We start from the raw sequence: 72089 nt of genomic DNA, 5'->3' as shown, positions 1-72089 counted from the left end.
GAATTTTGATGTAGTATTGGTCATTGTTGATAGGTTGACCAAGTTAGCGCACTTTATTCCGGTTGTGACTACATAGACTTCAGAGAGATTGCCTCAGATTTACATTCGGGAGATAGTCTGGTTGCACGGTGTACCTGTTAACATTATATTAGATAGAGGCCCTCAGTTCACTTCCCATTTCTGGGAGTCGTTCAGAGTGAGTTGGGGACTCGTGTGGAGCTTAGCACAATATTCCATCCTCAGACCGATGGATAGTCAGAGTGGACAATTCAGATTTTGGAGGACATGCTCAGAGCATGTATGATTGATTTGGAGGACATTGGGACCAGTTCTTGCCCTTGGTAGAGTTTTCTTACAACAATAGCTATCAGTCCAACATATAGTTGGCTCCATTTGAGGCTTTGTATGGTCAGCGATATCGTTCTCCTATTGGGTGGTTTGAGCCTGGTGAGGCTAAGTTATGCGGTGCAGACTTGGTGCAAGATGCCTTGGACAAGGTAAAGTTGATTCATGAGAGGCTTCGCACAGCTCAGTCTAGACAAAAGAGTTACACGGACCAGAAGGCGTGTGATGTATCATTCATGGTTGGTGAGAAGGTCCTCTTTAATGTTTCGCCAATGAAGGGTGTTATGAGATTCGGGAAGAACGACAAGCTGAGCCCAAGGTTTATTGGCCCATTTTAGGTGTTGAGGCGAGTTGGGGAGATTGATTACGAGCTTGCTTTACCCCCCAGTTTATCAGGAGTTCATCCAGTCTTCCATGTATCGATGCTGCGAAAGTATCACACCGACTTGTCCTACGTGTTAGACATTAGTACTATTCAGCTGGATGACAGTCTTGGTTATGAGGAGGAGCCAGTTTCCATCATTGTTAGGCAGGACCGCCAGTTGAGATTCAAGAGGATTTCCACTGTAAAGGTCCAGTGGAGGGCCAACCAGTTGAGGAGGCGACCTGGGAGTCCGAGGAGGATATGCGGAGCAGATACCCCCATCTTTTTCCTAGCTCGGGTACTTTTCTATATCTGTTCAAGAACGAACGTTTGTTTAAGAGGTGGAGAATGTAATGACCCGACTGGTCGTTTTGCTTTTTTGGACCCTGTTCCCCTAAATAAGACTTCCCGCTCTTACTTTAACTAATTTACGACCTGCGAGGATGGTTAGTTCGAGATTTGGAAGAGTTTGGGTCGAAATAGGCACACTTGATTCCCTAAGATTTTCTTAAAAGGCTAAGTTTGACTTGGTCAACATTTCAAGTAAATGGACCCGGACTTGTGTTTTGACGGTCCTGAAGGGTCCATAAAAAAATGTGGGACTTGGGCGTATTCCCAGAATCAAATTCCGAGGTCTCTAGCACGAGTAATGAATTTTTGTTAGAAATTGTTAAACTGAAATTCTAATGATTTAAATAAATAAAATAATGCTTGATCATGTTGGTATCAGGCTTGTATGTTAGTTTCGGATCCCGGTACAGGTCCAATATAACATTTAAGACTTGTCCGCAAAATTTGGTGTCAATCTGAGTAGTATAAGTATGTTTCGGCTTGTTATGAGTGAATTTAAGAACTTGAAGTTCATAAGAATGATTCAAGTTGTTTTAGGAGGTGATTCTTAGATTTAGCATTGTTTCGAGCGTTTCGAGGGTTCGAGCGAGTCCGTTTTATGATTTCAAACTTGTCTGTATGTTCGGAAGGGGCCTGAGGTCCCCGAGCATCAATCGGACAAGGCTCGAGTGATGTTGGAAAAAAAATTGACAAGGAGCTGAAGCTCCAGCTATCTGTCATAACCGCACCTGTGATTGGTCAGCCGCAGGTGCGAGATCACAGAAGCGGTCGTGCTCTCACAGAAGCGGCCAAGGCAGGCCAAGCCAGAAGTCATAGAAGCAGCTAAGCTTCCGCAGAAGCGGTTGCTTCCCGCAGAAGCGGCCCAACAGCCCAGCAGAATTTTTGCTGAAGCGGATACTTTTCCGCAGATGTGGTGGACACAGGTGCGGCCAAGGACCGTAGATGCGGAAATCACTGAAGCAGTGAGCTTCATTTATTATGGGCTCTAGGCCATTTTTGCTCATTTTCACTCATTCATTGGGCGATTTCGGAGCTCATGAGAGAGGGCTTTCACTTAGCATATTCAGATAAGTTTATCCTAATTATTTGTAGTTTAATACTTGAACCTCGGGTAGATTAACACACAAAAATTAAGGAAAAATCATGCGATTAGAGCAAAACCTAGGGTTTTGATAAGAGGTAGATTTAACCATGAAATTTGTTATAGAATGAAGTAGAAATCATATATTAAGGTTATAAAGAACAACTTTCTTGGAAAAGTTTCAGAATCCGAGCATGTGGGCCCGGGGTCGGATTTTAGGAAACTGGTGTTTAAGGTTGGGAAATTACTTTAGTAATTTAAATGCAAACTCTTGAGCTTGTATTGACTAGTTCCTACCTCGTTTAATTAGTTTTGGATCGTTTGGCTCCAAATTGAGGGTTTAAGCACGTTCTTGATATTGGAAGTACGCTTTGGAGCGAGGTAAGTCTCCTTTCTAAACTTGTAAGAGGGAATTTTCCCCATAGGTGTAATAATTGAATAATTTCCACTAAATGCGGGGTCTACGTACGCACTAGGTGATGAGAGTCCGTACGTAGCTACTACTATGTTAATTGTTCGGGTAGTTTAGGACCCACATCATGCTAAATTTTTAAATGTTTATATCCTTTCATACTAATGAGATCACTTAAGGTATGCTAGAAACTGGGAAATGAACCTTTGTGAATGTATGCACTTGTTTGGATACTTGTATGAATTATTTGAATATAAAAGTGCCTTTATGCTCCTTCTTGATGATAATTGATATTTGTGGATCGGGCCGATCGCCTCGGTAGAAATAGATGCATCTATGGTTCGCGCCATTCGACCCTCTGGCAGTGCACAGTTTCTTTTCTGTTGGACCAGGCCGTCGACCTCGGCATAACATGTGCATGATATTTATGTGAAATATTATTCATGACTTACTTTGTTAAATGCTCTGAAATGTAAGTGGCTAACTGTGATACTATCTAGTCATGACTTATCACTTCCTGCTATAAATTGATATTATCTGTGATATCCATGCTCAACATAAACTTTATTATATTATTTGACCCTAGTAAGAATCAAGTCGACCTCTCGTCTCTACTTCTTCGAGATTAGACGGGATACTTACTGGGTACATATTATTTATGTACTCATACTACACTTCTGTACTTAATTGTACAGGATCTAAGGCAGGTACATCTGGCTACCAGTCTGGTGCGCGTCCCTGATCATAGTTCGAGACTTTCACGGTAAGCTGCTCTCTTCCCATGCCGTTCAGCAACTTGATGGAGTCTCTCTTTACTTTTGGGTATCTATTCTATTTCAGACAGTAGGATAGATTTACTCTTTTGTACATTCTACTAGATGCCCACATACTTTTGATACCAGGTCTTGGCACACACATTACTAGACTATTCTTTTGGGGATTGTATAATTATTTTGGTACGTTACTAATTATCACTTATTTTTAACTCAAATTAAGAAATTGCTGTACTTATTTTTGGTAAAGTAAAGTGAGAACTTTTTGATATTTTCACGTTGGCTTGTCTGACAATGGTGTTGGGCGTCATCACGAACTGAATTGAAATTGGGTCGTGAAACACACATGTATTAAGCAACAAAAATTATAAGGAATACTCAATTTTTGTATGCATTTGTTAGGGGTTACATCTCTCTTGTAGCTTGGATAGAGTCTACTTAATCGATGAAGGGATGTAACTAATATAAGTTATAATTGTGTTCCTTGAAGTATTACCCTACCCACACAAAGAATAGAAAAACTCTTTCGGGGAGATTCATGGGTGATGAGCATATAACATTAACCCATATCCAATGTGCAGTATACAAAATCAGCTTATAACAACGGAGTAAACTACTCGTCAGGTGTTCCCGTTCTTTAAATGCAGCTTAAAAGAAAGGATTGACTCGCCGCTATTACCATGGAGCAAGGAGGAAGAACTACAAGTGTAGGAACAGAGCTACACATAACTAGGCAAAGAGCTATGTCGTATGACACAAGGCAATCTCTAGAATATATAGGAGATCGCATCCATGTAAGTATGTAAAACTAAAATCATCAGTATTACTTTCGGCAGATTAAAGAAAAAATAGATTCCAAACTGAAAACAAAAAGGAACATTATTTCTTTATTTTTTCCTAACTAAAACACCCAGACCACAGGTCAATTCTTTGAACCACATGTACCCTTTTCCTCCTTAAGCTTAATAGCGCCTATTAATGTGAGCTAGGCAAGCCGTCTGTTTGAACAAGTTACCTTTTTACCAATTTTAATTTTTTAACAATTATAAAGCAATAACGTGTAGACAGCAGAAATTACAATGAGTGGAAGAAATGCAGTAAACTATCTGAAATATGTATCTAATATAACTGTTGGAGCCTCGACCACCTAGTACTGGTGTCACAGTTTCATAGACGATCTCGGAATACTACATACAAAGTCTGAAAGATAAAAGATACACTGCTTCTGAACTAAGTAATGAAATAGGAGTAAAGGGATAGAGGGAGACACTAGGGCCTGTGGACGCCTGCAGGACTACATTGGATCTCCACGTAGACTGAAGGCAGCCACCCAATCTACGGTCCAAAAGTTGCTGCTTCGGTATCTGCACATAGTACAGAGTGTAGTATTAGCACAACCGACCCCATGTGCTGGTAAGTTCCTAGCCTAACCTCAGCGAAGTAGTGACGAGGCTAGGACCAGACTACCAAATTAACTTGTGCAATTCAACTATATACAATGGAAAAGAAGAACATTAATATACAGTCAAGTATGGGAGGGGTAACATGCTACGGGGAAACTATCAATTTAGAATAGAAAGACAACAAAAAATTGAAAGAACAACATATCTCAGATATCAACAAAGAATCAGAAATCAATAAGTGTGCGGCACCACCCTTCGTGCTTTTACTCTCGTCCTCACCAAAGCAATCAAGTAATGAAAATGTGCACGGCATCACCCTTCCGTGCTTTTACTGTCGTCCATACCATATAATCAATATAATCGGCACGGAATGGTAAATCATGTAGTAAGGCATCACCCTTCGTGCTTTACACTCTTTCTTCACAAAATTATACGCGGAATCACCCTTCGTGCTTTAACACAAACTCACCAAAATAATACACGGCATTACCCTTCGTGCTTTAACACTCTTCCTCACCCAAACAACAATCACAAACAATAGGGCAAGGTAATAAATGAATTTCCAATAAGAATCCCGGCAAGGAAACAATAGTTCAACAATCAAGTCCCGGCAAAGGAACAATATCATAAGAAGCATCAACACTCCGACTAGGGAGATAACATTAAAAGCAACAAATTCCCGGCAAGGGAGATAATATAATGATTCTCTTTTCTTTTTTCACTTTTACTTCTCAACTCACTTCACAACTTGAACCAATGCTCTAAAAGATTTAATTACCACTTATACTTTCACGCTTCATTATACAACTTGAGCCAACGCTCCTCAATGTTCAAATGTCACAATTACTTCCACAAACTTTCCCCAACAATAGAAATCATCATAAAAGCATGAATAATACAACGAAGTCATAATAATCACAATATAAGACTCACGGGCATGCTTGACACCAACGTATAGATACTCGTCACCATGCTTATATGTCGTACTCAACAAATAGCACATAGCAAATAGGACTCAACTCCTAATACCTCAAGCTAAGGTTAGACCAAACACTTACCTCAATGACACAAACACAATTCAAGTCTCTACTATCGCTTTACCTCTTTATTCCACCACCAATTCACTCGTATCTAGCCACAAGTTACTTATTTATATCAATAAATGCGAAATAAATCAATTCTAATGCATGAAAATGAGTTTTCTAAAGTTTTACCCAAAAAGTCAAAAATCGCCCCCGAACCTACATGGTCAAAACCCGAGGTTCGAACCAAAACCCGATTACCCATTCCCCCACAAACCCAAATATGTAATTAATTCCAAAATTCGACCACAAAACCAGGTCTAAATCCCAATTATGCAAAAACTCCTAACTCTACCCATATCCCTAATTTTCTACCCTTAAAAACATGATTTAGGCCTAGAAATCCAATGGGTGTGAATGGAAATTGAAGAAAATGAGTCTAAGATTATATACCTATGAATTTGTGGTGAAGTTATCTTTCAAAAATCGCCCAATTTGGAGTTTGGAAGAAGAAGTTATGAAATTTTGGTTTAATCCCGAGTGTGTTGTTTACTGTTTAAAAATCACTGGGCAGACCTTCATTGCATTCACGATGGGTCTACCACATTCTCGAAGAGCAGCCTTCCTCAGGCTTACGCGATTGTGAGTCCTCTTACGCGTTCGCGAAGGGTTGGCCCCCCTGACCTTCGCGTTTGCGTACCTGTGCACGCGTTAGCGTAGATGAACGATTACTTCCCAGACCAGCCCCCCATTTATGCTACGCGTTCGCGGGACATGGCTCGCATTCGCGTAGAGCAACCCCCTAGTGCTCCGTATTGGCGATCCCTACCTCTGTTCCCATTGAACAAAATCCACCCCTACCCATTTTCCCTTTTGCGATCGCGTGAAGGGATTTGTCATCACGAAGCACAGAGGGACTGTGCATCAGAGCAGCAGTTTCTGCAATTTTTCACAAGTTCTAAACCTTCCGAAACCCATCAAAAATTCACCCGAGCCCTCGGGGCTCAAAACCAAACATGCATACTAACTCAAAAACATCATATGAACTTATCTGTGCGACCAAATTTCCAAAATAACCTCTTAACCAATGAATTTAGCATAGAAATCTAAGAAAAATCTCAAAACTTTGAAAGTATCAACTTTCACAACTACGGGTCCGAATCACCTCAAATGACTTCCGTTTCTTACCAAATTTCACAAACTCATCTTAAATAACATATAATACCTGTATTGGGCTCCGGAACTAAAATACGGTCCCAATACCATCAAATTTTAAACGCATTTCATTTCCAAAACTCATAAATAATTCCAGAAAATAACTTTCTTTAAAAATTCATTTCTCGGGCTTGGGACCTCGGAATTCGATTCCGGGCATACGCCCAAGTCCCATAATTTCCTACGGACCCCCTGGGACCGTCAAATCACAGGTTCAGGTTCGTTTACCCGAAATGTGGACCGAAGTCAACTCAAATCCATTTTAATAGCAAAATTCATCATTTTTCATAGATTTTTACATAATGGCTTTCTGGCTATGCGCCCGGACTGCGCATGCAAATCGATTTGATGACAAAAGAGGATTTTAAAGCCTCAAAACACAGAATTTACTTTTAAAACAAGTGATGACCTTTTGGGTGATCACATTATCCACCTTTAAAACAATTGTTCATCCTTGAACTGATAGAAGAATGAAGTACTTGAGTAGGGGAAAAGATTGGGATAACGTCTTAACATATCGGACTCGGACTCCCAGGTTGATGCCTCAGCCGGCTGACCTCTCCACTGAACATGAACAGAAGGAAAACTCTTCAATCTCAACTGACGAACTTGCCGGTCTTGAATAGCTATCGGCTCCTCCTCATAACACAAATCCTTGTCCAACTGGACAGTGCTGAAATCTAACACATGGGATGGATCGCCGTGATACTTCTGAAGCATGGATACATGAAACACTGGATGCACGACTGATAAGCTCGGCGGCAACGCAAGTCTATAAGCCACCTCTCCCACTCGATCAAGAATCTCAAATGGTCCAATGAACTTAAGGCTAAGCTTGCCCTTCTTCCCAAATCTCATCACGCCCTTCATAGGTGGCACCTGAAGCAATACCCGCTCACCGACCATGAATGCCAAATCTCGAACCTTACGGTTGGCATAACTCTTTTGCCTGGACTGAGTTGTACGAAGCCTATCCTAAATGATCCTGACCTTGTCCAAGACATCCTGAACCAGATTTGTACCCAACAACCGATCCTCTCCCAGATCAAACCATCCAACCAGCGACCGATACCTCCTACCATACAGAGCCTTATACAGAGCCATCTTGATACTCGACTGGTAGCTTTTGTTGTAGGCAAACTCTACTAAAGGCAAAAACTGATCCCACGAGCCTCGAAAGTCAATGACACTAGCTCGGAGCATATCCTCCAAATTTGAATAGTCCGCTCAGACTGCCCGTCCGTCTGAGAATGAAATGTTATGCTCAGCTCAACCCGTGTGCCCAACTTTCGTTAAACTGCTCTCCAGAGATGTGAGGTAAACTGCGTACCTCGGTCTGAAATGATAGACTCAGGCACACCATGAAGACGAACTATCTACCGAATATAGATCTCAGCTAACCTCTCGGAAGAATAGGAGACTGTCATAGGAATGAAATGTGCTAACTTGGTCAGCCTATCAATGAAAACCCACACTGCATCGAACTTCCTCTGAGTCCGTGGGAGTCCAACAATGAAGTTCATAGTGATACGCTCCCACATCCACTCAAGAATCTCAATCTTCTGGAACAAACCACCAGGCCTCTGATGCTCTTACTTAACCTACTGACAATTCAAACACCAAGCCACATATGCAATGATATCCTTCTTCATTCTTCTCCACCAATAATGCTACTGTAAATCCTGATACATCTTCACAGTGCCCAGATGAATAGAGTACCGGGAACTATGGGCCTCCTCTAAAATCAACTCTCGAATCCCATCCACATTAGGAACACAAACTCGACACTGCAATCTTAAAACTCCATCATTTTCTAAGGTAACCTGCTTGGCACCTCCGTGCTGCACCGTGTCTCTACTTACACACAATTGAGGATCATCATACTGCCAATCTCGGATACGCTCCAATAAATAAGAATGATCGACTATGCAAACTAACACACGACTAGGCTTAGAAACATCCAACCTCACAAACTGATGGGCCAAAGCTTGAACATCCAAAGCAAGCGGTCTCTCACTGATCGGAATAAAAGCAAGACTGCCCATACTGGCTAACTTCCTACTCAAAGCATCAGCCACCATATTGGCCTTTTCCGGATGATATAAGATGTGATATCATAGTTTTTTAACAACTCTAACCACCTTCTCTGCCTCAAATTCAACTCCTTCGGCTTGAACAAGTACTGCAGACTCTTGTGATCCGTGAACACCTCACATGCCACACCATACAGATAATGCCTCCAAATCATCAACACGGGAACAATGGCTGCCAACTCCAAATCATGAACAGAAGAACTGCCCTATATGAGAATTACTCCCAAAAAATTCAAAAATAAAATAATTTTTCTTTGGTGTGCAATTTTGTGATATTTTTGAATAATTATTTGTATTTGTCTGTGTATGTTTATTTGTTAAATTAATAAAAATACAAAAATATGTCGCATTTTTGCATGTAGGATTTAATCCTACAATTGTTAGTAATTAAGTTAATTTTACAAAAAATAAAAATTACAAAAATAGGCATCGTTTGCATTTTTAGCATTTAATGTCCAAATATACAATTTTATGCTTAATTATTACTTAATTGTGCGTTAATTGTTATTGGGAGTTAATTTGCGCTTTTATAACTTAATTTAGTTCTTAATAATAATTTAAGTATTTTTATAATTTAGTTTTAGAAAATAAAAGAAGAAAAAATAACAAAAATACAAAGAAAAATCGGATTAGGCCTCTTCTTCGATTTCAAGCCACAAGCCCAAAAAATGGCCCAATCTTCCCAAACGACCCAGTCCATTTCGAACTGGGTCGACCCAGTCCATAACCCAAAAGACCCAAACCCCCTTTTGTCTTTCATTTTTCATAAAAAACAATACAAAACAAAAAAAAAACCAAAGAAAAACCCTAAAAGACTAAGCTATCCGCCACCCCCCCTCTTTTCTTTCATCTTCCTCAAGCTCCCCCTGAAAGCTCAACCATGGCTGCCCAACGTCGACACAGCCGGCCAGCAACGCAAGCACACACACACACGTCGTCTTCAAGCTGCCCTCCCATGAACGACCTCAAAAACCATGAACGACCAGAAAAAAACCTCCATCGCTGCCTGCTTCATTTCCTTCCTCGACGAGCGGCTACTGCTTTTCTTGATGGCTTCTGTTATGTCCAAACAAACCTCGTAACGACCTCAAGAACCTAAGCTACCAAAGCTTCATCGAGCTGCTTCATCTTCCAGTCCAAACGACTGGTTCTTCATCGAGTTGCTTCATCTTCCAGTCCAAACGTGCTGCGGGCTGCTGCTGCGTTGTTCTTCGCCATTGGTTGCTGCCAGATACTGTTGCCTCACCTTCGTCTTCTTCACTTCTGCTTCACGTACACAACCAGTCGCCACTGCTTCATCTTCTTCAATCGCACCCCAGCTGCTTCTGTTCTGCCGCGTCAACTGCTGCTAGTGCTTCGGCGTGGCTTCAGTTGTTTCTTAGGATCGTGTTCGTCGTCGTTTGGTCGAGCTTTGGTCGGGGTTTGTCGAAACAGTCCGTAAATATTTCATTTCGATCCGGTTAGTAGTTTTTGAGTTTTATTTTTGTCCGTATTTTGTTTTGATATTTCTCGAATCTAAAATCGGCAAATGTTTGTTTTGTTCATGTCTATCGTTTGAATTAAATTTTTAGTTTGTTCATGTGTTTTGTTAATTTAATTTTCATATTCAAATTGAAATTTAATTGATTATTTCTTCAATTTGTTTCATGTTGTTATGTATTTTTAGAAATTGTTAATAATGTTAAGTTCAAGTTTAAGTTCATAATTGTGTCTTCGTCAATCTTGTTATTTGTCTAAAAGAATTTAGTTGTAATAGGGAACTATGTTGGTTTAATCGTTTGAATCCATCATGTTTGTTGTTTAAAATAGATTTAATTCATGTTCATACTTTGTTTGATTGTTCTTGAATCCGAAATTTGTATAGCTTGATTTCTTGTTTACCATTTATGATTATTTCTTGAATTTGTCTCATAATCTTATTTAAAGTTTAATATAGGAATTGTTTGTTGTAATGTTGTTAGAGTTGATTTTAAGTTCAATATTATTGAATTTAGAAATCTAAATATACTTGTTTGATTGTTGTTGTTGAATCTGAAAATAGGTTTGTTTGTTGCTAAAAATATTGTTCAATCAAATTTTAGTTGTTCTTTGTTGTTCAATTTGTGTTCATATGATTTGTTGTTGAAATCATGTTCATGTGATTTGTTGTTGAAATGTTGAAGAAATCATGTTCATGAGATTTGTTGTTTGAATTTATGTAGAAATTGGTCATATTGGCTATATTTTGGTTGAGTTTGATTAATTGATTTGTTATAGCTGATGGGGGTAATTTGGTAAATAGCAGTACGTTTGGGGGTAAAATAGTAATTGCAATAAGGTCGGAGGGGTAGTTTAGGAATTGTACATCTTTGTAATTTTTTATGTGAAGCATGGGGGACAAAATGTAATGGGGTGGGTTGTGATATGGTTGTTTAATATAAAGGGGGGACAAGACAAATTTTAGTATGGGGGAATCTTGTATTTGTTTATGTTAGGCATGGGGGATAAAATATAATGGGGTGGAGTGATATATTTATTTAATATAATGGGGGTGAGTGGGAAGATAATGGGTTGGGTAGGAGAAAGTGATTGATTTTAATTGATTAAAGGGTTAGGATTATATATAGGAAATCTTGAAAACACACACAGATAGGGGAGAACAGAGAACGAATCTGAAAGAAAGAGACACGAGAAATATAGAGAATAAGAAAAAAGAAAGATAGAGAGGATAAGAAAAAAAAACGGACAGAGAAAAAGGGCTGAATATTTAAGAGAAAGAAAAATTCCGAAAAATATTTAAGCTTTCAAATAAAAAAAACTAAAAAAAAATCTTCTTCTTTCTTTCTTTGTTTGAAATAAGTATTAATTGTTGTTGTTTCATTCAAAGCTTGAAGCTTTTGTTTTTGGGATTACTGCTCTACTGGTTTGCAAACTCTTTTCCTGGGTTGTTACTATTGCTGGGCTGTTGTTGCTGGGCTGTACTGTTATTACTGCTGCTGATTCTCATCTTCATTTCCTTTTGCTTCCAATATCAGGTACATATCTGTAAACTCATGTCATGAAAAGCTTCAACATGGCAAGTAAATGAAGTTTGGAATTATAAGGATGTCTTCTACTCATTTAAATTTTATTAGTTTAAGTTTCAGTTTTGTTTTAGTTGGTTAATATAGTATTATACTTGACATGATAAACTGTTAACTAATTAACCTTCTGGAGTAGTAAATTCCACGATAATCTTATATGTTTTGAGGACTAGTGATGACATTTACTGTTTGAATTGTTGAGATAGGGAACATGGCAGAAAGTTGGCCATTAATTACATTTTGTGATACTGTTGGTTAAGCGTAGGATAGTATGGAAATACCAAGAAACTACATTACTAGCATATCTCGTCCAATATTTGATTTTGTTCAAAGCTAGATGATTGTTAGTTGTATTTTGATCATATATGGCGCAATAATGGTTATGTGTATAATCAATAGTTGAAAGGTGAATTGATATAATCCGTTACGATTACAATGTTGGAATATTGCGAACAGTTCATGATGTATGTTTGCGTTATATGTGATGTCGTCTTATTAAATCAATTGGTAGATTAGTTCTCTTTCTTAATAACAAATGGCCATAGTTATTTTGAGAGTGCGATCAACTCAATTCTAAAAAAAAACAAAGTATAAAAATAATGTCAATAATTTTTACAAAATATAGAGTTAGTGTTTGCAAATATTCGCATAGGCCGAGAATAAGAATTGGTTTGATTATATTTATCCTAAATTCAATCATCGTGAGCAAATTAACCAAATAATCATACATTTGGATTAAAAACAAGTGGTGTAGAAGAAGATTGGATTTATAAATTGCAACATTTTAAGAATGTATAAATAGCATTCGCTACAAATAGAATAATGCAAATTCTTCGAAAAAATATTAGTTTGTTTATCCGTTTAAATCTTTCCGAATTTTGCGTGTAATTCACTTTTTATACTAATACCATATTAACTAATAAAATGGTAAGTGTAGCCGCACGTTATTTATTCTTTATCATTAATTTCTTAAATTTGAATAATCTTTGAGAGACATAACCCATACGTGTAAAATATAACTCGCGGTCAACGCCTAATAAATTTTGAATTCTTTTTCAAGAAATTTGGTGGCATCCCAATCGGTGATTCTCCATGACTCTCACATTTAAAAATAGATGGATGCAATAAACATTTGTAGAGAATTTATATTACCATCAAGAATATTTGCATAATTAGGGATGCGTTCGCGTGACTTGATTATACTTCTAAAGGCAATTCGGATTATGCGTTCGCGCAACTTCGAGCAAATTTTTAATAAAAGGGGTTCCTCGAAGGATGTTAAAATAATTTCATATAACCCGAGATGTGCAGTTCACTATTTAATAATACAAGGGTGATGCTGTTCTTTATTTTATTTCGAACATATTTTTTTTATAACAAAAATATAAAAATATTATCAATCTTATTGTGTACACGTATGCGTGACACGATTCTCTACGTTTATAAAAAATATATAATACGAATATACGTGCGCGTGATTCGTTTCAAAGAAGGGTCTATAATTATAAACAATCTAAGGCGGTAACGAAATCAGGCAAAGGGAAAAAATATATTTAGTAAATCGAGATAATTAAGCCAAGTATAAAAATGGTTAAGCGACCGTGCTAGAACCACGGAATTCGGGAATGCCTAACACCTTCTCCCGGGTTAACAGAATTCCTTATCCGGATTTCTGGTTCGCAGAATGACAAACAGAGTCATATTCTCCTCGATTCGGGATTAAAATCGGTGACTTGGGACGCCATAAAATTCCCAGGTGGCGACTCTGAAACAAATAAACAAATCCCGTTTCGACTGTCCTTTAATTGGAGAAAACTCCTTGCGCCCCCGCGGGGGCGGAAAAAGGAGGTGTGACAGCTCTGGCGACTCTGCTGGGGAGGTTAACCCAGAACCACTGGTTCAGGGTTTAAGAATTCGAGCTTAAAATAACTGTTATAGTTGGCTTTATTTATTATCTGATGTTTACATGATATATGCCTAATGTGCTAAATGATGCTTTTACCGCTTTAATATTATCTGAATTGTGTATATACAACTGCTACGAAACCCTTCTTCTTTCTGAGCCTTCTGAATTTATGGTGTACGCGTGTGCGTGGCCCACCTTTCTATTAGAAGTCATACCAAATAAGACGAAGTTGGGACAAGTAACTAGGCCGGGCAGACTTTCGTGCTCCCGGTACGTTGCCCCCACTTCGGCTCAAGCTGTCCACTTGGGTAAGCCAGGGCTAGAACAATATGCATCAGGTTTTTTCACTTAGAATAACTCAGCTTCATGCCGGGTCCTTAATAGGAACGATTATTTGCATCACGTGCATTTGACTTTGGAGGCTCAACATAGGGGTTGGGTCTGTCTAGGACAGACGTAACAAAAAATGAAAATGACCATCCTGATGCATCTTACTTGCTGCTACTTGCGCATTTATTTGATTCGGACTTGTGTGCTGACCGACTTTTTGAATATCAGGAATAATATTTTGAAAAAAAAATAGCGGTTAGGGAATTGATTGTTTATTTTTGAAAAAAAAACAATGCCCAAATACTGTCAAAACTCTGCCGAAATTTTGAAAAAAAAAAGTCTTATTAGTTTGTTTTATTAAAAGCAAAGAAAAAATAGAAAGAAAAAAATCGTTGTTCTGTCTTATTTTTTTCAAAAAAAAAATAAATAAATAAATTTGTCTTCCCCTGAAAAATGACAATGAAAAAGAGTCTTATTTTTAAAATAGTTTTTTTTATTTTTTTCTGAAAATGCCAAAATGAAAATGAAAAAGACGTGCTTTGAAAGTGGTTTTGTTATTTGCTGCTGAAAAAACAATCTTGTTTTAAAATAGTTCGGTTAATTTGCCTGAACTACGCGGGTTTGATTCTCACCGGATGTGAGATACGTAGGCAACCCTCATCGGGTCCAACCCCCCTTTTTGCTAAAATAGCCAAAAACCAATAAAAAAAATAAAAAAACGTGTCAAAATTTTAATCTTGTCATAAATAAGTCGGGTGGTGTCCAACCTCCCCTTTTGCTAAAAATAGCCAAAAAATATATGTCAAATTTTAATTTTGTCATAAAGAAGTCGGGTGACGCTGTTTTATCAAGACATAGCCGAATGTTCCCAAAAGGGACGCCGAAAGGCTGACTTTGCATAAACAGCCACCTTTTGGGTCATGTTTAAGATTTGGTCCAGTTGACCCACACAGCCTTAAAAATCTTCGTCCCCGAGACGTTGAAAGGCCATGTTTGCAATATTGAGTTTGCTAATTTGAAAAACGATAAAAAGAGACATGAATAAGTCGGGTGATGCTGTTTTGTCAAAAATAGCCGAATGTTCCCGAAAGGGACGCCGGAAGGCTGATTTTGCATAAACAGCCAACTTTTGGGTCATTTTTAGGATTTTGGTCCAGTTGACCCACACAGCCTTAAAAATCTTCGTCCCCGAGACGTTGAAAGGCCATGTTTGCAATATTGAGTTTGCTAATTTCAAAAACGATAAAAAGAGTCATGAATAAGTCAGGTGATGTTGTTTTGTCAAAAATAGCCGAATGTTCCCGAAAGGAACGCCGGAAGGCTGACTTTGCATAAACAACCACCTTTTGGGTCATTTTTAGGATTTGGTCCAGTTGACCCACACAGCCTTAAAAATATTCATCCCCGAGGCGCTGAAGGGCCGTGTTTGCAACACCACATTTTCATTGAAATTTGAAAAAAAACAAAGTGTCAGCGGTCAGGTGAACACCGTCTGGATTTTTAGTCAAAAATAAGCCAAGCCAGCTTCGGCCGCGTCTTAAACCGTTCTTGCCGAAATAGCCTCAGAGTATCTTTCAGTTGGCGAAAGGCTATTTTCGTAAAAAAATGGACAAGTTTGTAATGTGTCATAAAATAATCCTCCCCGGCCTCAAAATTCATGTGAAATTTGGAAGGGGGCACATTTGCAAAAATAACCGTTTGGTTGCATTTGTCAAATGGAGAAAGGAAGCTGGCCATTTGTTTTTGGAGTTTGTAAACCTTTTAATTAGAATATGTGGGTTGTTTGATCTTCGAGTTTGTAGGTCATCTTCAAACCTTTGAAACCCAGTTTGTTTTAATATGAAAATTGAAAAAATTGTTGTTTACCTTTCATTTGGTCCGAACTACGCAAGGTCTGATTCATGCGGGGTCATGATATGTAGGCAATCTCCATAAGATTCGACCACAAAAAAAAATGAGAAAAAATTAAAAAAAAATCGAAAAAAAAGAAAAGAAAAAATGAAGAAAAAAAATCGAAAAAAAGAAAAGAAAAAAAAGAAAAATGAAAAAAAGAAGAAGAAAAAAGTTGTTAATAATGAGGACCGACTGAGTCCATTCTAACCTATTTTGCTTTGAATCACAAAGAAAGTTAGGTGGTTGGTTTGTGGTAAGCCGAAAAGAAAATGATCCAAGAAGGGCGGATTGTGATCGATAACAGTAACATGGAGCACTCGAACCCTATCGAGAACTTGTTGACGGAGGTTGATGATATGGAAGCTGATAATGGTCTTGGCAATACTAATGCAAAGCTTAGTGGCTAAGATGCCAATTTTGATAAAATGGGAGGACGCTCCGTTCCTTGGTTAGCAAGAGAGAAGCTGTTGGTGGTTTATTTTGTTGTCATTTCTGTTATCCGGATTATTCTTAGGGTTGTAATCCGAATATTGTCTTGTGTCAAACCTTCTTATCTTTCCATTTTTGTCGTATCAGTTTGTTTAAGTCTCGTTGATGTTGTGTTAAGATTTTATTCTGGTTGTTTTGTTTGTTTTTCTAACCATTTCGCCGGAAGTTTAATACAAAAGCCGGTCTTTTATTATTTCCAGTCATCTTTTTATTTAGTCCTTTTGTCATTTTCGTTCAATGCCGATTCTAGGGACATGACATGCGCACACAGTTTGGGCCTAGTCTATAAAGTTAATCATAAAACCCTGGGAAGGTGATCAAAGCATTTAAAGGAAATAAGAACGGTTTGAGATTATTTGAAGCCCGAGTCATGTGGAACTGGGGCAAGTAAAACATAAAGAAAACCGTTAAATGCAAGATTCGCCAAATTGGCATGAGGGTCGTGCATGAGAGTGAGAGTGTCGCCCAGCAGTGCTTTAGAAATGACAAATGAAAAAGCAAGTGTTTAACATAATTGTCAAGTCCAGCACCATCGGAAGAGACTATAAATCTATGTTCAATTGTGTTGTTTGCACTTGGCATGTTTTGAAGACTGGAATGACGAAGGCATTTTGTTCTGCTACCTAAACACTTTATCCTTCGTTACCCCTTTTGAGCCTTATTTTATTTTCTTTCATACCCCTCGTTCGGAATCAATAGCAACGACTAGGAAATACGAGCCTGGAAGGTCGGTCATGGTGTAAAAAGAAATTAAAAATAATAAACAAAAGAAAGTCAGAAGAAAAAGAGGAATTGGGAACTACGTTCGACCTGATTCCTCAAAGAGGATACGTAGGCGCCTCACGGCTCGGTCATGGTGTAAAAAGAAATTAAAAATAATAAATAAATAATCCCCAAGCAAGACACTGGGGCAAGGGTTGCGCTTGTGGTAAGCAAAATTGGTTCCGAAGGTTGTAATTTTAAACCCCAAATTTATTTTGTTTTTGAGCCTTTAATACCCTTTCTTTCTAGCCTGTCCAAAAAACCACATTACGGTCCAAAAAAAGACCTTCTGACCAGTCTGCAAAGGATGCCAAGTCAGACAAATGAGAGTCTTACCGGTGAACATAACACTCTGTTCCATAATAGAAAGGACTCTAATCTCCAGCAGAGAGAGTCATACCAGCAACACTCCAAATCCCCAACTGGAAAGTGATACAAATGAGAGAGTCTTATCGGTGAAAATCTTCACGGACACCATAAGGCGATGAAAGCTGAGAGAAAAACTAAAATGAGAGAGACTTGATGGTGAAAACCTTTTGGGCACTACAAGTCGAATAAGATTGGGAATCAGATGGGGAATTGCCAATTGAAGGTCTTGAAAGACGATTGACGACAGAAAATAGGCCACATGTGCATGTCATGACCATTAGAGTCGGTATCTGCGTTTGATAGGTTTTTATTTATAATTTCTTTTGTTAAAGAGTCATCTTTTTCCTTTGTCTTTTATTCTGTCTCTTTTTATCTTTCTCCTTTCTTAGAAAATTCCCCAGTAGAGTCTGTTTGGTCAGAACCAGTGGGAAATGACTTTAAAATAAGCCATCAGCTTTCCAAGATAAGATCTGACTAGTACATACAAATGGTATAGTCAGCAAGGAACAAGCGCGAGGCCAGTGTCAAAAAATATATCCCCAGCAAAAGGGAATTGACAAAAAGATCAACGAGTGTTAAGAGAGATATCCTTGCCAAAATCAAAGGTTATTAAAACCTCAAGGCCAAGGCCCGTGGACAAACAAGGAGAGCAATAAGCATGATTTGGGAAATTCATGCGAGACTAAAAGGTCGGGAAAATGCAAGTTTCCGAGCCATGCCACGAAAGAAGAGGGATATCCCCAGGAGAAAGGGATTATCCCCAGCAAATAATATCATCCCCAACAAGTTTTGGAACGCAGAGCAAGGAAGGAGAAAGGGAAAGCCATCCCCGGTAGGAGTATCACAACCAACCACCACGTTTTAAACTAACAAATTTTGTTTGATTTGAAACAGGTAAAGGAAACGGCATTGATGACAGAAATGCATGCCATAAGGGAGACTGTCAAACTGGGGCAGAGAATTTTCTTTTCAGTTAGAAAATTTTCTGGAAATCAGGTACCCATTTGGGGAAGAATAAAGATAGCACCAAGGAAGTGGTCTTTGAACCAGGGTTGCCCCCACATAATAAGTTTTCAATGGGGGAAGTTGATCCCCAGCAGACAGAACCAAGGAGATGAAATTGGTGTTTAGAAAAAGCAAAAGCCATTATCATCCCCAGCAGCTTCTAGAAGAATGAAGCATCGATTTGAAGGGATAAAATTCCCTAGCAACGTTATTCTCAACAACGCTATCCCAAGAAGATAACACTTTTATCCCCAACAGTGTTGAGAGAAAATAAATAATAATAAAAAAAAAACAAAAAAAAAAATTTGAATTTGAAGGAGGGGAAGAAAGGAGACTCCCACAGTGGTATTATCCCCAGCAAGCAAGAACAAAGCAGCGCGAAGGAAGGAGAAAAGAAAAGAAGAAATTACGAAGGTAAGTTTCTCAAATCATTGATCTTTATATTTTCCTCCTAGGATAAAAGTCCTAATCTGATGAATTTCTTTCCCGATACAATCTTGGTCCGATGAAATTTTTCTCCCAAGATAAGATATCAATCTTAGTCCGATGAATTTTTCTCCTAAGATATCAAATCTTAGTCCGATGAATCTTTCTCCTAAGATAGAAATCTTAGTCCGATGAAATTTTCTCCTAAGATAACAAATCTTAGTCCGATGAATCTTTCTCCTAAGATCACAACAAAATGGACCTAGTTTGACGATTTATCTCCTAGAGTCACAATCTTGGTCCGATGAAATTTTTCTCCCAAGATAAGATATCAAATCTTAGTCCGATGAATTTTTCTCCTAAGATATCAAATCTTAGTCCGATGAATCTTTCTCCTAAGATAGAAATCTTAGTCCGATGAAATTTTCTCCTAAGATAACAAATCTTAGTCCGATGAATCTTTCTCCTAAGATCACAACAAAATGGACCTAGTTTGACGATTTATCTCCTAGAGTCACAATCTTGGTCCGATGAAATTTTTCTCCCAAAAGATAAGATATCAAATCTTAGTCCGATGAAATTTCTCCTAAGATATCAAATCTTAGTCCGATGAATCTTTCTCCTAAGATCACAACAAAATGGACCTAGTTTGACGATTTATCTCCTAGAGTCAAAATCTTGGTCTGATGGAATCTTTCTCCCAAGATAATATAATAAAATCTTAGTCGGATGAATCTTCTCCTATGATCAAAATCTAGTCTGATGAATTTTCTCCTAGGATAATTTGAAAAAAAAAAAGAAAAAGTTTGAATTTGAAAAAATAAAAAGTTCGCCAACCTAAAGAAGAGGCATACATTTCAGTCTTTACATTTCAAGCATTGAAGTTGGGAGCCCGCCCAGATAACAGAGGCATACATTTCAGTCTTTACATTTCAAGCATTGAAGTTGGGAGCCCGCCCAGATAACAGAGGCATACATTTCAGTCTTTACATTTCAAGCATTGAAGTTGGGAGCCCGCCCAGATAACAGAGGCATACATTTCAGTCTTTACATTTCAAGCATTGAAGTTGGGAGCCCGCCCAGATAACAGAGGCATACATTTCAGTCTTTACATTTCAAGCATTGAAGTTGGGAGCCCGCCCAGATAACAGAGGCATACATTTCAGTCTTTACATTTCAAGCATTGAAGTTGGGAGCCCGCCCAGATAACAGAGGCATACATTTCAGTCTTTACATTTCAAGCATTGAAGTTGGGAGCCCGCCCAGATAACAGAGGCATACATTTCAGTCTTTACATTTCAAGCATTGAAGTTGGGAGCCCGCCCAGATAACAGAGGCATACATTTCAGTCTTTACATTTCAAGCATTGAAGTTGGGAGCCCGCCCAGATAACAGAGGCATACATTTCAGTCTTTACATTTCAAGCATTGAAGTTGGGAGCCCGCCCAGATAACAGAGGCATACATTTCAGTCTTTACATTTCAAGCATTGAAAGTTGGGAGCCCGCCCAGATAATAGAGGCATACATTTCAGTCTTTACATTTCAATCATTGAAGTTGGGAGCCCACCCAGATAGCATAGGCATACATTTCAGTCTTTAATTTTCAAGTATTGAAGTTGGGAGCCCGCCCATACAACAGAGGCATACATTTCAGGATCAAGTCAGAGGACAATAAAACAGAGGGTTACAATAGGAATCCCCAGCAGGAAACAATAAAATTCCCCGACACTGGGAAGCAGAAGGTTGCAATAAGAGGTCCCAGCAAAAACTCAAATGCATGTGTCGAAAGGAAGAAAAGCATCGGAAAAAAAATGCAAGCAGACAAGAAAGCAAGGCAACAAAAAAAAATTGCAGTCTAGCCTAGCTTCTTGTTTTCTTTTAAGCACGGTGTAACAAGGAAATCGGTAAGCAGTGGTAATAACATGCAACAACAGTAACATTGCAGTCCCACGGTAGTCCCAGCTGCCAAAACTTCCCGAACTACATTGACTTGATTCCTGTTTAGCCCAGGATATGTAGTAAACCTTTGAAGCAAAGGTTCGGTCAAATCTTTTTCAAAAAATGCTTCACACGGAGTACTCGGATGGGCAAAAATCGCTCGCTTTATCTTTGCACGAAAACCCTTCGTGTCTTCAAGCAAAGAGGGGCAGCTGTAAGCACGTGATTTTTGCCCTATATGAGAATTACTCCCAAAAAATTCAAAAATAAAATAATTTGTCTTTGGTGTGCAATTTTGTGATATTTTTGAATAATTATTTGTATTTGTTTGTGTATGTTTATTTGTTAAATTAATAAAAATACAAAAATATGTCGCATTTTTGCATGTAGGATTTAATCCTACAATTGTTAGTAATTAAGTTAATTTTACAAAAAATAAAAATTACAAAAATAGGCATCGTTTGCATTTTTAGCATTTAATGTCCAAATATACAATTTTATGCTTAATTATTACTTAATTGTGCGTTAATTGTTATTGGGAGTTAATTTGCGCTTTTATAACTTAATTTAGTTCTTAATAATAATTTAAGTATTTTTATAATTTAGTTTTAGAAAATAAAAGAAGAAAAAATGAAAACAAAAATACAGAAAGTCGGAATTAAGCCTCTTCTTCGATTTCAAGCCACAGGCCCAAAAAATGGCCCAATCTTCCCAAACGACCCAGTCCATTTCGAACTGGGTCGACCCAGTCCATAACCCAAAAGACCCAAACCCCCTTTTGTCTTTCATTTTTCATAAAAAAAAACAAAACAAAAAAAAACAAAGAAAAACCCTAAAAGACTAAGCTATCTGCCACCCCCCCCTCTTTTCTTTCATCTTCCTCAAGCTCGCCCTCAAAGCTCAACCATGGCTGCCCAACGTCGACACAGCCGGCCAGCAACGCAAGCACACACACACACGTCGTCTTCAAGCTGCCCTCCCATGAACGACCTCAAAAACCATGAACGACCAAAAAAAAACCTCCATCGCTGCCTGCTTCATTTCCTTCCTCGACGAGCGGCTGCTGCTGCTTCTTGATGGCTTCTGTTATGTCCAAACAGACCTCGTAACGACCTCAAGAACCTAAGCTACCAAAGCTTCATCGAGCTGCTTCATCTTCCAGTCCAAACGACTGGTTCTTCATCGAGTTGCTTCATCTTCCAGTCCAAACGTGCTGCGGGCTGCTGCTGCGTTGTTCTTCGCCATTGGTTGCTGCCGGATACTATTGCCTCACCTTCGTCTTCTTCACTTCTGCTTCGCATACACAACCAGTCGCCACTGCTTCGTCTTCTTCAATCGCACCCTAGCTGCTTCTGTTCTGCCGCGTCAACTGCTGCTAGTGCTTCGGCGTGGCTTCAGTTGTTTCTTACGATCGTGTTCGTCGTCGTTTGGTCGAGCTTTGTCGAAACAGTCCGTACATATTTCATTTCGATCCGGTTAGTAGTTTTTGAGTTTTATTTTTGTCCGTATTTTGTTTTGATATTTCTCGAATCTAAAATCGGCAAATGTTTGTTTTGTTCATGTCTATCGTTTGAATTAATATTTTAGTTTGTTCATGTGTTTTGTTAATTTAATTTTCAGATTCAAATTGAAATTTAATTGATTATTTCTTCTATTTGTTTCATGTTGTTATGTATTTTTAGAAATTGTTAATATTGTTAAGTTCAAGTTTAAGTTCATAATTGTTTCTTCGTCGATCTTGTTATTTGTCTAAAAGAATTTAGTTGTAATAGGGAACTGTGTTGGTTTAATCGTTTGAATCCATCATGTTTGTTGTTTAAAATAGATTTAATTCATGTTCATACTTTGTTTGATTGTTCTTGAATCCGAAATTTGTATAGCTTGATTTCTTGTTTACCATTTATGATTATTTCTTGAATTTGTCTCATAATCTTATTTAAAGTTTAATATAGGAATTGTTTGTTGTAATGTTGTTAGAGTTGATTTTAAGTTCAATATTATTGAATTTAGAAATCTAAATATACTTGTTTGATTGTTGTTGTTGAATCTGAAAATAGGTTTGTTTGTTGTTAAAAATAATGTTCAATCAAATTTTAGTTGTTCTTTGTTGTTCAATTTGTGTTCATATGATTTGTTGTTGAAATCATGTTCATGTGATTTGTTGTTGAAATGTTGAAGAAATCGTGTTCATGAGATTTGTTGTTTGAATTTATGTAGAAATTGGTCATATTGGCTAACTTTTGGTTGAGTTTGATTAATTGATTTGTTATAGCTGATGGGGGTAATTTGGTAAATCGCAGTACGTTTGGGGGTAAATAGTAATTGCAATAAGGATGTAGGGGTAGTTTAGGAATTGTACATTTTTGTAATTTTTTATGTGAAGCATGGGGGACAAAATGTAATGGGGTGGGTTGTGATATGGTTGTTTAATATAAAGGGGGGACAAAAAATTTTTTAGTGTGGGGGAATCTTGTATTTGTTTATGTTAGGCATGGGGGACAAAATATAATGGGGTGGGGTGATATATTTATTTAATATAATGGGGGTGAGAGAAGATAATGGGTTGGGTAGGAGAAAATGAATTATTTTAATTGATTAAAGGATTGGGATTATATATATGAAATCTTGAAAACACACACAGATAGGGGAGAACAGAGAACGAATCTGAAAGAAAGAGACACGAGAAATACAGAGAATAAGAAAAAAGAAAGATAGAGAGGATAAGAAAAAAAATGGACATAGAAAAAGGGCTGAATATTTAAGAGAAAGAAAAATTCCGAAAAATATTTAAGCTTTCAAATAAATAAAAAACTAAAAAAAAAATCTTCTGCTTTCTTTGTTTGTTTGAAATCAGTATTAATTGTTGTTGTTTCATTCAAAGTTTGAAGCTTTTGTTTTTGGGATTACTGCTCTACTGGTTTGCAAACTCTTTTCCTGGGTTGTTACTGTTGCTGGGCTGTTGTTGCTGTGCTGTACTGTTATTACTGCTGCTGATTCTCATCTTCATTTCCTTTTGCTTCCAATATCAGGTACATATCTGTAAACTCATGTCATGAAAAGCTTCAACATGGCAAGTAAATGAAGTTTGGAATTATAAGGATGTCTTCTACTCATTTAAATTTTATTAGTTTAAGTTTCAGTTTTGTTTTAGTTGGTTAATATAGTATTATACTTGACATGATAAACTGTTAACTAATTAACCTTCTGGAGTAGTAAATTCCACGATAATCTTATATGTTTTGAGGACTAGTGATGACATTTACTGTTTGAATTGTTGAGATAGGGAACATGGCAGAAAGTTGGCCATTAATTACATTTTGTGATACTGTTGGTTAAGCGTAGGATAGTATGGAAATACCAAGAAACTATATTACTAGCATATCTCGTCCAATATTTGATTTTGTTCAAAGCTAGATGATTGTTAGTTGTATTTTGATTATATATGGCGCAATAATGGTTATGTGTATAATCAATAGTTGAAAGGTGAATTGATATAATCTGTTACGATTACAATGTTGGAATATTGTGAACAGTTCATGATGTATGTTTGCGTTATATGTGATGTCGTCTTATTAAATCAATTGGTAGATTAGTTCTCTTTCTTAATAACAAATGACCATAGTTATTTTGAGAGTGCGATCAACTCAATTCTAAAAAAAAAACAAAGTATAAAAATAATGTCAATAATTTTTACAAAATATAGAGTTAGTGTTTGCAAATATTCGCATAGGCCGAGAATAAGAATTGGTTTGATTATATTTATCCTAAATTCAATCATCGTGAGCAAATTAACCAAATAATCATACATTTGGATTAAAAACAAGTGGTGTAGAAGAAGATTGGATTTATAAATTGCAACATTTTAAGAATGTATAAATAGCATTCGCTACAAATAGAATAATGCAAATTCTTCGAAAAAATATTAGTTTGTTTATCCGTTTAAATCTTTACGAATTTTGCGTGTAATTCACTTTTTATACTAATACAATATTAACTAATAAAATGGTAAGTGTAGCCGCACGTTATTTATTCTTTATCATTAATTTCTTAAATTTGAATAATCTTTGAGAGACATAACCCATACGTGTAAAATATAACTCGCGGTCAACGCCTAATAAATTTTGAATTCTTTTTCAAGAAATTTGGTGGCATCCCAATCGGTGATTCTCCATGACTCTCACATTTAAAAATAGATGGATGCAATAAACATTTGTAGAGAATTTATATTACCATCAAGAATATTTGCATAATTAGGGATGCGTTCGCGTGACTTGATTATACTTCTAAAGGCAATTCGGATTATGCGTTCGCGCAACTTCGAGCAAATTTTTAATAAAAGGGGTTCCTCGGAGGATGTTAAAATAATTTCATATAACCCGAGATGTGCAGTTCACTATTTAATAATACAAGGGTGATGATGTTCTTAATTTTATTTCGAACATATTTTTTTTATAACAAAAATATAAAAATATTATCAATCTTATTGTGTACACGTATGCGTGACACGATTCTCTACGTTTATAAAAAATATATAATACGAATATACGTGCGTGTGATTCGTTTCAAAGAAGGGTCTATAATTATAAACAATCTAAGGCGGTAACGAAATCAGGCAACAAGAAAAAATATATTTAGTAAATCGAGATAATTAAGCCAAGTATAAAAATGGTTAAGCGACCGTGCTAGAACCACGGAATTTGGGAATGCCTAACACCTTCTCCCGGGTTAACAGAATTCCTTATCCGGATTGCTGGTTCGCAGAATGACAAACAGAGTCATATTCTCCTCGATTCAGGATTAAAATCGGTGACTTGGGACGCCATAAAATTCCCAGGTGGCGACTCTGAAACAAATAAACAAATCCCGTTTCGACTGTCCTTTAATTGGAGAAAACTCCTTGCGCCCCCGCGGGGGCGGAAAAAGGAGGTGTGACAATATGCAATGACCTTTCCATCCTGCATCAACACCGCACTAAGTCCAATACGAGATACATCATAATAAACTGCATATGTCCCTAAACCTGTGTGCAAAACCAACACTGGTACCGTAGTCAAAGCTGTCTTGAGCTTCTAAAAGCTCACCTTGCACTCGTCCGACCACCCGAACTGGGCACCCTTTTGGGTCAACCTGGTTATCGGGGATGTAATAGATGAAAACCCCTCCACAAACCGACGATAATAGCCTGCCAACCCCAAGTAACTCCGGATCTTTATAATTGATGCTGGTTTAGGCCAGTTCTTGACTGCTTCAATCTTCTTCGGATCAACCTGAATACCCTCTACTAATACCACATGACCCAACAATGCAACTAAACTCAACCAGAACTCACACTTCGAAAACTTGGCATACAACTAACTATCCCTCAAAGTCTGCAGAACCACCCTAAGATGATGTTCGTGCTCCTCCCGGCTGCGGGAATACATCAAAATATCATCAATGAAGACTGTCACGAACGCATCCAAATAGGGCCTGAACACTCGATTCATCAAATCCATAAAAGTTGTTGGGCATTTGTAAACTCGAATGACATCACCAAGAACTTATAATACCCGTACCGAGTGCGGAAAGCTATCTTAGGGACATCGGATGCCCTAATCCTCAATTGATGGTAGCCAGATCTCAAGTCAATCTTCAAAAATACCTTGGAACCCTGAAGCTGATCAAACAAATCATCAATCCTCAGCAACAGATACTTATTCTTGATTGTAACCTTGTTCAACTACCGATAATCAATACACATTCTCATCGATCCATCCTTCTTCTTAACAAACAACACCGCGACACCCTAAGGCGAAACACTAGGTCTAATGAAACCTTTTTCAAGCAAGTCTTGCAACTGCTCCTTCAACTCTTTCAACTCAGGCGGGGCCATACGATACGGCGGAATAGAATTGGGTTGAGTGCCCGGAGCCAAATCAATGCAAAAGTCAATATCCCTGTTGGGTGGCATTCCCAACAGGTTTAAACGGAATACCTCAGGAAACTCACGAACAACAGACACAGAATCAATAGAAGGAACCTCAGCACTAGAATCACGAACATAGGCCAAATAGGCCAAACACCCCTTCTCAACCATACGTCGAGCCTTTACATAAGAGATAACACTACGGGTGGAATGAACAGGAGTTCCTCTCCACTCTAAGTGAGGCAAACCCGGCAAGGCTAAGGTCACAGTCTTGGCATGACAGTCCAAGATAGCGTGATAAGGTGATAACCATTCTATCCCCAATATGACATCGAAATCAACCATGTCTAGAAGAAGCAAATCTACACGAGTCTCAAGACCTCCAATCACAACTATACATGAACGATGGACTCGATCTACCCCAATAGAATCACCTACCGGTGTAGTCACATAAACAAGAGTACTCAAAGAATCACTAGGCATGACCAGTATAGAGCAAAATAAGATGACACATAGGAGTATGTAGATCCCGGATCAAATAAAACTGAAGCATCTCTGCTACAAACCAAAACAGTACCTGTGATAACTGCATCGAAAGCCTCAGCCTCGGGCCTGGCTGGAAGAGCATAACATCGAGGCTGGGCCCCATCACCCTGAACTACATCTCTAGAACGGCCTATTGTTGGCTGGCCTCCACCTCTAGCGGCCTGAGCTCCACCTCTACCTCCACATATAGCACCTCTACCCCCACCTCTAGCTGGCTGGGCAGGCAGTGGAACACTTGGTGCCTGAACCATGGCACAAGAACCCTGATGCTGAGAGCTACTCGGTGCTCGCGGGCAAAACCTAGCAATGTGACCCATTTCACCACAAGTGTAACAAGCCGTCGGCTGCTGGGACTGCTGACCCTGATGACCTGAATGACCACCCTGAAAACTCTAAAGCGGTGGTGCACTGACAGGAACTGGTGGTGCACTATAGGACTACTGATCAAAATATTGTATATAGGGACCACGACCACCTGAAACACTGTTAGAAACCTGAAGTGTTGACTAAAAAGGTTTAGGAGGATGTCCTCTACCATACAAATCTATGCCTCTAAACGAGGTTCCACTGAATCGACCTGAATGACGAGGCCTCTTGTCAGACCCCTAACCACCTCCCTGTGATAGAACCATCTCAACTCTCCTAGCCACATTGGCCGCCTCCTGGAAAGAAATAACACTACCTGTCTCATTGGCCATCTGAAGCCGAATAGGCTGGATAAGTCCCTCAATGAACCTCCTCGCCCTCTCTCTCTTGGTGGGAAGTATGATAAGAGCATGACGAGCCAAGTCGATGAGTAACGGTCATAGAACCTTGCTGAAGACACTCAAACTGCCTCTGATAGATCTCTCTCTAATTGATAGGGAGAAACTTCTCCAGAAATAGCTGAGTAAACTGCTCCCAAGTCAAGGCTGGTGATATGGCTGGTCTAGCCAAGCAGTAATATCTCCACCAAGTCTTGGCGGATCCAAACAAGCGAAAAGTAGCAAAATCGACCCCATTGGTCTCCACTATCCCCATGTTCCTAAGAACCTCAAGACAGTTGTCGAGATAATCCTGGGGATCCTCAGAAGATGCACCATTAAAAGTAGTAGTAAAGAGCTTGGTGAACCTCTCCAACCTCCATAAAGCATCGGCAGACATAGCTGCTCCATCACCGATCTGAGCTACCATGCCCGCTGAACTGCTGGAGTCTGGAACTGAGGAGCTACCTGCTCCGGAGTGCGAGTAGTAGGAGTCTAGGCTCCTCCTCCAACCTGAGAGACGATTGGTGCTATAGGAAGCAAGCCTGCCCGGGTGACACTCTCCATAAGGCCCACTAGACAGACCAAAGCATCTTGGAGTACTGGGGTAGCAATAAACCCCTCTGGGACCTGAATTGGGCCCACCGGAATTGTCTGGGCCAGAACCTCATCATCTAAGTCAACCTGAGGCTCCGCTGCTGGTGTTGATGCTTCGGGCTGAGCTCTGCCCTACCTCGGCCTCTAGCACAGCCTCGTTCTCGCCCTTTGCCCCTCATGGGAGCTGCTGCTGGGGGCTTGGGCTGCTGGTCGGTGGATAAGGAAGCGTGTGTTCTCGCCATCTGCGAATGAACAGAGTGGAAATCCAATTAGTATTGAGAAAACAAACCGCACAACATGAAAGAATAAATGTGAAGTTTTTCCTAACTCTGTAGCCTCTGGTATAAATACAGACGTCTCCATACCGATCCCTCAAACTCTACTAAGCTTGTCCGTGAAGAAGGCTCGAGTGAAGTTGGAAAAAAAATTGATAAGGAGCTGAAGCTCCAGCAATCTGTCATAACCGCACCTGTGAGTGGTCAGCCGCAAGTGCGAGATCACAGAAGCGGTCGTGCTCTCACAGAAGCGGCCAAGGCAGTCCAAACCAGAAGTCATAGAAGCAGCTAAGCTTCCGCAGAAGCGATTGCTTCCCGCAGAAGCGGCCCAGCAGCCCAGCTGAATTTTTGCAGAAGCGGATACTTTTCCGCAGATGTGGTGGACGCAGGTGCGGCCAAGGACCGCAGATGCGGAAATCACTGAAGCAGTGAGCTTCATTTATTATGGGCTCTAGGCCATTTTTGCTCATTTTCACTCATTCATCAGGCGATTTCAGAGCTCTTGAGAGAGGACTTTCACTTAGCATCTTGAGATAAGTTCATCCTAATTATTTGTAGTTTAATACTTGAACCTCGGGTAGATTAACACACAAATATTAAGGAAAAATCTTGCGATTGCAAAACCTAGGGTTTTGATAAGAGTTAGATTTAACAACGAAATTTGTTATAGAATGAAGTAGAAATCATATATTAAGGTTATAAAGAACAACTTTCTTCGTTAAGTTTCGAAATCCGAGCATGTGGGCCCGAGGTCGGATTTTATGAAACTGGTGTTTAAGGTTGGGAAATTACTTTAGTAATTTAAATGCAAACTCTTGAGCTTGTATTGACTAGTTCCTACCTCGTTTAATTAGTTTTGGATCGTTTGGCTCTAAATTGAGGGTTTAAGCACGTTCTTGATATTGGAAGTACGCTTTGGAGCGAGGTAAGTCTCCTTTCTAACCTTGTAAGAGGGAATTGTCCCAATAGGTGTAATAATTGAATAATTTCCACTAAATGCGGGGGCTACGTACGCACTAGGTAATGAGAGTCCGTACGTAGCTACTACTATGTTAATTGTTCGGGTAGTTTAGGACCCACATCATGCTAAATTTGTAAAATATATCCTTTCATACTAATGAGATCACTTAAGGTATGCTAGAAACTGGGAAATGAACCTATGTGAACGTATGCACTTGTTTGGATACTTGTATGAATTATTTGAATATAAATGTGTCTTTATTCTCCTTCTTGATGATAATTGATATTTGTAGATCGGGCCGATCGCCTCGGTAGAAATAGATGCATCTATGGTTCGCGCCATTCGACCCTCTAGCAGTGCACAGTTTCTTTTCTGTTGGACCGGGCCGTCGAACTCGGCATAACGTGCGCATGATATTTATGTGAAATCTTATTCATGACTTACTTTGTTAAATGCTCTGAAATGTAAGTGGCTAACTTTGATACTATCTAGGCATGACTTATCACTTCCTGCTATAAATTGATATTATATGTGATATCCATGCTCAGCATAATCTTTATTATATTATTTGACCCTAGTAAGTATCAAGTCGACCTCTCGTCTCTACTTCTTCAAGATTAGACGGGATACTTACTAGGTACATATTATTTATGTACTCAAACTACACTTCTATACTTAATTGTACAGGATCTAAGGCAGGTACATCTGGCTACCAGTCTGGTGCGCGTCCCTGATCATAGTTCGAGACTTTCACGGTGAGCTGCTCTCTTCCCATGCCGTTCAATAGCTTGATGGAGTCTCTCTTTACTTTTGGGTATCTATTCTATTTCAGACAGTAGGATAGATTTACTCTTTTGTACATTCTACTAGATGTCACACCTCCTTTTGCGCACCCTGCCCCGAAGGGTAGAATGTGCGAGGGAGTTTTTCCAATTTAAGTGACAAAATTCGAAATGGGATTATTTATTTAATTCAGAGTTGCCACTTGGGAAAGGTTTGGCTTTTGGTGTCCCAAGTCACCGGTTTATCTTGAATCCCAAATCGAGGAAATTTTCGACTTTCCAAATGAAGTCTACGAACCAGAAATTCTAAGTAAGGAATTCTGTTGACCCGAGGGAAGGTGTTAGGCACCCTCGAATCCCGTGGTTCTAGCACGGTCGCTTAAATTGTTATAATGGCTAAATATCTGATTTAAATACATGTTGTGACTTATGTGCTTTTATTAAGTTTAAACCGCTTTTATTATTATCATTTATTTTTATAGAATTGCAACGTCGTGAAAATGCATCTCGAACCACGTCACAATCAATGCACCCGTAGTTGTTAACACATTTCGACTCCGTTGAGATTTGAATTTGGGTCACATAAATGCGCACCCGAATTTAAGAATGTAATTTAATTAAGTCGCGCCTAAAGAGTCTAATGCGTTATTATCTTTGGGGAAGGCAGTGAAATTCACTAAACAAGTCCATCCCAAATTCTAAGTTTTTATTATGATCGATTATTGAGGGCCCCGCAATTTACATTTTTATTTGGCGAGGCTCGTCTCATTATTTTTTTTTTAAAAAAGGATTAGCCTACAATGACTACATTTTCTATTATGTTCGTCTCTAAGAAATGGAAAAAAGAAAATACATACTAATTGAATTCATGTTTGGCCAACTCCGGATTCTTGTTAATTATCTGATTAATTATTTACGAGGCGGGAATTGTTTTGTGCCTTATTCCATGGGTGAACATGCTTTTAATTTGATAAAGGAAATTGCATACAAGATTTGATGAAATGCTAAACTTACTCCAAACGTTTCTCGAGTTGAATTTAACTAACTTATTTAAACTAGATTAAGGGAATTAACTACTAGAAACTGCTACTAATGGGATTCGAACATGGTTCTATAGACTGCCTAACGAAATCCAATTTGATAGAGTTAGTTTAAATGACTTAGAACTAAATTGCGTCTCTTACCAAATTAGAAGCAGCATGCCTTACGTGTTTAAAATAAGAATAGAGTTGAGATTCACCTATCAATTTACTAAACACATGTGCACTCTACGTCATGTGGTCAACTAAAACAACTAAATAAACAGCGTAAACAAACTAAGGTTCCAATTAAGTACAAGCTACCTCATGAGTTTGCTATTGAATTACAAACTAAAATTACACAAATCTAACAACATTTATAAAGCTGTAATTACAGCATCAAATGATTAAACTCCTTTGCATCTTTCAATTCGTACTCATTGTTACTGTTACATCAGTGTGAGATTCAAAGTGTGTACCTGGATGTTGAATACAACAAAAGGAAAGAATACAGAGAAGTCAGTAGCAGCAGCAACAAGAATTGCAGCAACAACAAATACAGAAGCAGTGATAAGCAACAAACAGTACCAGCAACACAGCAGTTTCAGCAACCAAATGCACCAGGAACAACTCAAACGAAACCCGAAAGTATTTGTGAAAACCAGGCAGCAACAAACAGTATGCAAAAAACTCAAAAATGGACTTAAACTCAAACCAAAGTTGGACCAGTAGATGGCATAGAAAGTTTCAACGTATTGGAGTCAAACCAGAAAAACAGTATCAACTACTGAGACTTCAAACTAAACCAAAGCCTGATGGAATTATGTTGCCAACCAAAACCGATTTGTTCTTTTTTAGGACTGTTTTTATAGCTAAAAAAACCTCTTCTAACTAATCGAGACCCTTCTCCTTTTATAGCCTTCCCCCAGCCTATTCGAATAGCCTGTTTAAACAAAAATCAAATCCCTCCCATGTTCTCCTGCTGTTTTTCCACTCAAAGATAAAATAAAAGCCCCCTCCCATGATATTCCCCTGACTTTCCTTCTTTAAAATGGTTTATTATTTATAAACTAAATCAGGGTATGGGCAGCCTGAATATGCCCTGACAGCACATGTTGTCCAATACACCCTAACTCATGCATAACTGACAGTGCACATGCTGTCCACGTAGGGACAGATTCTACGTCAATTTGAACTTTGAAACCTATGTTAAAACTGCAGCTATAAGCAATCCTTAAACAATTTCTGATTCAAATGCACAAGCTAGACATAGTGCATTTAATTCTCAGACCTTAATCGACAAATCAAACATATGAGTCAAATAAATACCATTCCAAATTGAAACTCATTGACGACATATATCGACTCAACTATACTAATTATAAAACAGAACACACAGTCGATCAAACAACATAAATAAGGCATAAACTGTTCTTGACAATTTTGCACGATACAGGGAAAACTACAGGTATTATTGATTCGACGATATCAATCGAATTGAAATATGTATACTACTATACGGATTCAACATAACAGAATAAACAATCGACCAAATAAAAGGTCTTATGAAGATGGAAAACAACTGACAACTGAAATCCCAAAATAAACAAACAAACTAAATAAACATGCCGATAAACTAATCTAAACTAAAATAGACAACAAAAGGGAAAAGTGAACAAACCAGAAAAGCTTAAACACAGATGACCCAGGCCCGAACTTGATTTGCCCATTTGAGGTCGAACAGATCTTAATCGAGGTGTTCTCGACCGAGAACACTTCGATTAGGGTCTATTAGACCCCGAACTTCCGTTTAAATCTAAACAGACTCCATAAATTCTTGTGCTCTAGGGTTCGAAACTTCAGATTTGGGGTTTTGGGATTTGTGGGTAGATTCGGACCAAACCAAGCTTGGTTTGGTCACGAGGAAGGTCAATGGGATACCTGGTATGAATTTGGGGGGGGGGGGGGGTTTGGTATAGGTCGAGGTTTGGCTCAAATCTTCAAATGAAGATTCAAGACGGTGGGGGAAGATTCGAGACCCACGGCTGGTGGATCTGTGTTTAGGGGGTCGAGGTGGTCCTAGGGTGTTAAGATGGTGGTCACCGGCGTCCTTGCCGCCGGGTTTACAGTGAGGGGAAAGGGGGTAGCACTAGGGTTTCGTGGGGTTTGGGTCTGTGAGGGAGACGAAGATGAGGGAGGGGTGCTTGGATAGGGGGCGGGGTACGAGATGAGGGCTTATATACGGGGTGGACGGTTTGATCTTGGCCTTTAGATCAGTCGAGATCAACGGCCTGGATCTCTCACTTAACGGAAACGGCATCGTTTGGTTAAGTGAGACTGGGTTGGTCTTTGGGTGGAATGGGCCGGGTTAGGTAATGGGTAAGGGCGATGGGACGAGGGTCATCCGATCAACCTGGTTTGAACGGCTGAGATGGGTTGTCCTTGAAACGACGTAGTTTTGGTGTCAAACTACGTCGTTTGGTGGCCTGGGAGATGGGTCGCTTGGACCGGCTGCCTTGGGCTGCTTTTGGGCCTCAAATCTTTTAAAGAAACAGGCCCAATCCGATCTTTAAACCAATTTGCACTCTTTTCTTTTATTTTCTAATTTTAAAACACAAAACCTAATTAAAATGAAATTAAACACCCATTAATTAGCACTTAACACAGTTATCACACACATATTAAAATATTTAAATAGGTAAAATCACACCATGGCGACAAATAGAATAAAAGATGCATATTTTTTGTGATTTTCCTTTTAATAACCGAATTATGGTTTAATTACAACGACATATTTTTTTTTTTTGTATTTTTGTTTGATAAGACTAAATAAGAATGGACATAACCACAAATAACTACCAAAAATGCCACGTAAATTCCAAAATCGTACATCAAGGCCATTTGTTATTTTTTTTTGATTTCTTTTGGAGTGATTGTCGCGTAAACAAAAATCAGGTGCTCACAGTTGCCCCTCTTTGTCCGAAAACACGAAGAGTTTTCGTGCAAAGATAAAGTGAGAGAATATGAACGATTTTTGCCTATTGGAATACTCCGTGTGAAGAAAATTTGAAGGATTTGACCGAATCTTCGCCTCAAAGATTTCCTACATATCCTGGGCTAAACAGGAATCAGGTCAATGTAGTTCGGGAAACTTTGGTAGCTAGGACTACCATGGGATTTGCAATGCTTGCCGTTACTGCCGTTGCTGTTGCCACTACTGCTTACCGACCGCCTTATTACAACCAAAGGAAATTGAAACTGAACTAACTATTTATGCCTGTCAACCGCCAGTTACAAGATTCCTATCTATAATTCTTTTGCAACTTGATCTTGGGTCTTAGCTGATTCTGCTTGTAGACTTCGATCCGAATATTGATGCTTGTAAGTTGTAGGCGCCTGTTTATTTCTACGATATTGAGTGAGACGGGATTGGCGGAACTCGGGACCTTGATCAAATTTTGGAGCAATCCGCCCTTTGTTTGTTCCAATATCTCAGAACATCTTCTTTTTGTCCTTTTCTTCTTTTCTTTATTCTGGACTGAGACTCATCCCGTAGGTCGTCTCGATCCATGCGCCTCGAGGTCAGACCTGCTGAGACAAATAAAACAAATGAACGAAATTTTCCTGCCCCAGTTTCACTAGGAAAATTTCGTGAATTAATCGCCATAACAACTTACAGAATTGATGAGGGGATTGGAAAACACTAGTCTACAAAATGCAACTCAGGGATTGGAGTCCTAATATTGCCATAAGGTAAAAACGCTCAGTTTAGGGATTGGAGCCATAATGCTGGCTAATAAAAAAATGCTCAGTTCAGGGTTGGAGCCTTAATGCTGGCTAACAGAAAAATGCTCAATTCAGGATTGGAGCCCTAATGCTGGCTAACAGAAAAATGCTCAGTTCAGGGTTGGAGCCCTAATGCTGGCTAAACAGACAAATGCTCAGTTCAGGGTTGGAGCCCTGGTGCTGGCTAAACGTAAAATGCTCAGTTCAGGGTTGGAGCCCTAATGCTGGCTAACAGAAAAATGCTCAGTTCAGGGTTGGAGCCCTGATGCTGGCTAAATAGACAAATGCTCAGTTCAGGGTTGGAGCCCTGATACTGGCTAAATGGAAAATGCTCAGTTCAGGGTTGGAGCCCTAATGCTGGGTAAATGGAAAATGCTCTAAATGGAAAATGCTCAGTTCAGGGTTGGAGCCCTAATTCTGGCTAAACAGACAAATGCTCAGTTCAGGGTTGGAGCCCTGATGCTGGCTAAATAGACAAATGCTCAGTTCAGGGTTGGAGCCCTGATGCTGGCTAAATGGAAAATGCTCAGTTCAGGGTTGGAGCCCTAATGCTGGCTAACAGAAAAATGCTCAGTTCAGGGTTGGAGCCCTAATGCTGGCTAACAGACAAATGCTCAGTTCAGGGTTGGAGCCCTCATGCTGGCTAAATGGAAAATGCTCAGTTCAAGGTTGGAGCCTTGATGCTGGCTAAATGGAAAATGCTCAGTTCAGGGTTGGAGCCCTAATGCTGGCTAAATGAAAAATGCTCAGTTCAGGGTTGGAGCCCTAATGCTGGCTAACAGAAAAATGCTCAGTTCAGGGTTGGAGCCTTAATACTGGCTAAATGGAAAATGCTCAGTTCAGGGTTGGAGCCCTAATGCTGGCTAACTGGAAAATGCTCAGTTCAGGGTTGGATCCCTAATGCTGGCTAACAGAAAAATGCTCAGTTCAGGGTTGGAGCCCTAATGCTGGCTAAATGAAAAAATGCTCAGTTCAGGGTTGGAGCCCTAATGCTGGCTAACAGGAAAATGCTCAATTCAGGGTTGGAGCCCTAATGCTGGCTAACAGAAAAATGCTCAGTTCAGGGTTGGAGCCCTAATGCTGGCTAACAAAAAAAATGCTCAGTTCAGGGTTGGAGCCCTAATGCTGGCTAAATGGAAAAATGTCGGGGATACTAACTGACCCTCTTTTTTTGAGTTTTCTTGTTTTAGTAAAATGTAAAAGAGAATTCTGTGGAAAATTACCTTTTGAGTATATTCCTTATTGCCAAGTTGTTTCTTGCACTCATGTATTTCTTTTTCTTTTTTGGGTGACATCTGCTTCTTGCACGGTTGCCTTGGATCACACCTGTTTCAATTTTTCAAACAAAGCACAATTGTCAGTTCGGAAATGGTGGTTGGTTCGGTGACCTTGATCGTTCCAATTGCTTTGTCGCGTCCTTATTTGAGAACTTTGTCATTGATTGGATTCACATGCAAAACCCTTTTAGACTACTCAGACTCACATTTCCAGATTCTGTGATGATTTGCCCGTGTAAGGTTTTGGTTCTTCCATCCCATTCTGCTTGGGGATTTTCAGTGGGGATTTTTATTGGGGAGACTCTGTGGGGATTTGTACAAGGCGAGACCCATGTGGGGATTTGTCTAAAGGAGGCTCTGTGGGGTTTTTTTACAAAGCAGACTCGCTGGGGATTTGTTGGGGCAGACTCTTTGGGGAATTTTTACAAAGGGAGGCTCTGTGGGGATTTTTACAAAGGGAGGCCCTGTGGGGATTTGTACAAAGGGAAACCCTGTGGGGATTTGTCTCTCTCTCTCTTTTTTTTTTTTATTTTTTTTTTATTTTTTTATATGTGTGTGGCTCTACTTCGAATGCAGCCAACATCATGATCCATCGGGTTTGGACAAACGTACCACTGAAGCGGGGTATTTTCTTCTTACGAAACAGAACTCCGTGAAACCGGTCCTACCACATATTCTTTCCAGTATATCTGGAACTTGGGGTTAAAAATGGAAGGGATTCAAAGAAAAGTAAAACAAAGAACGGAGAAAGCAAATTTTAGAAGAGAAGTGTCTCTTTCGGGACAAGAAGGACTTATCTGATGGAAACATGCTGACTTTAAACTGACATGACATGCTTTTTGGACTGGACGCCTGACCTTCAATGAACTTGCATTTCCTCATGAACCAAAATGGATCTATGTTTCCAAACCAGTGGAACTTTGCCGAGACTTCCTGAAGTGGAGTCATCCTTTCGGCCGACAGCACCCTTTGCGGGTTTTCGCTAGTTGACCTCCCTCATTTCTCTTCTTGTTGTCGCTTGATAGCACTCTTTGCGAGATTTTACTAAACAAGCTCTCTCATTTTGGTTTCTCTACTCCCGTCGCCTCGCGGTGCCCGAAGGTTTTCACCGACAAGACTCTCTCGTTTTATTTCTCTCAATTCTGAATGTACCGGCCTCCAATCATGATATCTCTTGGCTCCCCCTACCTTCGGTAATTGATCCGAAGGACTTGTGCTTGGTAAAGAATGGTATATGAAACTACAACTTCTAAGCCGTTTGGTGTGCCCCGGTTTCAATTTCAGGGTAAATGGGATTTTATTGGTGGTGCGACTGAACCCCAAAGAGAGGCTGCCTACGTATCCTTTCAGAATCAAGTCAGACGTAGTTCAGGCTCAATCAATGTTTTGTTGTGGTTTTCTTTCTTTCTTTTTTTCTTTTTTTTTTTTTTTGAAAAGTTGCCAAAGAAATGTAACTGGCTCAAAGGGCTTGTAGAGAGAGTTGATAGTGTTTGGGGTAGTGGGAATAAAACCTTTATCATTTCAAATGTGTCATGACCACTGGAGTATAACTCAGACGTAGTACCTTTTGACTGCATCTGCATTCACCGCTGTTTCAGGATCATTTCCTTCAATATCACCCAGATACAATGCTCCTCTCGGCAATATCTTCCTGATGATGTATTGGCCTTTCCAATTTGGAGCAAATTTTCCTTTCGCTTCCTAGTGATGTGGCAGAATGCGCCTCAGTACCAGTTGACCCACTTCAAAATTCCTTGGTCGGACTTTCTTGTTGTAAGCACGGGCCATTCTTCATTGGTACAACTGTCTGTGGCAAACCGCAGCCATTCATTTCTCGTCGATCAGAGTCAATTGCTCCAATCGAGTCTTAACCCACTCGCTATCTTCAATTTCTTCTTCGATAATGGTTCGGAGCGAAGGAATTTCTACCTCTGCTGGTATCACAGCCTCGGTCCCATAAACCAAAAGATAAGGGGTTGCTCCTACTGACGTGCGTACCGTAGTGCGATATCCCAACAATGCAAAGGGTAACTGTTCATGCCATTGTCGGGAACTCTGGATCGTCTTCCTCAAAATCTTCTTGATGTTCTTGTTTGCTGCTTCCACAACGCCATTGGCCTTGGGCCGATAAGGAGTGGAATTCCTATGCGTTATTTTGAACTGCTCGCATACATTTCCCATCAAGTGACTATTCAGGTTCGTTGCGTTATCTGTGATGATAGTTGCAGGAATACCGAAACGACAGATAATATTTGAATGTACAAAATCCACTACAGCTTTTTTAGTGACTGACTTGAGAGTGACAGCCTCTACCCATTTTGTGAAGTAGTCGATAGCAACCAGTATAAATCTGTGTCCATTTGAGGCCTTCGGCTCGATCGGACTAATGACGTCCATGCCCCAGGCAACAAATGGCCAAGGTGCAGACATGGGATACAATTCCGTGGGAGGTGCATGAATCAAATCACCGTGCACCTGACACTGATGACACTTCCGAATAAAGCTAAAGCAGTCCTTTTCCATGGTTATCCAGTAATAACCTGCTCGAAGGATTTTCTTTGCCAAAACATACCCGTTCATGTGGGGTCCGCACACTCCTGCGTGTACTTCATGCATGATCCTTCCCGCCTCCTCGGCATCAACACATCTTAGCAGATTGAGGTCCGGGGTTCTTTTATACAATAACTCGCCGCTCAAAAAGAAACCACTTGCATACCGCCTAATGGTTCTCTTTTGATCTCCAGTAGCATGTTCGGGGTATTCTTGTGTCTTCAAGAACCTCTTTATATCATGGTACCATGGTTGTGTACACAATCCTGCCTCGATTACGTTACAGTAACCGTGTCTTTCTCTGATTTGGATTTCCAAGGGATCAACGTGGGCGTTGCCTGGGTAGGGTAACATTGAAGCTAAGGTAGCAAGTGCATCCGCTAGTTTGTTGTGACACCGCGGGATATACCTGAACTCTATTGATTTAAAATGCTTGCCGAGGTCCTCCACGTGCTGTCGGTAAGGAATAAGCTTGATACCTCGAGTTTCCCATTCACCCTGGGCTTGCCGGATAATCAGGTCAGAATCTCCCATAACCAATAAATCTTCAACATCCTAATCGATCGCCATATGCATGCCCATGATGCAGGCTTCATATTCAGCCGTATTGTTCGTGCAAAAGAAACGCAGTCTAGCTGTAGCCAGATAGTGCTGACCAGAAGGCGAGATCAAAATTGCCCCGATTCCTACACCTTTAGCGTTTACGGCCCCATCAAAGAACATCTTCCAAACATGAGCGTTTTCCGAGACCACTTCTATGGTATTTATTTCCTCATCTGGAAAATAGGTACTCAATGGCTGGTATTCCTCATCAACTGGATTTTCGGCCAAATGATCTGCTAACACCTGGGCTTTCATTGCCGTGTGGGTGACATAGACTATGTCGAATTCAGTAAGCAAGATTTGCCACTTGGCGAGTCTTCCAGTAGGCATTGGTTTCTGAAATATATACTTCAAAGGGTCCAACCTGCTTATGAGGTAAGTAGTGTGAGCTTGGAGATAATGTCTCAGCTTTTGAGCAACCCACGTCAAAGCACAACACATTCTTTCCAGCAGAGTGTACTTGGCCTCGTAGCCGGTGAATTTCATGCTCAAGTAGTAGATCGCTTGCTCTTTCTTTTCAGTTACATCATGTTGCCCGAGGACGCAACCAAAAGAATTTTCCAAGACTGTCAGATACAAGAACAGGGGTCTCTCTGGCTCTGGCGGGACCAAAACTGGGGGATTTGAAGATATTCTTTGATTTTGTCGAAAGCTTCTTGACATTCATCCGTCCATTGGATCACTGCATCTTTCCTCAATAGCTTAAATATGGGCTCACACATGCTAGTTAGTTGGGCAATGAATCGACTGATATAGTTTAACCTGCCCAACAGGCTCATCACGTCTTTCTTCGTTCTTGGGGGAGGTAGATCTCTGATAGATTTTATCTTTATTGGATCTAATTCGATACCTCTCCTGCTTACTATGAAACCCAAAGCTTGCCCGATGGGACTCCGAAAGTGCATTTGGCTGGGTTCAGCTTCAAGTCGTACTTCCTCAGTCTCTCAAAGAATTTCCTCAAGTCTTGGATATGATTGTCCTGCGTCCTGGACTTGACTATCACGTCGTCCACATACACCTCTATTTCTTGATGCATCATGTCATGAAAAATGGTAGTCATTGCTCTCATGTAAGTTGCCCCAGTATTCTTCAGACCGAATGGCATAACCCGATAGCAGTAAGTGCCCCAAGGTGTATTGAAAGCAGTCTTTTCGGCGTCTTCTTCATCCATCAACACCTGATGATACCCAGCGTAACAATCTACGAAAGGCTGGATCTCATGTTTGGCGCAATTATCAACAAGGATGTAGATGTTGGGCAATGGGAAATTATCTTTGGGACTCACTCTATTCAAATCTCGGTAATCCACACATACCCGAGTCTTCCCATCTTTTTTCGGTACTGGGACTACATTTGCCAACCACGTGGTGTACTGGACTACCCGAATCACTCCCGTTTTCAGCTGCTTGGTGATCTCTTCTTTAATTTTGTCACTGACATCAGTTTTGAACTTTCTTTGCTTTTGTTGAACTGGAGGACAATCAGGGTGAATTGGCAATTTATGCACCACTAGATCAACACCTAATCCTGGCATGTCATCGTATGACCAAGCAAACACATCTTTAAATTCAAAAAGGAGTTGAATTATCGCATCTCGCGTTTTCTCGTCCGTGTGAATGCTTATTTTGGTCTCTCGGATTTCTTCAGGAGTTCCCAAATTAACCAGTTCAGTGTCATTCAGATTTGGCTTAGGTTTATTCTTAAAGTGTTTCAATTCTCGGTTTATTTCCCTAAAAGCCTCTTCTTCGTCATATTCTGGTTCTTGGTTCATTATTTCGCAATTAAATAGCTCGTTGTGATCTGGGCGTGAAGTCCGCAAGCATGTCATATTATTTAAAGCCACATTATTATAAATGAAAGAAAAGATAAAGGAAAAATAACAAAAATCAGAACAAAGGAAAAATGAGAAAACAATGATTTTTTTTATTTTCTTGGAATTTGGAAGACAACAAATGTTTATAACTCAGGAATTCAAAACAACAGTTGAAAGGAAAAACATCCAAGTTATATACTGGGGATAACTCGTGATGCAGGAAGGGTGGCAGGACAGGTCTACCCGGACTCCTGTCTAGTAGGGAATGGCGTGGCCTCCCAGTTTCGAAGCTTGGCGTTTGGCCCCACATATAGCATCTCAGCGGTGCTTGTGCCTTCTCCTGGTTGAACCATGTGAGCTTCGTAGAGTATCTCTCTCATTGCCCCACATATCTCCTCGATCTCTTCGGCCATGAAAATCTCATCATCTTCTTCTTCGATGTATTTCGGTTCGACGAAAGTTTTGTATAAATCTGGCAATGGCCGAGGCAGTTTCCAACCCTCATTTTTCCTCTTTTTTGCCCACTCTTCATCTTTTGGTGTGGGTTGAAAACCTATCCCAAAAAGTTTTTTTGTGGAAGGCAAGGTGATGGGTTCCGTTATTCCTTGCAATGTTCGTCCGAGCCCTTTCCCTGGCCTGAATCCATGCCGGATCATTTCTTTAGCCACCATGATTGAGGCATTAGACAAGAAAGGTTGGGGTCAAGGTCTTTCCTCTTCATACTGCTCTGTTAGCACAACTTCGAAAGCCTGATAAACCGTGTGCTCGCTCCCTTCCCTTGGTTCAAGATATGGGATAGATGGGTCCCGATAAATAGACTGTTCGTCTTCTCCGTGAACCACAATTTCCCGGTCTTCATACTCAAATTTCACCATTTGGTGAAGAGTTGAAGGTACAGCCCCTGCCGCATGAATCCAAGGTCTTCCGAGGAGAAAATTGTAGGACGTATCCATGTCGATCACCTGGAAAGTTATTTCAAACTCCACTGGTCCTATAGTCAATACCAAGTCTATTTCCCCGAGGGTGTCCCTCTTGAAACCATCAAAAGCCCTTACGCAGACATTATTGGGGTGGATTCTTCCGGTCCCAATTTCCATCCTCTGTAGCGTGGAGAGCGGACAAATGTCAACACCTGAACCTCCATCCAACATTACCCGCTTGACGTAGTAGTCTTCGCATTTAACTGTCAGATGTAAGGCTTTGTTGTGAGCTGCTCCCTCTGGAGGTAAGTCGTTCTTGCTAAAAGACACCTGGTTAACGGCGAAGAACCTCTCCGTCATTCGTTCCAGTTGTTCGACTGAGGTTTCAACTGGTACGTATGCTTCGTTCAAGGTCTTGAGCAAAATCTTCTGGTGTTCAGCCGACCTCATCAGCAGAGATAGCATGGACACTTGCTCGGGGCACTTGCGTAGTTGATCTACCACTTCGTAGTCTGGCATTTTCATTTTTTGGAAGAAAACTTCCGCTTCTTCAACGCTTACAGGCTTCTTTGGTGGGAAGCGTCTCCGTGTGGCGTTGTTTAACTCTTGAGTATTCGAATACCTTCCAATGAAAGTATTTTCCGGAAGTTCTCCCGTGACCTCTCTGCCTTTGTACGTAACCAACGTTCTTTGATAGTTCCATGGTACTGTGGACGGGTTTTTCTTTGGCTTTTGTGGCACGCGTCCGATAACCACTGGCTCATTCAGCCGAGGTGGTTGAATCGTCCCCCGGACCACATAGGCCCCTTTTGGTACGTACATTGATTTTTCCCTTTTGACTTCGAAATTCTGCGGCTTCTCTGCTCGACCTCGTGGGACGTAAAGAACTCCATTCCTCACAGGCACCGTCTTTTTCTCCACCTTCTCTTCGGGCTCGCCCTTGACAGTACTGACCTTCTTTTCCCCTTTTTCTAGCTTCGGGGCTGTTTTAGGCTTTTTCCCTGCGTCGACGATGGCGATTGTAGCTTTTAAAGAAGGATCAAATTCTTTGTCCTCGCAAATCATTCCAATCAGCGGCCCGTTATTATGAGCTGGCAACAGATTGTTAGTCACGTTTGGGACCTCCTCTCCCTTAGTACTATTTTCCCCTGCTCTATTAAATTCTCGACTACCCTTCTCAAAGCCCAACAGTCATTTGTATCGTGCCCTTCTGCTCCTCAATGATAGGCGCACCTAACACCGGCTTAATAAGTAGGTGATGCCGGATTGTGCCGTGTCTGAGGGACTGGCTGCAGGAAACCCAACTAGACTAGCTTCGGGAACAAAGTAGAATATGGTTCACCGATGGGTGTGAAAGTCTGTCTTCTAGGTGGTTCCTGAGGGCGGAAGTTATTTTGAGGAGGCTGTGGATTATAGTGGTTGCGGTAGGGAGGCTGATTTCTGGGAGGTGGAGCTTGGCCTCGATTGGCTTGCTGTGGCGGATGGACATAGGGCTGGGTATTCATGACCATGTAGGGTTGAGGAGCATATGTCACATTTTGGTGGGGGTAGTAGTGTTGTGGGGTTCTCTCTGGAAAACGGGGCCTGGGATTACGATATTCCCTTGCTTCTGATGCTGCCATGGACGTTTTTTCCTTTTTCTTTCCTCTTGCCATTCCTCCAGACCCGATTTGGACGGCTTGGGAGGTTGCCCTTATAGCTGCCTGACTTAAGATTCTACCCGTTTTCAAACCGTTCTCCACCATCTCCCCGATCTTGATTGCTTCCGCGAAAGGCTTTCCTATGGCTGACATCATATTCTGGAAATAGTCTGATTCTTGAGCCTGGATAAAAGTAGTGACCGTTTCTATCTCGTCCATGGGAGGTTTTACCCTCGATGCCTGCTCGCGCCACTTAATAGCATATTCTCTGAAGCTTTCTGAAGGTTTCTTCTTTAAGTTTGACAGAGAATTTCGGTCTAGTGCAATGTCGATGTTATACTGGAATTGTCTCACAAAATCTCTGGCGAGATCATCCCATATATGCCATCGATATATTTCTTGGTCCATATACCATTCTGAGGCTATCCCTACCAGACTTTCCCCGAAGTATGCCATTAGCAATTCCTCTTTTCCGCCGGCTCCCGCAATTGGTTGCAATATTTCTTGAGATGAGCAATGGGGTCGTCGTGCCCGTCATACTTCTCAAACTTTGGGGTTTTGAAACCCACGGGTAGATGCACGTGAGGGAACATGCATAGATCGGTATAGGAGACACTCTTCTGTCCGCTTAAACCTTGCATGTTTTTCAAACTCTGTTCAAGGCTCCTCATTCTTTTCGCCATCTCATCTTGTTCAGCAGTTTTGGGGTTTTGATCCTGCCCAGGTGCGAACTCGTATTGAGGCTGCTGAGGATGAGTGCTGGTGGTGAACCGAGTCGGTTCTAGTGAGAAGGATGGTGCTTGGAATGTAAATGAGGATGAGTCAAAATTTGGCTTGTGTGTAGCAGGTTGTGCTATGATTGGACAGGGAGGTGCAGTAAAGATGTTTGTACTTACATCCGTTGTTGACACCCGTGGATAAGAATCAGAGGGAGATCCATCAGAGAAGGCCTAAATGGCTGGGTACCCGAATGGGGTAGCCGGATAGCTTATGGGGACGTTGGAAGTCCCACTTGTCCTAGAGAACAACTCAGGGAACCCAGGGATAACACTTGGTGGCTCTTTTCAGTTATTCCAGTAATCCAACATTTCCAATATGGGGAGCCACAAGATTCTATTCTCCTCCGCAGTTGTGGATTCGGGCGTGACGGCCGAGATTGAACTCTCTTCGGAAACAGGAACTGTCGGCAAAGGAATTTCTGAAGACATTTCTATGCTTCCCTTTGATCTTGTGAAGTAAGTGTGAGTACCCCCTCTTGACTTAACAACGGGTAACCGAACACTCCCTTTCGACCTCGTGAAGTATGAATGTGAGGCTAGACCTTCACCAAACCAACCACCTTTTCTAAAAACCTGGAACTCAGCAACAAGCAACTGGTTAGTGTGAAACAAATAACAGATAGGTAATCGCATGTCGGGGCGTGATGCACCTACACAGTTAAGTGAATTTCTACATGTTTACAACAGAGTCATGCGTCATTCCAACTTTTCTTTAGGCTTCCTCCTTTTTATTTTATTTTTTATTATTATTTTTTATTATTATTTTGCTTTCATTATTTGCAGTTAAAAATGTGACCGGATCCGATGGGGATTGCCTACGTATCACGATGCCGCGTGAATCAGATCATTACGTAGTTCGAAACAGATGAGTGTAAAAGAAGCACACCTTTTATTACTGAAACGATCTATTACAACCAACATTTTGAAAAAAAAGGAAAAATAACAAACCTTGAAAATAAATACAGACTCAAACAGACTAATGCACCCTGATGCGAAAAGACGGATAGAAGATGCTAAGATACAGACTCGACCTATGAATACATTAAGGTTTCAAAAATTGGTGCCCGCGGGGCATCGTTCGGCCTCGCCGCGGTAATAGGTGTGAGATCCCTTTCAAGTTGTTCCAGCTCATGCATGGTCTGCTTGACATAACCCATCACTGCCGAGAGAATGGTAATGCTGGTCATGTTCTCACACCGTAGACACCGTCTGATGATGGCGTGGGCAATGGTCCTGATCTTATCTCTGGTTTGCTTCTTCTCTATGAGCAGGCATTTTATTTGATCACTGCACGTTTTTAAAAGCTGAGAATCCTGCATATGCTGATTCTTCAGTTGCTGCACTTCTACCTTCATTTGGGCCAACAAGTCGTAACAGTATCTGCTCTCAATTTTGAAATCCTCGGCCTGCTTAACTGCTTTAACCTCAAGTGTAGCCATATCTCTCTTCATTTTGGCAACAGTTTTCTCGTGGTCGCATTTCAATTGATTCAAGTATCGGCGATGCTTATATGCTCTTGCACCCCACTTTACCTTGAGCTCTGCCATGATGTTTTCAGACTCTTCTAAACCATCTCGCCATTCCCTGACTTCACTTTTCAGCCCTTTTATCAACTGCTCGTCTGATCGACTCCTTGGTTGTTCATCAAGAGCCAATCTCAATTTTTGGATTTGGGCCCTAAGTTCTTCATTTTCTTGGGCCAATCTATTTTTTTCGCCTCGATCAACAGCGATTTGCACACTGTTATTGAATCTCAGACTATCAACCTGTTGCTTCAAATCACCGATCTCTGCCCGATACCCCTTTTCCTTTGCTAACCAGTTCCATTGCTCTTGGGATGACTCAACGAAATCTTAGAGATGAGGTCTTTTAGCTGGTCTTTCGCAGGACATGTCACCTCTAAACCAAGCGTGATACCCCGGGGCAACTTCCCCTTTAGCCGTATCCATCACACAAGTGTTTGCTGTCAGATGTTGGCACTCACTCCAGATTTGGCGAACTTCTTCTTCGGGGAAACGACCGTCCGGACTGATTTCAATCACTTGGGTACTCAAGTCTTCATCTTTCGGCACTACTTGATACCTCCCCAGTTGCATCAAAACCTGATACGGTGCATAGGGTTGGATGCTTTTAAGTCCCATTAATAGAAAGTGAGACCTGGTTGCTGGCATGTATATGACTTCCTCAACAGGCAACCATCTGAGCGTCCACTGGATTTGGTTGGCAGTGAGAGTTCGGACAAGCGAAGTTCAGGCTGTGACTCCCTCGGGTAGACTGAACCCTTTAATTCTTGTGTAGAATTCTCCAATACAAGTCTTCTCGAGCGAACCGTAACCCAAGAGCGGGGAGCGGTGGCATAAATGATCGGTCATACACATTTGAAACAATAGGTTACATCCTTCGAAAAAGTCGCCCCTGGCTCGGCAAGCAGTGAGAGCCCGGAAGATGTCAGCCATAATCATAGGCGCCAGAGTACTTTTATCTTGGGTGAGCAAAGTACTGACGACCCCAACCACTTTTAGATCAATATTTCCGTCTTTCCTTGGGAACACCATAAGACCCAAAAAGGCTGTCATAAAAGCTACCAGCCTGTGTTCGTCCAACTTTTGTCGGTTGCCTCTACTGCATAGTTTGAAGTCTGGCTTATTGAACCCGCCCACGTGGCCGTATCTAGCATATATGAGGTGGAGACTGCAGAAACCTTTGGCAAGATCTGGATGGTGAAATGTTCGGGGTATTTTTAGGAAATCCAGAAACCGGTGTACCGTGACGGCCCTAGGTGCAATCAAGTACTTGAACCTTAACGGAGCTTCATCAACTTCCGATGTATCCCGCTATTTCTTCCAATGTCGGGGTGAGCTCAAAGTCCGAGAAATGAAATACATTGTGTGCTGAATCCCAGCAAGTGACCAATGATCTGATAATATCACCCCGAGGCTGAATGTCTAGTAAATCCGGGAGATCTTTCAGATACTTCTTTACTTTGTCTTGCCCCTCCTTGCCTAAGTCATTCCACCAAAATCGCAACTCAAAAGGGATCTTAGTCATTATTGAAAAGGGTTCGTTTGTATCGTGCTCATCCTGCACATTTATTAGGGTGATTATGCTAACGAAAAAACTTTTATTAGACTATCTATGTTCTTTTCCAGGATTTTTTTTTTGACGAACTCGATTTTCAAATGCGGCCTTTTAGCACTTCGGGAACGTAGACTTTAAGGTTGCGAGGATCAACCGATCAAAAATGATGACCAAAGATGGTCGTTTATGCAATGTCAGCCTTCCGGCGCCCCGCTTGGGAACATTCGGCTATTTTTACAAAAACGGCATCACCCGACTCTTTATAAAAGTGGCAACATTTTGTCATTTTTTTGGTCGTTTTTTGCAAAATGGGAGGTTGGACCCGATGAGAGTTGCCTACGTATCTCACACCCTGTGAGAATCAAACCGGCGTAGTTCGGTCAATCATGAATAGAGTAAATCAATTAAACCCCTTCTGAATACAATCTTCTAAAGAAAAGCAAGAATATTTTTCTGGATTTTTATATTATTTTTCGAAAAGAGATAAAAACTAAAGAAAAATCTTTTTGAGGAAGTATTTAGACTATTTATAAAAGAGATACTACCAAAGAAATAAATTTTTTTGAATTTTGTTTTTTTTTTTTTGAATTTTCCCTTCTTTTTTTTTTTACTTTAATTTTTTTTTTGAAAGTGATTAAAAGAAATTTCTTTTATCTATATTTTTTAATAAGTCAAACTAAAAGACAAATTTTGCTTCCATTTTTTTTTCTCTTTTTTTTTAAGAAATTTCTGGCGAGGTTTTGAGACTACTTGGACATTGGTTTTATTTTACCAAAATAAGTAATTATCTCCCTACGCTGTTATTTTCTCTTCTTTTTTGAATTTTTTTTAGAAACCGGTCAGCATGCATATCTGAAGCAAATAAAAGCGCAAAACAAATGGGATGCAGCAGGATGGTCTTTTCATTTCAGGTTGCCTGTCCTAGACGGACCCAACCCTTGTGTTGAGTCCCCTATGTCAAATACAACATGATGCAAATAAGCGTTCCTACTAGGGATCCGGCATGAGGTTTCGTTATACTAGGTTTATAACCTGGGTATATGTTCTAGACTGTGTACCCGAGCGGACAACTCGAGTCGAGGAGGGGGCAACTTACCGGGAACCAAAAGGCCATCCGGCTTCGTAACTTGTCTGAGCCTCTTTTTTATTTCAGGGTATGACACTAACAGAATAGGGAGTCTCAACCAGTAAGCACGTCCCCGGAGGTGAAGAGAGAAGGATTCGGCACAGTTTATATGTACAGTCAAATAATATCAAAGCGGAAAAAGCAGCATTTAGCACATTAGGCTCAAACATGTAAAAATCAGATAAAGCCAAATATAACAATTATTCTAAGCTCAAATTCTTGAACCCTGAACCAGTGGTTCTGGGTCATAAATCCCCAGCAGAGTCGCCAGAGCTGTCACACCTCCTTTTTGCGCGCCCGCCCCGAAGGGTTAAATGCGCGAGGGGAGTTTTTCCAATTTAAGTGACAATATTCGAAATGGGATTATTTATTTAATTCAGAGTCGCCACTTGGGAAAGGTTTGGCTTTTGGTGTCCCAAGTCACCGGTTTATCTTGAATCCCAAATCGAGGAAAATATTCGACTTTTCCAAATGAAGTCTGCGAACCAGAAATTCTAAGTAAGGAATTCTGTTGACCCGAGGGAAGGTGTTAGGCACCCTCGAATCCCGTGGTTCTAGCACGGTCGCTTAAATTGTTATAATGGCTAAATATCTGATTTAAATACATGTTGTGACTTATGTGCTTTTATTAAGTTTAAACCGCTTTTATTATTATCATTTATTTTTATAGAATTGCAACGTCGTGAAAATGCATCTCGAACCACGTCACAATCAATGCACCCGTAGTTGTTAACACATTTCGACTCCGTTGAGATTTGAATTTGGGTCACATAAATGCGCACCCGAATTTAAGAATGTAATTTAATTAAGTCGCGCCTAAAGAGTCTAACGCGTTATTATCTTTGGGGAAGGCAGTGAAATTCACTAAACAAGTCCATCCCAAATTCTAAGTATTTATTATGATCGATTATTGAGGGCCCCGCAATTTACATTTTTATTTGGCGAGACTCGTCTCATTATTTTTTTTTAAAAAAAGGATTAGCCTACAATGACTACATTTTCTATTATGTTCGTCTCTAAGAAAGGGAAGAAAGAAAATATATACTAATTGAATTACATGTTTGGCCAACTCCGGATTCTTGTTAATTATCTGATTAATTATTTATGCGGCGGGAATTGTTTCGTGCCTTATTCCATGGGTGAACATGCTTTTAATTTGATAAAGGAAATTGCATACAAGATTTGATGAAATGCTAAACTTACTCCAAACATTTCTCGAGTTAAATTTAACTAACTTATTTAAACTAGATTAAGGGAATTAACTACTAGAAACTGCTACTAATGGGATTCGAACATGGTTCTATAGAGTGCCTAACGAAATCCAATTTGATAGAGTTAGTTTAAATGACTTAGAACTAAATTGCGTCTCTTGCCAAATTAGAAGCAGCATGCCTTACGTGTTTAAAATAAGAATAGAGATGAGATTCACCTATCAATTTAATAAACACATGTGCACTCTACGTCATGCGGTCAACTAAAACAACTAAATAAACAGCGTAAACAAACTAAGGTTCCAATTAAGTACAAGCTACCTCATGAGTTTGCTATTGAATTACAAACTAAAATTACACAAATCTAGCAACATTTATAAAGCTGTAATTACAACAGCAAATGATTAAACTCCTTTGCTTCTTTCAATTCGTACTCATTGTTACTGTTACATCAGTGTGAGATTCAAAGTGTGTACCTGGATGTTGAATACAACAGAAGGAAAGAATACAGAGAAGTCAGTAGCAGCAACAACAAGAATGGCAGCAACAACAACAAATACAGCAACAGTGATAAGCAACAAACAGCACCAGCAACACAGCAGTTTCAGCAACCAAATGCACCAGGAACAACTCAAACGAAACCCGAAAGGATTTGTGAAAACCAGGCAGCAACAAACAGTATGCAAAAAACTCAAAAATGGACTTAAACTCAAACCAAAGTTGGACCAGTAGATGGCATAGGAAGTTTCAACGAATTGGAGTCAAACCAGAAAAACAGTATCAACTACTGAGACTTCAAACTAAACCAATGCCTGATGGAATTATGTTGCCAACCAAAACCGATTTGTTCTTTTTTAGGACTGTTTTTATAGCTAAAACCCTCCTCTAACTAATCGAGACCCTTCTCCTTTTATAGCCTTCCTCCAGCCCATTCGAATAGCCTGTTTAAACAAAAATCAAATCCCTCCCACGTTCTCCTGCTGTTTTTCCACTCAAAGATAAAATAAAAGCCCCCTCCCATGATATTCCCCTGACTTTCCTTCTTTAAAATGGTTTATTATTTATAAACTAAATCAGGATATGGGCAGTCTGAATATGCCCTGACAGCACATGCTGTCCAATACACCCTAACTCATTCATAACTGACAGTGCACATGCTGTCCACGTAGGGACAGATTCAATGTCAATTTGAACTTTGAAACCTATGTTAAAGCTGCAGCTATAAGCAATCCTTAAACAATTTCTGATTCAAATGCACAAGCTAGACATAGTGCATTTAATTCTCAGACCTTAATCGACAAATCAAACATATGAGTCAAATAAATACTATTCCAAATTGAAACTCGTTGACGACATATATCGACTCGACTATACTAATTATAACACAGAACACACAGTCGATCAAACAACACAAATAAGGCATAAACTGTTCTTGACAATTTTGCACGATACGGGGAAAACTACAGGCATTATTGATTCGATGATGTCAATCGAATTGAAATATGTATACTACTATACGGATTCAACATAACAGAATAAACAATCGACCAAATAAAAGGTCTTATGGAGATGGAAAACAACTGACAATAGAAATCCCAAAATAAACAAACTAAATAAACATGCCGATAAACTAATCTAAACTAAAATAGACAATAAAAGGGAAAAGTTAACAAACCAGAAAAGCTTAAACACAGATGACCCAGGCCCGAACCTGATTTTCCCATTTGAGGTCGAACAGATCTTAATCGAGGTGTTCTCGACCGAGAACACTTCGATTAGGGTCTATTAGACCCCGAACTTCCGTTTAAATCTAAACAGACTCCACAAATTCTTGTGCTCTAGGGTTCGAATCTTGAGATTTGGGGTTTTGGGATTTGTGGGTAGATTCGGACCAAACCAAGCTTGGTTTGGTCACGAGGAAGGTCAACGGGATACCTGGTATGAATTTGGGGGGGTTTGGTGTAGGTCGAGGTCCGGCTCGAATCTTCAAATGAAGATTCGAGACGGTGGGGGAAGATTCGAGACCCACGGCTGGTGGATCTGTGTTCAGGGGGTCGAGGTGGTCCTAGGGTGTTAAGATGGTGGTCACCGACGTCCTTGCCGCCGGGTTTACAGTGAGGGGAAAGGGGGCGGCACTAGGGTTTCGTGGGGTTTGGGTCTGTGAGGGAGACGAAGATGAGGGAGGGGTGCTTGGATAGGGGGCGGGGTACGAGATGAGGGCTTATATACGGGGTGGACGGTTTGATCTTGGCCGTTAGATCAGTCGAGATCAACGGCCTGGATCTCTCACTTAACGGAAACGGCATCGTTTGGTTAAGTGAGACCGGGTTGGTCTTTGGGTGGAATGGGTCGGGTTAGGTAATGGGTAAGGGCGATGGGACGAGGGTCGTCAGATCAACTTGGTTTGAACGGCTGAGATGGGTTGTCCTTGAAACGACGTAGTTTTGGTGTCAAACTACGTCGTTTGGTGGCCTGGGAGATGGGTCGCTTGGACCGGCTGCCTTGGGCTGCTTTTGGGCCTCAAATCTTTTAAAGAAACAGGCCCAATCCGATTTTTAAACCAATTTGCACTCTTTTCTTTTATTTTCTAATTTTAAAACACAAAACCTAATTAAAATGAAATTAAACACCCATTAATTAGCACTTAACACAGTTATCACACACATATTAAAATATTTAAATAGGTAAAATCACACCATGGCGACAAATAGAATAAAAGATGCATATATTTTGTGATTTTCTTTTTAATAACCGAATTATGGTTTAATTACAACGACATATTTTTTTTGTATTTTTGTTTGATAAGACTAAATAAGAATGGACAAAACCACAAATAACTACCAAAATGCCACGTAAATTCCAAAATCGTACAGCAAGACCATTTGTTATTTTTTTTTTATTTCTTTTGGAGTGATTGTCGCGTAAACAAAAATCACGTGCTCACACTAGATGCCCACATACTTTTGATACCAGGTCTTGGCATACACATTAGTAGACTATTCTTTTGGGGATTGTATAATTATTTTGGTACGTTACTAATTATCACTTATTTTTAACTCAAATTAAGAAATTGTTGTACTTATTTTTGGTAAAGTAAAGTGAGAACTTATTGATATTTTCACGTTGGCTTGTCTGACAATGGTGTTGGGCGTCATCACGACCTGAATTGAAATTGGGTCGTGACACTAGTCACATGTATTAAGCAACAAAAATTAGAAGGAATACTCAATTTCTGTATGTATTTGTTAGGGGTTACATCTCTCTTGTAGCTTGGATAGAGTCTACTTAATCGATGAAGTAAGGGATGTAACAAATATAAGTTATAATTGTGTTCCTTGAAGTATTACCCTACCCATACAAAGAATAGAAAAACTCTTTCGGGGCGATTCATGGATGATGAGCATATAACACTAACCCATATCCAATGTGCAGTATACAAAATCAGCTTATAACAACGGAGTAAACTACTCGTCAGGTGTTCCCGTACTTTAAATGCAGCTTAATAGAAAGGATTGACTCGCCACTATTACCATGGATCAAGGAGGAAGAACTACAAGTGTAGGAACAGAGCTACACATAACTAGGCAAAGAGCTATGTCGTATGACACAAGGCAATCTCTAGAATATATAGGAGATCGCATCCATGTAAGTATGTAAAATTAAAATCATCAGTATTACTTTCAGCAGATTAAAGAAAAAATAGATTCCAAACTGAAAACAAAAAGGAACATTATTTCTTTATTCTTTCCTAACTAAAACACCCAGACCACAGATCAATTCTTTGAACCCCATGTACCCTTTTCCTCCTTAAGCTTAATAGCGCCTACTAATAGGAGCTAGGCAAGCCGCCTGTTTGAACAAGTTACCTTTTTACCAATTTTATATTCTTTAACAATTATAAAGCAATAACGTGTAGACAACAAAAATTACAATGAGCGGAAGAAATGTAGTAAACTATCTTAAATATGTATCTAATATAACTGTTGGAGCCTCGACCACCTAGTACTGGTGTCACAGTTTCATAGACGATCTAGTAATACTACATACAAAGTCTGAAAGATAAAAGATACACTGCTTCTGAACTAAGTAATGAAGTAGGAGTAAAGGGATAGAGGGAGACGCTAGGGCCTGCGGACGCCTGCAGGACTACATTGGATCTCCACGTAGACTGAAGGCAGCCACCCAATCTACGATCCAAAAGTTGTTGCTCCGGTATCTGCACATAGTACAGAGTGTAGTATTAGCACAACCGACCCCATGTGCTGGTAAGTGTCTAGCCTAACCTCGGCGAAGTAGTAACGAGGCTAGGACCAGACTACCAAATAAACTTGTGCAATTCAACTATATACAATGGAAAAGAAGAACAGTAATATACAGTCAAGTATGGGAGGGGTAACATGTTGCGGGGAAACTATCAATTTAGAATAGAAAGACAACATGCAATTGAAAGAACAACATATCTCAGATATCAACAAAGAATCAGAAATCAATAAGTGTGTGGCACCACCCTTCCTCACCAAAGCAATCAAGTAAAGAAAATGTGCACGCATCACCCTTCCGTGATTTTACTCTCGTCCTCACCATATAATCAATATAATCGGCACGGAATGGTACATCGTGCAGTAAGGCATCACCCTTCGTGCTTTACACTCTTTCTTCACAAAATAATACGCGAAATCACCCTTCGTGCTTTAACACTCTCTCACCAAAATAATACACGGCATTACCCTTCGTGCTTTAACACTCTTCCTCACCCAAACAACAATCACAAACAATAGGGCAAGGGAATAAATGAATGTACAATAAGAATCCTGGCAAGGAAATAATAGTTCAACAATCAAGTCCCGGGAAAGGAACAACATCATAAGAAGCATCAACACTCCGGCTAGGGAGATAACATTAAAAGCAACAAATTCCCAGCAATGGAGATAATATAATGATGCTCTTTTCTTTTTTCACTTTTACTTCTCAACTCACTTCACAACTTGAACCAATGCTCTAAAAGATTTAATTACCACTTATACTTTCACACTTCATTATACAACTTGAGTCAACGCTCCTCAATGTTCAAATGTCACAATTACTTCCACAAAGTTTGCCCAACAATAGAAATCATCATCAAAGCATGAATAATACAACGAAGTCATAATAATCACAATATAAGACTCACGGGCATGCTTGACACCAACGTATAGATACTCGTCACCATGCCTATACGTCGTACTCAACAAATACCACATAAGAAATAGGACTCAACTCCTAATACCTCAAGCTAAGGTTAGACCAAACACTTACCTCAATGACACAAACACAATTCAAATCTCGACTATCACTTTACCTCTTGATTCCACCACCAATTCACTCGTATCTAGCCACAAGTTACTTAATTACATCAATAAATGCTAAATGAATCAATTCTAATGCATGAAAATGAGTTTTCTAAAGTTTTACCCAAAAGTCAAATATCGCCCCCGAGCCCACATGGTCAAAACCCGAGGTTCGAACCAAAACTTGATTATCCATTCCCCCACAAACCCAAATATGTAATTAGTTCCAAAATCCGACCCCAAAACAAGGCCTAAATCCCAATTATACAAAAGCCCTAACTCTACCCATATCCCTAATTTTCTACCCTTAAGAACATGATTTAGGCCTAGAAATCTAATGGATGTGAATGGAAATTGAAGAAAATGAGTCTAAGATTACATACCTATGAATTTGTGGTGAAGTTATCTTTCAAAAATCGCCCAATTTGGAGTTTGGAAGAAGAAGTTATGAAATTTTGGTTTAATCCCGAGTGCGTTGTTACCGTTTAAAAATCGCTGGGCAGACCTTCATTGCATTCGGGATGGGTCTACCACATTCGTGAAGAGCAGCCTTCCTCAGGCTTATGCGATTGCGAGTCCTCTTATACGTTCGTGAAGGGTTGGCCCCCCTGACCTTCGCGTTTGCGTACCTGTGCACGAGTTAGCGTAGAGGAACGATTACTTCCCAGACCAGCCCCCCATTTATGCTACGCGTTCGCGGGACATGGCTCGCATTCGCGTAGAGCAACCCCCTAGTGCTACGCATTGGCGATCCCTACCTCTGTTCCCATTGAACAAAATCCACCCCTACCCATTTTCCCTTTTGCGATCGCGTGAAGGGATTTGTCATCACGAAGCACAGAGGGCCTGTGTATCAGAGCAGCAGTTTCTTCAATTTTTCACAAGTTCTAAACCTTCCGAAACCAATCCAAAACTCACCCGAGCCCTCGGGGCTCAAAACCAAACATGCATACTAACTCAAAAAAAATCATATGAACTTATCCGTGCGACCAAATCACCAAAATAACCTCTTAACCAATGAATTTAGCATAGAAATCTAAGAAAAATCTCAAAACTTTGAAAGTATCAACTTTCACAACTACGGGTCTGAATCACCTCAAACGACTTCCGTTTCTTACCAAATTTCACAAACTCGTCTTAAATAACATATAATACTTGTATCGGGCTCCGGAACTAAAATACGGGTCCAATACCATCAAATTTTTAACGCATTTCATTTCCAAAACTCATAAATAATTCCAGAAAAAAACTTTCTTTAAAAATGCATTTCTCGGGCTTGGGACCTCGGAATTCAATTTCGGGCATACGCCTAAGTCCCATAATTTCCTACGGACCCCCTGGACCATCAAATCACAGGTTCGGGTTCGTTTACCCGAAATGTTGACCGAAGTCAACTCAAATCCATTTTAATAGCAAATTTCATCATTTTTCACAGATTTTTACATAATGGCTTTCTGGCTGTGCGCCCGGACTGCGCACGCAAATCGATTTGATGACAAACGAGGATTTTAAGGCCTCAAAACATAAAATTTACTTTTAAAACAAGTGATGACCTTTTGGGTGATCACATTCTCCACCTTTAAAACAATTGTTCGTCCTCGAACGGATAGAAGAAGAAAGTACCTGAGTAGGGGAAAAGATGGGGATAACGGCTTCGCATATCGGACTCGGACTCCCAGGTCGATGCCTCAGCTGGCTGACCTCTCTACGGAACATGAACAGAAGGAAAACTCTTCAATCTCAACTGACGAACCTGCCGGTCTAGAATAGCTACCGGCTCCTCCTCATAACACAAGTCCTTGTCCAACTGAACAGTGTTGAAATCTAACACATGGGATGGATCGCCGTGATACTTCTGAAGCATGGATACATGAAACACTGGATGCACGACTGATAAGCTCGGCGGCAACGCAAGTCTATAAGACACCTCTCCCACTCGATCAAGAATCTCAAACGGGCCAATGAACTTAAGGCTAAGCTTGCCCTTCTTCCCAAATCTCATCACGCCCTTCATAGGTGGCACCTGAAGCAATACCCGCTCACCGACCATGAATGCCAAATCTCGAACCTTACGGTTGGCATAACTCTTTTGCCTGGACTGAGCTGTACGAAGCCTATCCTGAATGATCCTGACCTTGTCCAAGGCATCCTGAACCAGATTCGTACCCAACAACCGATCCTCTCCCAAATCCAACCATCCAACCAGCGACAGATACCTCCTACCATACAGAGCCTCAAACGGAACCGACTGGATACTCGACTGGTAGCTGTTGTTGTAGGCAAACTCTACTAAAGGAAAAAACTGATCCCACGAGTCTACTAAAGGAAAAAACTGATCCCACGAGCCTCGAAAGTAAATGATACAAGCTCGGAGCATATCCTCCAAATTTGAATAGTCCGCTCAAACTGCCCGTCCGTCTGAGAATGAAATGTTGTGCTCAACTCAATCCGTGTACCCAACTTTCGTTGAACTGCTCTCCAGAAATGTGAGTTAAACTGCGTATCTCGGTCCGAAATGATAGACTCGGGCACACCATGAAGACGAACTATCTACCGAATATAGATCTCAGCTAACCTCTCGGAAGAATAGGAGACTGCCACAGGAATGAAATGTGCTAACTTGGTCAGCCTATCAATGATAACCCACACTGCATCGAACTTCCTCTGAGTCCGTGGGAGTCCAACAATGAAGTTCATAGTGATATGCTCCCACATCCACTCAGGAATCTCAATCTTCTGGAACAAACCACCAGGCCTCTGATGCTCGTACTTAACCTACTGACAATTCAAACACCAAGCCACATATGCAATGATATCCTTCTTCATTCTTCTCCACCAATAATGCTGCCGTAAATCCTGATACATCTTCACAGCGCCCGGATGAATAGAGTATCGGGAACTATGGGCCTCCTCTAAAATCAACTCTCGAAGCCCATCCACATTAGGAACACAAACTCGACCCTGCAATCTTAAAACTCCATCATTTTCTAAGGTAACCTGCTTGGCACCTCCGTGCTTCACCGTGTCTCTAAGGACACACAAATGAGGATCATCATACTGCCAATCTCGGATACGCTCCAATAAATAAGAACGATCGACTATGCAAGCTAACACACGGCTGGGCTTAGAAACATCCAACCTCACAAAATGATTAGCCAAAGCCTGAATATCCAAAGCAAGCGGTCTCTCACTGACCGGAATATAAGCAAGACTGCCCATACTGGCTAACTTCCTACTCAAAGCATCAGCCACCACATTGGCCTTTTCCGGATGATATAAGATGTGATATCATAGTCTTTTAACAACTCTAACCACCTTCTCTGCCTCAAATTCAATTCTTTCGGCTTGAACAAGTACTGTAGACTCTTGTGATCCGTGAACACCTCATATGCCACACCATACAGATAATGCCTCCAAATCATCAACACATGAACAATGGCTGCCAACTCCAAATCATGAACCAGATAGTTCTTCTCATGAATCTTCAACTACCTGGAGGCATAGTCAATGACCTTGCCATCCTGCATCAACATCGCACTAAGTCCAATACGAGATACATCACAATAAACTGCATATGTCCCTAAACCTGTGGGCAAAACCAACACTGGTACCGTAGTCAAAGCTATCTTGAGCTTCTAAAAGCTCGCCTTGCACTCGTCCGACCACCCGAACTGGGCACCCTTTTGGGTCAACCTGGTTATTAGGGATGTAATAGATGAAAACCCCTCCACAAACCGACGATAATAGCCTTCCAACCCCAAGAAACTCCGGATCTCTGTAACTGATGCTGGTTTAGGCCAGTTCTTGATTGCTTCAATCTTCTTCGGATCAACCTGAATACCCTTTACTAATACCACATGACCCAAGAATGCAACTAAACTCAACCAGAACTCACACTTCGAAAACTTGGAATACAACTAACTATCCCTCAAAGTCTGCAGAACCACCCTAAGATGATGCTCGTGCTCCTCCCGGTTGCGGGAATACATCAAAATATCATCAATGAAGACTGTCACGAACGCATCCAAATAGGGCATGAACACTCGATTCATCAAATCCATAAAAGTTGTTGGCCATTTGTAAACCCAAATGACATCACCAAGAACTCATAATACCCGTACCGAGTGCGGAAAGCTATCTTAGGGACATCGGATGCCCTAATCCTCAATTGATGGTAGCCAGATCTCAAGTCAATCTTCGAAAATACCTTGGCACCCTGAAGCTGATCAAACAAATCATCAATCCTCGGCAACAGATACTTATTATTGATTGTAACCTTGTTTAACTGCCGATAATCAATAAACATTCTCATCGATCCGTCCTTCTTCTTAACAAACAACACCGCGGCACCCCAAGGCGAAATACTAGGTCTAATGAAACCTTTTTCAAGCAAGTCTTGCAACTGCTCCTTCAACTCTTTCAACTCAGGCGGGGCCATACTATACGACTGAATAGAAATGGGTTGAGTGCCCAGAGCTAAATCAATGCAAAAGTCAATATCCATGTTGGGTGGCATACCCGGCAGGTTTGAAGGGAATACCTCAGGAAACTCACGAACAACAGGCACAGAATCAATAGAAGGAACCTCAGCACTAGAATCACGAACATATGCCAAATAGGCCAAACACCCCTTCTCAACCATACGCCGAGCCTTTACATAAGAGATAAAACTACGGGTGGAATGAACAGGCGTTCCTCTCCACTCTAAGTGAGGCAAACCTGGCAAGGCTAAGGTCACAGTCTTGGCATGACAGTCCAAGATAGCGTGATAAGGTGATAACCATTCTATCCCCAATATGACATCGAAATCAACCATGTCTAGAAGAAGCAAATCTACACGAGTCTCAAGACCTCCAATCACAACTATACATGAACGATGGACTCGATCTACCATAATAGAATACCTACCGGTGTAGACACAAAAACATGAGCACTCAAAGAATTACTAGGCATGACTAGATATAGAGCAAAATAAGATGACACATAGGAGTATGTAGATCCCGGATCAAATGAAACTGAAGCATCTCTGCTACAAACCAAAACAGTACATGTGATAACTGCATCGAAAGCCTCAGCCTCGGGCCTGGCTGGAAGAGCATAACATCGAGGCTGGGCCCTACAACCCTAAACTATATCTCTAGGATGTCCTGCTGTTGGCTGGCCTCCACCTCTAGTAGCCTGAGCTCCACCTCTAGCACCTCTACCCCCACCTCTAGCAGGCTGGGCGGGTTGTGGAACACTCGGTTCCTGAACCATGGCACAAGAACCCTGATGCTGAGAGCTACTCGGTTCTCGAGGGCAAAACCTAGCAATATGACCCATATCACCACAAGTGTAACAAGCCCTCGGCTGTTGGGACTGCTGACCCTGACGACCTGAATGACCACCCTGAAAACTCTGAAGCGACGGTGCACTGACAGGAACTGGTGGTGCACTGTAGGACTACTGATCAAAATATTGCATATGGGGACCACGACCACCTGAAACACCGTGAGAAACCTGAAGTGTTGACTGAAAACGTTTAGGAAGATGGCCTCTACCATACGAATCTCTGTCTCTAGACGAGGTACCACTGAATCGACCTAAATGACGATGCCTCTTGTCAGACCCCTGACCACCTCCCTGTGATAGAACCATCTCAACTCTCCTAGCCGCATTGGCCGCCTCCTGGAAAGAAATCTCACTCCCTGTCTCATTGGCCATTTGAAGCCGAATAGGCTGGATAAGTCCCTCAATGAACCTCCTCACCCTCTCTCTCTCTGTGGGAAGTTTGATAAGAGCATGACGAGCCAAGTCGATGAGTAACGGTCATAGAACCCTGCTGGAGACACTCAAACTGCCTCTTATAGATCTCTCTCTAATTGATAGGGAGAAACTTCTCCAAAAATAGCTGAGTAAAGTACTCCCAAGTCAAGGCTGGTGATATTGCTGGTCTAGCCAAGCAATAATATCTCCACTAAGTCTTGGCGGATCCAAACAAGCGAAAAGTAGCAAAATCGACCCCATTGGTCTCTACTCTCCCCATGTTCCTAAGAACCTCATGACAACTGTCGAGATAATCCTGGGTATCCTCAGAAGATGCACCACTAAAAGTAGTAGTAAAGAGCTTGGTGAACCTGTCCAACCTCCACAAAGCATCGGCAGACATAGCTGCTCCATCACCAATCTGAGCTACCATGTCCGGCTGAACTGCTGGAGTCTGGAATTGGGGAGCTACCTGCTCCGGAGTGCGAGTAGTAGGAGTCTAGGCTCCTCCTCAAACCTGAGAGACGATTGGTGCTACAAGAAGCAAGCCTGCCCGGGTGACATTCTAGATAAGGCCCACTAGACATACCAAAGCATCTTGGAGTACTGGGGTAGCAATAAACCCCTTTGGGACCTGAGTTGGGCCCACCTAAATTGTCTGGGCCGGAACCTCATCATCTAAGTCAACCTGAGGCTCCGCCGCTGGTGTTGATGCTTTGGGCTGAGCTCTGCCCCTACCTCGGCCTCTAGCACGGCCTCGGCCTCGCCCTATGCCCCTCATGGGAGCTGCTGCTGGGGGCTTGGGCTGCTAGTCGATGGATAAGGAAGCACGTGTTCTCGCCATCTGCGAATGAACAGAGTAAAAATCCAATTAGCATTAATAAAACAAACCGCACAACATGAAAGAATAAATGTGAAGTTTTTCCTAACTTTGTAGCCTCTGGTATAAATACAGATGTCTCCATACCGATCCCTCAGACTCTACTAAGCTTGTCTGTGAACTGTGAGACCCATGTAACCTAGACCTCTGATACCAACTTGTCACGACCCGAATTTTCCACTCTCGGGAGTCGTGATGGCGCCTATTAATGTGAGCTAGGCAAGTCGTCTGTTTGAACAAGTTACCTTTTTACCAATTTATATTCTTTAACAATTATAAAGCAATAACGTGTAGACAGCAGAAATTACAATGAGCGGAAGAAATGCAGTAAACTATCTGAAATATGTATCTAATATAACTGTTGGAGCCTCGACCACCTAGTACTGGTGTCACAGTTTCAAAGACGATCTAGGAATACTACATACAAAGTCTGAAAGATAAAAGATACACTGCTTCTGAACTAAGTAATGAAGTAGGAGTAAAGGGATAGAGGGAGACGCTAGGGCCTACGGATGCCTGCAGGACTACCTTGGATCTCCACGTGGACTGAAGGCAGCCACCCAATCTACGGTCCAAAAGCTGCTGCTCCGGGATCTGCACATAATGTAGAGTGTAGTATCATCACAACCGACCCTATGTGTTGGTAAGTGCCTAGCCTAACCTCGGTGAAGTAGTGATGAGGCAAGGACTAGACTACCAAATAAACCTGTGCAATTCAACTAAATACAATGGAAAAGAAGAACAGTAATATACAGTCAAGTACGGGAGGGGTAACATGCTACGGGGGAACTATCAATTTAGAATAGAAAGACAACAAGTAACTGAAAGAACAACATATCTCAGATATAAACAAAGAATCAGAAATCAATAAGTGCACGACACCACCCTTCGTGCTTTTACTTTCATCCTCACCAAAGCAATCAAGTAATGAAAATGTGCACGGCATCACCCTTCATGCTTTTACTCTTGTCCTCACCATATAATCAATATAATCGGTACGGAATGGTACATTGTGCGGCATGGAATCACCCTTCGTGCTTTACACTCTTTCCTCACAAATCATACACGGCATCACCATTCGTGCTTTAACACTCTCTCCCCAAAACAATACATGGCATCACCCTTCGAGCTCTAACACTCTTCCTTACCAAAACAACAATAACAAATAATAAGGCAAGGGAATAAATGAATTTACAATAAGAATCCCGGCAAGAAAACAATAGTTCAACAATCATGTCCCGGCAAGGGAACAACATCATAAGAAGCATCAACATCCCGGCTAGAGAGATAACATTAAAAGCAAGAAATTCCCGGCAAGGGAGATAATATAATGATTCTCTATTCTTTTTTCACTTTTACTTCCTAACTCACTTCACAACTTGAGCCAATGCTCTAAAAGATTCAATAACCACTTATACTTTCACGCTTCATTATACAACTTGAGTCAACGATCCTCAATGTTCAAATATCACAATTACTTCCACAAACTTTTCCCAATAATAGAAACCATCATCAAAGCATGAAAAATACAACGAAGTCATAATAATCACAATATAAGACTCACGAGCATGCTTGACACCAATGTATAGATACTCGTCACCGTGCCTATATGCCGTACTCAACAAATACCATATAGAAAATAAGACTCAACTCTTAATCCCTCAAGCTAAGGTTAGACCAAACACTTACCTCGATGCCACAGACACAATTCAAGTCTCGACTATCGCTTTACTTATTGATTCCACCACCAATTCGCTCGTATCTGGCCACAAGTTACTTAGTTACATCAATAAATGCTAAATGAATCAATTCTAATGCATGAAAATGAGTTTTGTAAAGTTTTACCTAAAAGGTCAAAAATCGCCCTTGGGCCCACATGGTCAAAACCTGAGTTTCGAACCAAAACCCGATTACCCATTCCCCCACGAACCCAAATATGTAATTAGTTCCAAAATCTGACCACAAACAAGGTCTAAATCCCAATTATGCAAAAAGTCCTAATTCTACCCAAATCCCTCATTTTCTACCCTTAAGAACATGATTTAGGCCTAAAAATCTAATGGGTGTGAATAAAAATTGAAGAAAATGAGTCTAAGATTACATACCTATGAATTTGTGGTGAAGTTCTCTTTCAAAAATTGCCCAATTTGGAGTTTGGAAGAAGAAGTTATGAAATTTTGTTTTAATCCCGAGTGTGTTGTTTACTGTTTAAAATTCGTTGGGCAGACCTTCATCGCGTTTGCGATGGGTCTGCCGCATTTGAGAAGAGCAGCCTTCCTCAGGCTTACGCAATCGCGAGTCCTCTTACGCGTTCGTGAAAGGGTTGGCCCCCCTGCCCTTCCTGTTCCCGGGCCTGTGCACGCGTTCGCGTAAAGGAATGATTACTTCCCAGACCAGCCCCCCATTTACGCTACGCGTTCACGGGACATGGGTCGTGTTCGCATAGAGCAACCCCTAGTGCTCCGCGTTCGCGATCTCTACATCCCGTTCGCATTGAAAAAAATCCACCCCTGCCCATTTTTCCTTTCACGATCGCGAAGCACAGAGGGCATGTGCATCAGAGCAATAGTTTCTACAATTTTTCACAAGTTCGCACTACAAGAAATTGGATAATTAGTGGCGACATTTAGCAGAAACCCTATAAGTTGATACAAAATGTATAGTATCAGCAGCGACTTTAAAAGTCGCCATAGTTTGAATATATTTAGCAGCGACTATTTATGGGTCGCCTCTAAAGTGGCTAAAATTTTCACTCCCGCTAAAACTAAAAATTTGGCTCCATAATTATTGTGGCGACTACTGTAAAGTCGCCACTAAATATGAATTGCAGCGACCGGGTCGCTCCTATTATCTTTTAAAATAACAAAAAAAAAATAAGCTAAAAATTAAAATAACAAAAGAAACACTAAAATCTGTCCAGAGACAGAAGTAGCGAAACTCTCATCTCGAACACATCGACTCAATGTGAAGAACTGTGAAACGCCCAAAATCCGTCTTCTATAGCTAGGAATCCCAAATTGAAACCCAAAATCGATCCTCTCTAGCTAGAAATCTGTCCAGATATAGAAATCCCAAATCGAAATCCCTCAAAAATCTCACCCCAATCAAAATCCCTCAAATCAGAATGTGAATTCGATTGTGTGTTTATGATACTTGCCGGAAACTTCATTTTGAAGCTAAATCTCAATATTGGAAGCTGGTTTGATGAGTTTTTGTTTGAATTTTTGAATCAGAGTGTGCGAAGAAGAAGACCACTGCTGCGGAAGTCGATTCAAAGCTTCTTCAACTTTGAGAAAAAGTACTTGCTTTAAGTTCGTTTAATCTCAAAATATCATCATACAGATTTGTTAATGAGACTAGATAAATTTCAACTTATCAGTTTCCTATTTGATGTCATCTACTTCCTTAATATTGTATCTTACTGTGCTTATGCCTTGCAGGAATGTGTTCAAGTCAAAAATCACTGTCTGTCTCACAGTGCAGTGACTAGGTTCCGACCGAGTTTGATATTTCTCCGCATAAGCCCTGTAATTTTGCAAGGCTCCACTTGTGGGATTATACTGGATTTTTTGTTGTTGTCCTGTAATTTCGTAAGGATCAGGGAGGCAGCTTATTTCTAGTTGTTCAGGTAAGAAATTTGTATGGTTCAGGCAGGTACAATGTATTTAATTTGTGTGGCCTTTGTTTGAATGATATACATTGGTTGGCTTTGTAGGTTTAATGATTTTAGTTGTTAATTTCCACATACTAAAGTCTTGTGATTCTCTGGTAGATGTGCCTATATATATGACCTAAGGCAATGATTAGAGATAGATACATTTGAAGCTCGAACACCCCTAACCCAATTGAAACAGAAACAGTATCCTCTACAACACCTAGCTCAAAGATGTTTATTTTCTGCCATCACAGTGGCTCAACGAACTGCTAATGTTAATTGGTTTAGTTAGATCTGTACACACTTCTATCTCCTCTACAACACCTAGCTCAAATTCTCTAATACAAAAAAACTTATAGAGAATAAGCTGGCTGTCCATGTGGGATCGGGCAACTATAAATGCCCAACAGCATGAAAAACAAATTACACAACTTCTCCCTATTTAACAACTCTCCTTCTTCAAATCAAATAACAACTCTAGAGAACTAGCAAGAAAAATATGACAATTCATATTTCAGTTGGGTTGGCTTTGTAGGTTTAATGATTTTAGTTATTAATTTTCACATACTAAGGTTTTGTTATTCTCTGGAAGATGTGCCTATATATGTGACCTAAGGCTGAAGTAATAACCCATGTATTGAATTTCGATTATGGTCAATTTTTGTGTACCAACGGTTATGGTCGATTTGGAAAAACTTGTCCAACGGTTGGACAATAGACTGTTTTTCTTAATATCTGAGTTGGAAGATGAAGCTGGCCGCTTTTGAACAAATTTTATTATGCTTTTCCTCTTGAATATATGCAGCTTAGGTCAATGTTTGATAAAATACGCAAAGCATGCGATCAGTATATAGATTAAAAAGGGGACAGCCTCACCTAATTCATGGATTCTTTTTATTTTTGGATCTATTGCTTCAATATAGATATGTTCATTTGCTTCTGCCTTCCATTTTCTAACTACAGAGAAATTGCTCAATGCTGAATGACATTAGGCAAAGTAACAATAAATATATTCAGCATTACATTCAAAATACTATTAGCAAGTCTATCTTTAAAGTGAATGAGCAGGTTTAGCATATTGTCCAACTTCTTATATCCAATCGACTGTAAACTAGTTTTATTTAAGTGCCTTGGAAGTGAGTAAATTCTTAGACAGTGTATACAGTTTTTTGACTGAAGCTACATATATATAGTTTCTTTTTCTTGGTTCATGGAAAGCCTAGTTTATGATGTCTTCGTCTTTATGCTGCTTTGACTGATGATGTGCTTCATCTTCACTCCTTTCTATTGGATGATCATGTTGGTTCTCGTGTTTGTGTTGCGTTGGAGAAACAAAGTGTAGTAGAAGTTCATTACAATCTTCACTTTCACACATATCCGGGCTACATTTGTAAGGTCCATCGTATCGTGATAATCCTGAGATATGGAACTCAGTTATTCCTCCACTTGGAGCTGTTGAGACTGCCGCCATTATTGTTGTATAATTGCTCGTGCCATCTAGTGCTAGTATTGAATTAGGATATTCTTGAGAACATCTAGTGCTAGTATTGCATTAGCATTAAATAGTTAACCAAATCATGACAAAAGTAGTAGCGAACCTCATTGATACAGTTAGTAATATTCTTGAGAAGGTCGATGACTTATATTTTCTTCATTGTTGAAGTCTTTAATTTGTTGGTGCACAAATTTTATATATGAATGATGTCTTATGGTTACCTCTATTTTGAGTAATTGAAGTGCGAGCAGATATCTCTAGCATCTGCCCCAATGAATCTTCCCTATATAGAAACACATTTTCTATTTTTGGAACCCATGTACTAATGGAAATATGGAATAGGTAGTTTTACTTCTATGAGATAAATCTCAGCTTCCATCTATCTTACTGATAGAGTTTCAGTAGGCTTCCATATTTTGTTTACCTGATAGTGCATGTCCAAGAATGTAGTAACAAAAATTTGAGATTAGTGTTAAGGCAGTTTTGGACTGTCTTGGTTGTTAATGCATATTAGTTATTTGAGTAGGTTCAGTGAATGAAAAAGTATAAGCACATGAAATTGGGTAATTAAGGCTAGGACAGGGGTAGAGCTTAAGTTAGAATAGGCTTCTATTCCTCTCACTGTCCAATACCTCTACTTTATCCGGCTTTCATGCAATTGTTGTATTCTCATTCTTTTACTGCGTGAAAACTTATGTTCTCACAGTTGTGCCATTTTATTTCACAATTGAAATAGCATAGAACAAATTTACTTTGTGTTATACTAATGTATTAGCTTATACTTTAATCGTCTATTCATGTTTTTGGATATAACAAATCTCATTATTATTCTTATATATATTACTTTGGTCTAGCAGGGACAGGGCACTTAGACAGTGGTATCGTTCAAGGATGGTGTGGAGCAAGGAGTAGTTACAAGGCACTTAATATTTTATCTTTTTGGGATATGTATATGCGCACAATTACAATGCACAATGAAGTGCCAGGTAGTATATATATGTAATTGACTTTTTAGTAATGATAATATTTATAATATTCGGCTTGAGAAATTCTTTTGGTGTTTGTCAAGCATTATTGGTTGTTTTAATATTGATAGTTAATTGATATGAATATCTCTATATGAAATTTTATAGAATTAGGTTCCTACTGGCATGGAAATGTATATAATTTTGGTCGTTATAATTGCTGAGAAAATAACTTTTAGTGGCGACAGAGTTTTGTCAAAAAATTTGTAATTGTTGCGATATATATGTTGCCACAGAATGTCAATTTCTTTTGCAGGGACTTTAGTCGCTACAGGAAACATTGTGTAGCATGGATTAATATTTTTTGTGGCAACTTTAGTCGCTACTAAATTACCTTTATAGTGGCGACATAATCTTGCCACTGAACATAAATATTTTTTGTGGCAACTTTAGTCGCTAATAAATAACCTTTATAGTGGCGACATAATCTTGCCACTGAACATAAATATTTTTTGTGGCAACTTTAGTCGCTACTAAAGAACATTTATAGTGGCGACCCATCTAATATTTGTTCTTATAGAACAATTTTTTGTAGCGTTTTTTCCAACTTTTTGTGGCAACTATGTCGCCACAAAATATGTTCTATTAGTGGCGACTACATTTTAGTCGCCACTAATAACCTTCAGTTACGGGTTTCCTTGTGGCAATACAAAAGTCGCCACTAATAACCTTTAGCAGCGACTCTTAGGGATGTTGTGGCGACTTTAGTCGCCACAATAAGGGTAATTTCTTGTAGTGAATTCAAAATCTTCCGAAACTCACCCGAGCCCTCGGCTCTCCAAACCAAACATGCATACTAACTCAAAAACATCATATGAACTTATTTGTGCGATCAAATCTCCAAAATAACCTCTTAACCAATGAATTTAATATAGAAATCTAAGAAAAATCTCAAAACTTTCAAAGTATCAACTTTCACAACTACGGGTCCGAATCACCTCAAACGACTTCCGTTTCTTACCAAATTTCACAGACTCGTCTTAAATCACATGTAAGACATGTACCGGGCTCCAGAACCAAAATACGGCCCGATACTATCAAATTTTTAACGCATTTCATTTCCAAAACTCATAAATAATTCCAGAAAATAATTTTCTTTAAAAATTTATTTCTCAGGTGTGGGACCTCGGAATTCGATTACAGGCATACGCACAAGTCCCATATTTTCCTACGGACCCTCTAGGATCGTCAAATCATGGGTCCGGGACCGTTTACCCAAAATATTGACCGAAGTCAACTCAAATCCATTTTAAAGGCAAAATTTATTATTTTTCACAGATTTTCACATAATGGCTCTTCGGCTACGCGCCTGGATTGCGCATGTAAATCGAGGTGATGCTGAAAGAAGTTTTTAAGGCCTCGGAATGCAGAAGTTACTTTTAAAATAAGTGATAACATTTTGGGTCATCACACCCCGCCCCCAAATATCCTTCTGTCAAGCTAAACCAGCCTGTTGAACTGTTGCATAATGAGAATCAATAACTTATGAAAGATAGTGGGAAGAGTATGCAGCAGGAGGATGGTAACGCAATATCAAGAACTGGGCAATTAAAACCTACAGGCACTGATACAAAGCAGAATTTTTGAGAGAGTTTAGGAGTTCGACCAACAATCTCAAAGGACATTGTTCCTGTTGAGGATGTCAGCCCTGTGACAGACCATGTAGCTACTGATACCACGCCAACATTACATGTTTCCAATCCAAGAAAAGCTAAAATTATAAAGGAAACACAACATGCCATGATGTTGAACAACAATCCAATGACCAGGCCAATCATGATCACTTTAAACACATCAGCACAAGAGATTCCTTCATAGTTAATGGAGTCATTTGGGGAACAAGAAGGTCATTTGGGGCAGCAACTTATATCTACAGGGAATAACCAACAATTGGTGAAAGGTATGGCCCCAATATCTCAAGCAAATTCTACAAATAAGGTACCGGTTTCTAAGGAACAATTAACTGTTACAAGTGAATTCTTGTGCAATCATAAGACTTGGGCCTATCAAGTAGAAGAGAATGAATAAGATGAGATGAAAAACGACAACTCGCACTGCATGTTATAGAAACTTCCACCAGTACATAAAATCAGACAACTAACAACAACTCACAACTGAAATATTCAATTTCTCAGGCAATATTTCTAAGAAAATGGAAATTGAGAATTTCTTGAAGGAAGAACAGTTTAATCTCTGATGCCCCTCAAAAATGCAGTGAAGTTCTATAATTTCAACATAGATTTAGGATCCTGGTATCTTTGTTATTGACTTATCTAAGTATATCAGAATAGCTGGGATGCCAAAAAGAATCTTGATGCTAGAAAGCTTCTGTAATAAAGCTTTTACAGGTGACTTCAATGTTTCCTTGGACTTTACAATGACAACCCCATATAATATTCTCTAGGCTAAAAGACATGATTTCCCCATCAGATTAATAATCAAGCCATCAACCAGAGAATTATTTTCAAAAGGCAGCAGGTGTTGTTAGACAAATCCAGAATCAAAGAGACTTCAAATCAAAGATCAAGCAATTCTTTTTTAAAGCCAGATTCAAAATATGTAATTTCAGCCAAATTTTATATTCTTAGATGGAACAGCTTGTCTTATTGACATTGATTTGAGAAATCAATACACCATCTTTTTTAGGAATATATAATTTTGGTGAAGATTAGCGTGTTAAATTTAAGAGCGACTGGCTAACTGTTTGGTACCGTAGAGTTCATATGTGAAGCTATTCACTGAAGAAAGAAAAATTACTAATTACGGGCTCTTCTTTTTTACTTAGAATAATATAAATAAATACCCTTCTAACAGTGTCTAATGGTGATACATCACAAATTAAAAAGATACAGGAAGAAACAGGAAAATACAAATGCACAAATCGACAATGTAACTTAGGGCATGCGGAAGAAACCAAAAGGACTAAAATTAGGTTACCATAAAGGTACTCTTTATAGAGTAAAATACGATTTTCAATGTATTAACCCGTTATATGATTTAATCTATTGATCACCTGAAGATGATGATGAAGGCTGATCAAACACTATCTTTGCAAGCTGTGCGTATTTACTCCCTAGCTCATCATATTTACTCTCTAGCCTTTCCAAACGT

The sequence above is a fragment of the Nicotiana sylvestris genome, chromosome 8, assembly GCF_000393655.2.
Source record: "Nicotiana sylvestris chromosome 8, ASM39365v2, whole genome shotgun sequence".
Taxonomy (NCBI): Eukaryota; Viridiplantae; Streptophyta; class Magnoliopsida; order Solanales; family Solanaceae; genus Nicotiana; species Nicotiana sylvestris.
This window is presented reverse-complemented; position numbering follows the sequence as displayed.